This window comes from Cervus canadensis, chromosome 9, assembly GCF_019320065.1.
Source record: "Cervus canadensis isolate Bull #8, Minnesota chromosome 9, ASM1932006v1, whole genome shotgun sequence".
NCBI classification, from domain to species: Eukaryota; Metazoa; Chordata; class Mammalia; order Artiodactyla; family Cervidae; genus Cervus; species Cervus canadensis.
The window spans coordinates 64747217-64819305 of NC_057394.1; the positions used below are offsets into that span (position 1 = coordinate 64747217).

The following is a 72089-nucleotide window of genomic DNA, read 5'->3' on the forward strand; positions in this document are numbered from 1 at the left end:
ATGCAAAACAGAAAAAGAGACACAGAAATACAGAACAGACTTTTGAACTTTGTGGGAGAATGTGAGGGTGGGATATTTCAAAAGAACAGCATGTATACTATCTATGGTGAAACAGATCACCAGCCCAGGTGGGATGCATGAGACAAGTGCTCCGGCCTGGTGCACTGGGAAGACCCAGAGGAATCGGGTGGAGAGGGAGGTGGGAGGGGGGATCGGGATTGGGAATACATGTAAATCCATGGCTGATTCATATCAATGTATGACAAAACCCACTGGGAAAAAAAAAAAAAATTAACACGAGCTAGCCAGTAACAGAATAAAAGTTCAACCTCTAATAAACGGATATTAATAGTCAAAAAAAAAAAAAAACACAACGCAATTTCATTACCGTACAGTTCAGAAGGGTTTATGTCTGAAACGGGTCTTACTGGGTTTAGGGATAACGTCATGGTGTCAGCAAGGCTGTGTTTCTTCTGAAGGCTCTAGAGAGACTGTTTTCTTGCCTTTTCCAGCTTCTAGAGGCTGCCTTCATCCCTTGGCTCAGTGCCGCCTTCTGTCTTCAAAGCCAGCAATGATTCTTTCTCTTACCGTCATCTCTAAGTTTTCCCCTTCTGCCTGTGCTTTATGAGGATAGTTGTCTTCATCACAGGGCTTCCCAGGTGGTGCTAGGGGTAAAGGACTTGCTTGCCAATGCAGGAGACATAAGAGACTCAGGTTTGCTCCCTGGGTTTGGGAATATCACCGGGAGGAGAGCATGGCCACACACTCCAGGATTCTTGCCTGGAGAATCCTATGGACAGAGGAGCCTGGCAGGCTACAGTCCATGGGGTCGCAAAGAATCGGACAGGACTAAAACGACTTGGCACGCATGTCCTGATGACAATGACCCCACCTGAATAATCTAGGATAATCTCCCCATCTCAAGATCAGCTGATTAGCAACCTTAACTCCACCTGCCCACCTTAATTTTTCCATTGCCATGAGATGTAACAGTAGTCACGGGTTCCAAGGGCTAGGACCAAGACGTCTTTGGGGGACCTTTACTCTGCCTACCACAAGAGGGAACCTTAGTTTTGTATCTTTAATCCACACAGCAAATGCCCACTTGGGACACTTACAACATAAGAGACTAATGCTTTGAGAATTTAAGTAGTTTCCCCCAAGACATTCTTCTAATAAGAGATGGAGCTGGACCATGACCCCGCCTGTCTGTCTGAAAGCCCGTTCTTATCCTCCACATCACGGCCCCACCCAGCAGGCAACTTCGGCCCTTCAGCATATGTGCTCAGTCACACCCCTCTCTTTTCCACCCTTCAGATTGCAGCCTGCCAGGCTCCTCTGTCCATGGGATTTTTTCAGGCAAGAATACTACAATCTCTGGGGTCGCAAAGAGTCAGACAAGACTGAGCATGCATGTACTTACATGCATGCTTGGGCATTCAAAATGCATCTTCAGATTTAGGCTGCATACTGCTCCTTTCTAGAAATGTCTGAGCCATTGCTCTTCATTGGTCCCTCTCCCCTTCCCTCTATGCCCTCCTTCTCAATGCAATTTTTAAAAATCTCTTATTTAGTTCTCTGTGTCTTTAAACTTTTATTCATGTGCACTTCCATCTCTTTATTTTGGTATACTGCATTCAAGGTAATTTCTTCAACTTTATTTTCCAGTATTGCAGCTGTTCCTAATATGGTGTTTAATTGAGTTTTTCTTTTCAATGCCTTACTTCTAGAAATTCTATTTGATTCTTTCTTAATGCTCTTTTTCACGGCATCTATGCTGTTATTTTGATTTCTAAGCTTATTAAAAATTTTTAAAATTTCTACACTTATAAAATATCATCATATTTATAATGATAAATATGTTTATTTTATGGTTTCTTTCAGATTATTCTGTTATTTAACATTCTCAGCGTGTTAATCTCTTGTTTATTATGTTTGCTAATTCTCCTTCATAATGGCTGATTTCCTCTTTTTTAAAATAACTATTTATTTATTTGGCTGCACCAGGTCTTAGCCATGGTACACGGGATATTTTTCTTTAGTTGCGTCATGAGAACTCTCAGTTGTGGCATGTGGGGTCTAGTTCCCTGTCCAGCAATCAGACCTGGGTCCTCTGCTTTGAGAGTGTGGAGTCTTAGCCGCTGGACCACCAGGAAAGTCCCTGATTTCCTCTTTTGAGTAGACTATTTTTTAATTGTATTCATCTTTACTAAGGGTTGCTTTTTCAGTGGGAGTCCCAGTGAGCCCTGGGTTAAGAAAATCTTGCATATGTTTTGGCCACAGCTCTATCACTTTCCCTGGAGAAGGAAATGGCAACCCACTCCAGTGTTCTTGCCTGGAGAATCCCAGGGACGGAGGAGCCTGGTGGGCTGCCGTCTATGGGGTCTCACAGAGTTGGACACGACTGAAGCGACTTAGCAGCAGCAGCAGCAGCAGCAGCCAGGATTCTTGCCTGGAGAATTCCATAGACAGAGGAACCTGGCTGGCTACAGTTCATGGGGTCGCAAAGAGTCAGACACAACTAAGGACGCACAGATGCATGCATGCTAGAGCTTTCAATGGCTCTCGACCGCTTTGCAGGTTCCCTTCTTGACTCCAGTTTCACAATCCATGCAATCAGGATACATTGAGACACGATGCCTGTTTGTGGTGCATGTCCACCACAAACGGAGTTTTTATCCTTCATGGTGACTTTTCCCCCATGTGCCCACAGTCTCACAACTTCTTCAAGCAAGTGGCCCACATTTTCCTAATATTGTATTTATTGCCGGAGCCAGCTGCTCCAGGGCTTTCCTCTCAGCCTTCCAACCTCCATTTTTAGCAGGAGTGTCCTTGCGCAAAACCTGCCAACTCTTTGACTCAGTTAGGCAACACTGGATCCCTTCCATCTCCCCCACTGCCCTGTGTAACCTTATATAAAATCCCTTTACTCGAGTTAACGAGCAGAAGGTAAGAGTGATGGGGTGTCTCAAAGTGGTGCGGTGCGGTGTGGTGCTCAGTCGCTTCTGTCATGCCCTTTGCATGTCCAGGGACTCTTTGCAACTCGGAGCCCACCAGGCTCCTCTGTCCATGGGATTCTCTGGACAAGAATATTGGAATGGGTTGCCTTGCCCTCCTCCAGGGGATCTTCCCAACCCAGGGATCATCCCGAGTCTCTTACACGCCTGTCTCCTGCACTGGCGCGCGGACTCCTTACCACTAGCACCACCTGGGAAGCCACAGAGTGGTGATGTTTGAGCTCAAATTTTAATGACAAAAGGGAGTCAGCCCTGAAGCTATCAGGGCAGGTGGTCAGCAGAAAGCAACTTCGGTAATTCGGAAACTGTTTCCAAATATGAGAGATTTTTAAAATTAAGGTATTAGAGCCAAGGAGGAGAAGGAGAAGTAGGGAGCAGAAAGAGAAAGTAAAGGAGAAAGAGGAAGAGAAAGAGGAAGAGACTGAGGAGCAGCAGGAAGGGGTGGGGGAGGGGAGGGAGGGGAGGAGGGGGAGGGGAGGGAGGGGAGGAGGGGGAGGGGAGGGAGACTGTGCCCGCTGAGCCCGCGCACACACACCCACAGGCTCTCCTGCAATATGATTTCACTTTATAAACACACCGTCAGTGTTGCTTTTGTTGTAAGATTTCCAATCTGACGGTGCCGTCAAAACTTTAGTTTCACTAAGTAATTTAGTTGTAGGAAGCTAGTTCGTGTGTGCTCAGTCCCTCAGTCGTGTCTGACCCTTTGCGACCCCATGGACTGTAGCCTACGAGGCTCATCTGTCCATGGGATTCTCCAGGCAAGAATCCTGGAGTGGGTTGCCACTTCCTCCTCCAGGGGATCTTCCCGGCCCAGGGATCGAACCCCTGTCTCCTGTGTCTCCTGCATTGCAGGCGGATTCTTTACCACTAAACCATCAGGGCAGCCTAAAGACCCAAAGAATTTGCTTTGAAAAAACACAGGGGACCGGATGGTGCGGTAACCCTCCATCTCCGTTAGCCCTCCCCCGGTGCGTGGTTTCACCCCCTCTCATAGCACTCAGGCCACCCTTGCCCCTTTCGGCCTTGTGACTTGTCACCTGGAACTCCCACCGCTCATCACCTCTATCTTTTGATAACTTACATCTCAGAGAACAAGGGACCCAGCTCAACCACCCCACTGGGCAATGAGCCACAGGTCCCAGCCAGTTGAAGGGCTGGACACCTGGGGTCAGGTGTGGCTGGAGAGGAGAGAGAAGGACAAAATATGGGTGTCTGAGCCCTGGGGGGAGTGGGTGGAACAATGTCCCTTAAAGGGGCTGTGGGTGTGAAAGATACTCTCGGCTCAGTCTGTCAAATGTAATCTTGAATACCTCGTCCTCCAAAAGGCTCAGTGGTAAAGAATCTGCCTGCAATACAGGAGACCAGGTTTGATCCCTGGGTTGGGAAGATCGCCTGGAGAAGGAAATAACAACCCACTCCAGTATTCCTGCCCGGAGAATCCCATGGACAGAGGAGCCTGGTGGGCTACAATCCATGAGGTCGCAAAAGTCAAACATGACTGAGTGACTAAACCACCACCAAGCTGGTCCAGAGGAAAGGAACAGTACAGATTCTGGTGTTTTCTTTCCTCTCTCTCTCTTTTTTTCCGATGTCTGTCTCTCACACACGCACACACAGAGTCACACACCAGCAGCATCCTTTCATTTCAGCTTCACACTGCTGTTGACCCACTTGATGCATTCTTTTTTCCTTCCAGAAACACTGTTTCTGCCCTGCCATCCAACTCCACAGAGAATGTTCCTGGAGTCCGTTTCTTGCCACTCTGTTGGTTTTGCAAGTCACTCTCACCAGCTTCACAGTTAGCCTTCCGCGGCTGTTAACTGCAAAATCTGATGGTCAAATCCCATCCTTTGCAGGGTCTCTTCCGGCTCAGACAGTAAAGAATCTGCCTGCCATGCAGGAGATTGATCCCTGGGTTGGGAAGATCCCCTGGAAAAGGAAATGGCTACCCACTTCAGTATCCTCGCCTGGAGAATCCCATGGACAGAGGAACCTGGAGAGTCCATGGGGTCGCTAAGAGACGAACAGTGAGTGAGTGCCTGACACACACTTCAGGCTCCGAAGTCCGTGGTTCAGTCGTTCAGGAGAAATCTGACCGAGGAGGCGCATTCTGGCAAAACTGCCTGCAGGGCCTTCCAAATGGATTTGAAAACGCTTTGAGGCAAAACCGTGTGCCTCGCGCCCTCTTGTGGGCAGATTTGACATCTCACACAGCCTCAGCGCCTTGAGGAAATCAAAATTTAAAGATAATGGTAACGCTGACCTGGGAGCTCACTGAGCCAGGGCACTGATCTACGTCAACGCCTGTCACCTGCGGTGACCGCATGCCCCCTGCCCGGTGGCGATGATGTTGTTTCCTCTTAGAGCAGAGAAGGAACCCAAGGCTGAAGCCAGCAGTCCAAAGTCACGCAGCACACAGGTCACAGAGGGACCCAACTCACGGAGAGGGATTCCAAGAGCTGTCCTCACGAGTCAGCGTGAGGCCTCAGAGGCCTCATCAGAGGAAAATTCCTTCACATGTTTTTGAAAATGGAAAACCACGTTGGAGATCGTCTTGTCAGCATTTCCCCCAGTGGCCCATTATCTGGAGGGCATTCTGCATGAGGATAATAAGGTTGTGGGTATGTGATGGTGGGGGGCGGGGGCGCAGACTATTCCATGATCAAATGAAACACTGGGGTGAAAAAAAATTTATGGTGACACTTGGGTCTTCAGGGCTTCCCTGGTGGCTCAGATGGTAAAGAATCCGCTTGCCAATGCAGGAGACTTGGGTGTGATCCCTGCGTCGGGAAGATCCCCTGGAGAAAGAAATGGTCGCCCACTCCCCAATATTCTTGCCTGGAGAATTCAAAGGACGGAGGAGCCTGGCGGGCTATAGTCCATGGGGTCGCAAAAGGGTCGTACATGACTGAACGACTAACACTAACACTTTCTGTCTTCATGGTGCTAATGTGTGTGGATAAAGAAAGTGGTGGAATGTGCTCCATAAATCTCAAACTCATCAGATCGGGGCTTCTCATTATATCTTTGGAGGAGGAAATGGCAGCCCACTCTGTGGGGTCGCCACTGGGCGAGGGAGCATGCTCATTATATCTTGGTTCCTCAACCTTATAACACTCTGGGCCAGATAATTCTTTGCTGTGGGGACTGTTCTATGCACTGAGGGATAGTCAGCAGCATTCCTGGCTTCATCCCTGGCTTCCATGCCAGGACAGCTCCCATTCCCAAGTCCTGATAACCAAAATTATCTCCAGGGACTTTCCAAGCAGTCCAGTGGATAGGAAAACATGCTTCCACTGCAAGGGGGTCTGGGTTCGATTCCTGTTTGAGAAACAAAGATTTCATATGCCGTGTGGTGTGGCCAAAAAATAAAATAAATTAAAAATTTTTTTTAATTAAAAAAAAAAAAAATCTCCAGACATGGCCAGCTGTTTCCAGAGGGACAAGACTGAAACTACTGCTTTAGACCATAGAACTCTTTTCTTCGTGGGGCCACTCAAAGGACTAATGTTCCAGGGAATTCACTTCTGGAAACACTGACTCAGTTCATTTGTGCTCAGTTTATGGGAGAGGAAATGAAGGCCTGGGGAAATAAGGTGACTTGCTCGTGTCCGTCATGTAACTTGAGTGATGTGTGTGAAAACTAAGTCTCCTAATAAACCCTGGTTCTTTGGGCTTCAAGACTAGCCTAGCTTCTTCCCTTAGGTGATGCTGGCAGTACGGGCAGGGGATGGGATCGGGAACAGCCCTAACTCAGCTCTGTGAAGCGCTATCTTTTCACTGGTGCTGCTTCACAGCTACTCAAATACTGGACACGTTTTCTCCTCTCTTATTGAGGCAGCTTGTGAACCCAGGCAGCTTATGGACACTCACAGCTCATGGACAGACCATCTCATGGCTGACCCTATGGTCAAAGTCCTACTGTAATGAATTTCTGTTTTTCAAACAAAAGAAAAAGGCTAAGTTCAGAAAGAGTCCCTTGTCCTTACTGAATTCTCCAATAGTCCCCCTTCCTCATGGATTTCATGACAGTGCTAGTGTTGGGGCAAAGTCTGCATATCACGCTTTCCCTGCAGAACCTTTGGAATGGGGGCAGATTTCCATTTATTGAGGCTGATTTGAATGTGCAGTTAGGATTGGAGTACAGATGGCAGGGGAGTCAGGGGACGTTGGCAGAGGGGGCACCACTGTGCTTTCTGAGACCAGGACTTCACAGGAGCGGGAGGTTGGACCAGGTACAAATTTAGGTTTTACTCTGCCTCTCCACAGGTGGCGCTAGTGGTAAAGTATCCACCTGCTAATGCAGGAGATGGTTTGATCCCTGGGTCGGGAAGATTCTCTGGAGTAGAAGTAGCAACCCACTCCAGAATTCTTGCCTGAATTCCATGGACAAAGCTCCATGGACAAAATTCCATGGACAGAGGAGAGAGGAGCCAGGTGGACTACCGTCCATGGGGCCGCAAAGAGTTCAGACACAACCGAGCAACTGAGGACTGCCTCGCCACGAGTTTAGTGTGTAAGTCCATTCTAAAAGCCCCTCCGTCCACTCCAACTTGAGGTTTCTACCACCTAGATCCCACCCTTGGGGGAGAGGAGGTGTTCTGTGGCCAGCCGTCCCTGGCTTGGGCTGATGAGCGTTTGGTGCGCTGCAAAGCTGCTCCCACCCCTGAAATGCATACACGCGGTGTCGACAACATTCACCGTCACTTGCATCATGCTGTCACCTCCATGCGGCCAGCACTGTTCTACAAGCTTTACACTTGCTGTTGTTCAGCTGCTGAGCTGTGTCTGACTCCTTTGTGACCCCATAGACTGTAGCCTGCTAGGCTCCTCTGTCCATGGGATCCTCCAGGCAAGAATACTGGAGTGGGTTGCCATTTCCTTCTCCAGGGGATCTTCCTGGAGCAGGGATTGAACACTGAACCCCACATTTCCTGCATTGGGAGGCAGATTCTTTACCACCAGGGAAGCCCATATTTCACACTTACTACTCATTTAATCTTTACAACAACCCCACATGGCAGATGCTGCTATTATGTTCATTTTACAGATGAGGACACTGAGACACAAGCCTTCCATAACTTGCACAAGGTCGTAGACTAGTATGAGCCAGCTTTGAAACCCAAGAGGTCTGAGGCTCTGAACCTCTGTGCTGTCTGGCACCCACACCCCCCACCCCAGGTCTAAAAACAGCCCTGGGAGCCCCACCTCTAAAGAGATAAAGACAGTGAAGATTTACCAGCAAACACTCCTGGTACAGTGTGTTGCTTTGTAATGACTGGAAAGGCAAGAAAAACCAACTCTTCTTTATAAAAAGGTGACAGGTTATCCTTAGTGAAAATGACATGTTTATACTCTGATCGACCACCTTCCTAAAGGGTGATTTTCTAGATAATGATAATTATTGATTAGCTGCTTCTCTTCCCATGGAGACACCAAATCGGGTTTGACGTACTGTGGATTTTGGTACCTTTGATACATACATGCGTCATTGTTTGAGGCTCAAACTCAAAGCAAGACTGCCACCTGCTGTAGAGATGGGCTGATACTTCTTTCTCTTTCTTAAAACCCTGTTAACTGTCATAAAAACAAAGAAGGGAGAGAGGAGACGATCAGTTTCAATTACTCTCCTTAAGTGTTGAGTCGATGCTTAGCTGTGGTCACGGCCAAAGACACAATTGTGTTACTGCATTTCTTCTCACAGTTGAGCACAGGTCTTCATTGAGCACAGGTCTGAAGTCTTAATCACAACACTGATGCCTGGACAACAGACCATCAGCTTCTTTCAACCCCACTGCTTCCACTGCAGGTTCAGCCCTTGCCTGAACCTGGATGGTCTTCAACTGATCACCCAGCCACTGTGTCCTCCCCTGAACACACCCTTCTCCAAGGTGATCACTTTTAAATGTAGACCAGAGCATGCTGAACCTGAAGTTCCAATATTCTAGCCACCTGATGTGAAGAATCGGCTCAGTGGAAAAGACTCTGATGCTGGGAAAGACTGAAGGCAGGAAGAGAAGGGGATGACAGAGGATGAGATGGTTGGAGGGCATCACCGACTCAATGGGTATGAACTTGGGCAAACTCTGAGAGTTGGTGAGGGACAGAGAGGCCTGGTGTGCTGCAGTCCATGGGGTCGCAGAGAATTGGACATGATTTAGCGACTGAACAACGACAACAAAGAGCATGCTACTCCCCTTCATGTATCCTCCAGTGGGCTCCAGGTTCATACAGATTTAAACCTGGACTCGTTCCCATGGCCTCTGCGGCCTTAGGAGATCTAGCTCCTGACCGCTCTCGAATCACTGCCAGGCTGCCCCAGGCATGATCTGGTATGGGGACAGAGCAGGCATCTTTGGACCTTGGGCCTTTTGCATTTGCCATTTTTCCTGACAAGGAAAGCTCAGGCCACAGACATTTGCATGCCTGTCTACTCTTTGTTATCTATGGCCCAGAATCAAAGTCATTCCGCCAGAGAGAATTTCTGGCCATTCATTTTAAAATAGAAAATCTCAGTCTCTACTACAATGTGTGCTCAGTTGCTCAGCATGTCTGTCTCTTTGCAACCCCATGGACTGTAGCTCACCAGGCTCCTTCATCCACGGGATTCTCCATGCACGAATACTGGAGTGGGTTGCCATTTCCTACCAGGATCTTCCAACCAGGAATCGAACCCATGTCTCCTGTGTCTCCTGCGTTGGCAGGTGGATTCTTTACCGCTGAGCCACCTGGGAAGCCTCTACTTCCACTACATAAAGATGCACAATAAGTATTCCTCTTCGTCCTTTCTCCAGACATCCAAGGCTCTAGTGCTGTTAACACAAAGCCATGGGTAGAAAGAAATATCATTTGAAGTCCTCACCTGCCCCCAGTTCTGAAGTTGGTACAGAACTGGGAGAACACATTCGCCTGTTAGCGTAAGTTAGTAAAGTTGGGAAGACCAAGGGGATAGTCATAAGTAGGTGAGTTCAGCTTGTGTCCAGTGAGGCTGAGATCCTCAGGACAGGGGAGTCTAGTTGGAATACCGAGAACCTTGTTAAAGGAACTGGACTAAACTCAGGGAAGGCTGGGGGCCACAGCTACCCTTCCCCTACAGTCCCACCTGTTCATCCTTACATCCTTACCCAGCTGCCAACGCCCGGGGTCCCTCACTGCTATCACCAATCCACATGTATAAAAACAAACACTCCAGATCCAGACTAGCTCTTTCCTCTCAGGCTAAAAGTCAGAGAGGGGTCTCAGGGCACAGAGTAGTAGAAGGAAAGGCAGGATGTTTCAAGGCCAGACCGGAAGTAGTGGGCATTGCCTCCCCTTGAATTTCACTGGTCCCTCTTTGGCTACATTGGCTCAACCAGATGCAGGAGGCTAAGACGGTGTATCCAGGAGAAGAGCAGATATTGGCGGACATACTGCAAGCTGTAAGCACATCTTTCCTTTTGTGTTTTATAGGCCCATGGTTAATGGGAGCCATTGTCCATTCCCTTGATATAATGAAGATTGTCCACCAGCTACTAATAAGCCATCTTCTATTGACTTTTGATTGAGAAACTATCCCCAGGGCCTCCCCCTTTTAGTGGGAAGACAAGGTACTCTTGTTTGATCCTCATGGGGCCCATAGTGAACAGAGTTCAGGGGAAGGAGTTCAGATCCGGGTAACTGGAGTCTGGAGTCCAGCCCTTTCCCCAAGTCACCTTTATCTGCCTGGCAACAGTACCCACTCAACAAGTGGCCAATGGAATGGCTGCTTCTTTTTTTTTTTAATTGGGGCATAGTTACTTTACAATGTGGTGTTAGTTTCTGCTGTATAATGAAGTGAACCAGCTGGATGTATACACATATCCCCTCCCTCTGAGAACCCCCTCCCTCCCACGTGCCCCGATTCCTCTAGGTCACCACAGACCACCGAACTGAGCTCCTGGTGCTATTCGGCGGTTCCCTTTAATGTTGAAACTTGTTTAAAGTGAATTGGACCGAAGGCGAGAACAATAGAGTGGGGGAATGGAAGTGGCTCAGCGGGTGAAGAATTCTCCTGCAAGGCAGGAGACCCCAGTTCAATTCCTGGGTCGGGAAGATCCCCTGGGGAAGGGCACCACTCCAGTACTCTTGGGCTTCCCTGGTGGCTCAGCTGATAAAGAATCTGCCTGCAATGCAGGAGACCTGGGTTCAATCCCTGGGTTGGGAAGATCCACTACAGGAGGGAATGGTTACCCACTCCAGTATTCTTGCTGGAGAATCCCATGGACAGAGGAGCCTGGTGGGCTACAGTCCACAGGGTCACAAAGAGTCGGCCCTTTCACTTCACTGCAGGCAGGTAGAGAAGGGGACGCTTCCCAGTGAGCAGTTAGGAGCTTTTCTGTCCCTGCCTGGGTGTGGCAGGAAGCCTTTACAGGCCCAGGGCTCCAGACTGCGGGCTGGGGGCTTCATGCGTCCCACAGACTCCATGCAGCCAGCTTCCTCTTCTCACCGAGAGGGATGTTGTGAGCCTGTCAGGGGGGAGTTGGGAACTTCAGTCCCAGTCACCATGGCGCAGTGGGTTTCAGGTCAGCCAGATGCCACATACAGGAAGCCTCCATCACGTGACTTCTCAAGGTCTTCTCCAAAGGGGGATGTGGGGGAGAATTGCAATGCCTCATTGTCAACATCCTTGTGAGATGTTTCCTCAAAACAAATGTTTAAGGGCCTCTCTCTTGAAATAATTCCCCAGCTGGTTTGGGAAGAAGAAGCAGAGTTCTCTTTTTCACTTCACCAGGAACTCAAACAGTGTGTTCATGAGCGATGCCATGGGAGGCAGACTGCAAACACAGCTGGAAAACCTCAGCCTAAAACTGAGAAACACACTTCCCCACTTCCTCACCCATGAAGGGGCAGCTCTCCGGTCCAGAGGGATCCCAGAGATTAACCACAGAGCTGAAGCCAGTCCTGAGCTCTTCTCTGCATCGTGTCAGGCCTCTGCCGGGCCCTCCAGGGGCCTCGCACCCCAGGTCCACTGCGACCCTCATCCAGCTGGGCTCCTGCCTCCATGCTCCCACCTGGGGTCAGCCAGCCCTCTGCTGGGTGATTTGTTTTCATGTCAGATCCTCATATCAACCACACACTGTTATCATCCCCTTATTTCCAAACAGCTCAGATGATGGATGTAGTGTGGTCAGAGTCACTTGGGTAGGAAGCGTAGATGTGGGATTTGGTCCATAGTTTCAGCCAATGATTCTCACCCAAGTCAACACAGCAGAACATTCTTGGGATGGCTCACCTTCCTCACCCCATGTGCCCTGGTATAACTCCCTAACTGCAGGGCATTGGCCTGTAAAGCACACGTTACTGCGATTGTCCAAGTGAAGAATACAAAGGCAGAAAGTTAATCACTGGGACCCGGGTTCTGCATCTTGGTGCCCTACAGTGGACCATCGTCTGATGAGAAACACCAGGTCTTCATCTTCCTTCCGGAAATCGAGGAAGAATCACATGGGAAAACCAGGCAGGGAGTAAATCCTATTAGAGGGCAATCTATGTCACAACAAGGGCCTCTCAGGTGGCTCAGTGGTAAAGAATCCGCCTGCCAACCTCACAAGACCCAAGAGACTCAGGTTCAATTCCTGGGTTGGAAAGATCCCCTGGAGGAGAAAATGGCAAATGGCTCCAGTATTCTTCCTGGAAAACCCTGTGGACAGAGGAGCCTGGTGGGCTACAGTCCATGGGGTTGCAAAAGACAGACACGACTTAGAAACCAAACAACAACAAAAGTCACGAGAAATTACTTCCCTCCAAGATGCTGCACGTGAGCTCAGGCCACTTCTCTGTTCCAACAGGTACCTTACTGAGATGAAGCCTCTATGACCACAGCTGGGAGGAACCACAGTCCAGTCAGATCTGTAGACTGGCTATTCCAATGGCTACATTCTCCCTCAAAACAAAAATTCACAAGTATCACTTCCTGGGTAGCTCCGGTACACTCTTCCTCAACACTGAAGATGTGTCACACACCCGTGCGCAGGCACAAATACACACTCACACAGACCCACACACTCACCAGTGCCTTACAGACATGGCAGCCTGAATGCAGAGCCCTTCAAGCAACATCACCTCCCGCAAATAAACACACACAAGGGAAGGATGGGAGAACGCATTCGGCACAATGCCACCAACTTGGGTGTGACCAGCTCTTACAAGTTAAAGCTGTTTTTGTTGTTATCATCTCCAAACGAGACCACGGAAGAAGTGGAGGCTGTGACACAGTCTTTGGAAGCAGGCAGAATTACACTACCTGTGGGAACCTAGGGAAGTTATTTCTAAGTCTTAGGGTGCTCACCTGCAAAGAGGAGATAATGACATGAACCTCGTGGAGCTGTTCTCAGGAATATCAACATGTCCCTCGGCCTCTGAGTTCCTAAGAGGGAATGTAAGTTATGGGCAAGACTAAAACATGATCAGAACTTCCCTGGTGGTCCAGCGGCTAAGACCCCTCGCTCCCAATGCAGGTTGCCTGGGTTCCATCCCTGGTCAGGGAATCAGATCCCACATGACACAGTTAAGACCCAGCACAGCCAAATAATAAATAAATAAAATATTTTAAAATAATAAAACATTGTCTTAAATTTCATCTCACTTATCTTATCCTCAGTTCAGTTGCTCAGTCGTGTCCGACTCTTTGCAACCCCATGGACTGCAGCACACCAGGCTTCCCTGTCTATCTATGTGCCTAAATTTCTATTTAAAAGAGACCCAGCTTAAATAATGAAAAGGGACCCTGCTTTGGCAGAGGTACCTGGGACAAGAAGACATGGATAGAATGAGAGAATACCAGTTTTACAGGAGACACTCATTTCTTGCAAGGACTCAATTTCACCCCAGGGCTACCCCGGTGGCTCAGCAGTAAGGAATCCACCTGCCAATGCAGGAGATGTGGGTTCCACCCCTGGGTCTAGAAGATCTCCTAGAGGAGGAAATGGCAACCCACTCCTGTATTCTTGCCTGGAGAATCCCATGGACAGTGGAGCCTGGCGGGCTACAGTCCATGGGGTCACAAAGAGTCAGACACGACTTGGTGACTAAACAACAATATTAACCCACTGAATGAAACACACACATACACAGGGCTGGATGGGGCGAGGGAACCACCTGTCCCACTTTACTGCCAGCCAGTGATGTTTGACAAGTTCATCCTGAGCAGGTTTACTTAGGGCATGGGAATCCTGGGGATATGACACCACATTCCAGACTAAAGATGTGCGGAGAAGGGACCCAGCCCCAGGGCTCTTTCCCAAGCAGGAGAAAGTATATAGGAGATGGAAGAAAAAATAAGCTCACATGTTTCAAGAAAGCATGCAAATATAAGAAATGATAGGAAAAAGGGGTTCATAAAGGTTTAGTGATTCACCTAAGCTTGTTAATGGAACATCTGTGATTGTAGTTATTACTAGCATCACATTGTTCATTAACAGCATTTCTCCTATATTTGAAGACGTAAATAGCTTATTTATGTTTTCAACTACTTTATGTTCAATTTTATATCTACAAGACAAAGTTCTGAAAGGCAGGGATAAAGTTCTAGTCACCCACACATCCCCTGAATCTGTGGAATAGAGTTGACAAGAGGTTTGATTTGTGCCCTTTGAAGGGCGCCACCTAGAGGCAAGTACTTCAAATAGCACCTCCATGCACGGCTAAGCAACTCAAAATTCATCCATCCATACACACAAGTAACTGCAAAAGTAAGGCATACCCCGACACAAATCCTGGAAGAAGTAAAGTCTCTATGATACAGTTACAAAATTGAATTTAGATCAGAAACAAAGCCTGAGAAGACAGATTTTTGCTTACAGTTTTTGTTCATTGAAAGTACCATTTCTTTCACAAAACAAGCTTTATAGGAATAGGAACTGAGTAATCATCTTGTCAGTTACAATTCATAAAAAATAGGCTCCACCATTAGCTAAATACAACCATCCAAATACAATTTAAGAAGTATCAAAAACCGTAAAAAAAAAAAAAAAAAAAAAAACCAGTAGCAGCAAAAACATTGAACATTTGTAAACAAAATCACCAGTAACAGTTCAGTTCAGTTCAGTTGCTCAGTCCTGACTCTGCCACCCCATGGATTGCAGCATGCCAGGCCTCCCTGTCCATCACCAACTCCCAGAGTCCACCCAAACCCATGTCCATTGAGTTGGTGATGCCATCCAACCATTTCATCTTCTGTCGTCCCCTTCTCCTCCTGCCCTCAATCTTTCCCAGCATCAGGGTCTTTTCAAATGAGTTAGCTCTTTGCATCATGTGGCCAAAATACTGGAGTTTCAGCTTCAGCATCAGTCCTTCCAATGAATATTCAGGACTGATTTCCTTTAGGATGGACTGGTTGGATCTCCTTGCAGTCCAAGGGACTCTTAAGAGTCTTCTCCAACACCACAGTTCAAAAGCATCAATTCTTCGGCACTCAGCTTTCTTTATAGTCCAACTCTCACATCCATATATGACCACTGGAAAAACCATAGCCTTGACTAGATGGACCTTTGTTGGCAAAGTAATGTCTCTGCTTTTCAATATGCTGTCTAGGTTGATCATTAACTTTCCTTCCAAGGAGCAAGTGTCTTTTAATTTCATGGCTGCAGTCACCATCTGCAGTGATTTTGGAGCCCAGAAAAATAAAGTCAGCCGCTGTTTCCACTGTTTCCCCATCTATTTGCCATGAAGTGATGGGACCGGATGCCATGATCTTAGTTTTCTGAATGCTGAGCTTTAAGCCAACTTTTTCACTCTCCTCTTTCACTTTCATCAAGAGGCTCTTTAGATCTTCTTCACTTTCTGCCATAAGGGTGGTGTCATCTGCATATCTGAGGTTATTGATATTTCTCCCGGCAATCCTGATTCCAGCTTGCACTTCATCCAGTCCAGCGTTTCTCATGATGTACTCTGCATGCAAGTTAAATAAGCAGGGTGACAATATATAGCCTTGATGTACTCCTTTTCCTATTTGGAACCAGTCTGTTGTTCCATGTCCAGTTCTAACTGTTGCTTCCTGACCTGCAATCAGGTCTCTCAAGAGGCAAGTCAGGTGGTCAGGATTCCCAGCTCTTTCAGAATTTTCCACAGTTTATTGTGATTCACATAGTCAAAGGCTTTGGCATAGTCAATAAAGCAGAAACAGATGTTTTTCTGGAACTTTCTTGCTTTTTCAATGATCCAGCGTATATTGGCAATTTGATCTCTGGTTCCTCTGCCTTTTCTAAAACCAGCTTGAACATCTGGAAGTTCATGATTCATGTATTGCTGAAGACTGGCTTGGAGAATTTTGAGCATTACTTTACTAGTGTGTGAGATGAGTGCAATTGTGCGGTAGTTTGAGCATTCTTTGGCACCAGTAACAACTTTACTCTTAATAACAAAGAATCCACAGTCTCCAAAAATATTAAATATATATAATAAAGAGAATATTGGTCATCTTTTTTCTTAATAGACAATAGTCAAAACAATGTTATCAACAGGAGACACAAGCGATATGATCGTAAGGCATGTTGCATGGTCTTTCTCGCTATAGTCAAGTACATCATGTCGCTGCAGAGGGCAGACTTTCCAGAAGTCTTCTCCTCGCTGTGATCCTCGCACACCGGGGGCACTTGGAGGACTGGAAGCACTGCTTGTGAAAGCAAGCTCTGCATGCTGCAAGCAAGGAGGAGAGCCGTCAGCAAATGGGTAACTGGTTTCTCCAATATGTAATAGACGCTCATCCCCAGCCTGGGGAGAGAGGACCTGAAGACAGGAGGACTTGTCCCCAGCAGGTCATGAGGATGGGCCTCCCTGGTGGGTCAGTGGTAAAGAATCCACTTGCCAATGCAAGAGACACGGGTTCCATCCCTGCATTGGGAAGATACCCTGGAGAAGGAAATGGCAACCTGCTCCATATTCTTGCCTGAGGAATCCCATAGACAGAGGAGCCTGGTAGGCTACAGTTCATGACATCACAAAGACCCAGACACGACTTAGCAACTAAACAAAAACAACAACAAGGCCATGAGGACCAGTGAAACAGGCCAAGAGAGCTTGGGCAGCAGACTGCAGTGCCTCCCAGATCCACTCAAACACCATCCATTGCAGGTGCGGGAGAGCTGGTGGCTGATGGCTCAGGAGGCGACATCCCTTCTCTGGAAATGGCCCCAACCAGACAGAGCTGCCTCGATCAAGGTTACGCCCCCTTGCTGATCCCAGGCCACATCCAGTGACTGGTCAATATGAGGTCTAAAGGCCTGGCTGGCTCTCTGTCCCTAATTTGGGAAAATGCTGAAAATCCACCCCAGCTCTAGAGTCCCCTGAGAGATGCACTGAGACTTCATGGTAACCATACCATCTTCAACTTCTTCCTTGGCCCAGGCTGCTGCCTTCATACCCTCATGGGTGTGGAGCCTGAGAACAAACCCTAGGGCAGCGGTTCGAAAACTTTTGGCACCAGGGACCAGTTTCGTAGAAGATAATTTTTCCTTGGGTCAGGGTCGGGGATGGTTTGGGGATGATTCAACTGCATTACATTTATTGTGCATTTTATTTCTATTATTATTACATCAGCTCCACCTCAGATCATCAGGCATTAGATGCCAGAGGTTGGGGACCCCTGCAGTGAACCTGGGGTTGACTGTGATTCAATTACAAAACAGGTGCAGCTGTAACCTGCCCTGATGCAGAAGAACTGGGGGATAGGTCAAACAGGGCCACCTCCTATCTCTGAACCCTGTTCCCTGAGACATCATCCTTTATCCCCGCCCCACTCACACCTCCTCCCCGTGCACCCAAAACTTTACCAGCTCCAATTCAACAGAGAAGCACACACTAGCATCATTATACCTTAAGGAAATAACACTATGCTTTAGTTATTAAGCTTAAGTTGATAGCTCAGTTGGTAAAGACTCTGCCTGCAATGCAGGAGACCTGGGTTTGATCCCTGGGTTGGGAAGATCCCATGGAGAAGGGAAAGGCTACCCACTCCAGTATTCAGGCCTAGAGGATTCCATGGGTCCATGGGGTCACAAAGAGTTGGACACGACTGAGCGACTTTCACTTTCAAGCTTAAGTTAATTTTGTGCTTAAGTTAACAAACTTTGTGCTTATGTTATTATACTGCTATTAAGCTTACGGTATTATGGTATTAAGATACCTGAACATCTTCTACACGTTGCAGTCTGAAATGGGAAAATGACAGCTGCACTCCGGCAAAATTCACAGATGAAGCCTTTTCCTTGACACAGCTGTAAGAATAGGAGCCAGAAGTGAGGGTCTTCACGGGTAATGTTTCTCCCAATGGAGAAACGGAGTTCCACTTTCACAGAACTCTAGAAACACCAGATTTTCACACTCCCCCACCCCAGGTACTGAAATTTGTTATTCTAAAATCCCCTAAATTGGCTGTGGAAGCAACAAGTTTCTGCATTTAAAAGGTTTATATAAATCTGTGAATTGCAATTTTCATAGAAGTCAAAATGAAACGTTCTTCACAGGACAAAAGATAGGCCTAGGCAACATATCATATTTGCAGAAGGCCACTGAATGTCATGGATACAAGTAACAATTAAAAGGCCTGTCTATGTCAGATGAAAGAAAAATTTCAGTTCGGTATTCTATAAGCCAAGATGGTAAAGTCCTCTCACTATACAAGAGTTCTAATGATATACAGTTTCAAAAACATTATTTTTTAAGTGTCTGTGATTCCAGCCTCTAGAAGGAATAGAATACTATCTCCTGCCACAATGGATGGATCAGAGCATATGTGCGTCCATTTTGTGTGGACAACTGCATCAGGGTAGTTTGAGGCACCAGAGAAAGATCATGATTTTCAACATGTGTTCTTAAATGATCTCATTTTATTTCTGGGAGCTCCCCTGTAATTCATCAGCCCGTGAAGACACAGAGCTCCTGTCCCACTGGATCCTGAGTCTATGCGGCTGCACTTGGCACATCAGAGCAGACGAGAATGGAAGGAGTCCACACGCCGGGCTGGGTGCTCAGACCACCAGTCACTTGGCCCAGGCTTGCATTCCAGCAGGACACTCTTGGTCTGGTACTGAACAGCTCTGCACCTCATTTCACTCATCTGTAAATAGTGCAGGGGCTTCCCTGGGGGCTTAGTGGTAAAGAACCAGCCTGCTAATGCAGGAGACGTGGGTTCAATCCATGGACTGGGAAGATCCCCTGGAGAAGGAAATGGCAACCCATTCTAGTACTCTTGCCTGGAAAATCTTATGGACAGAGGAGCCTGGTGGGCCACAGTCCATGAGGTCGCAAAGAGTCGGACACGACTTAGTGACTAAACTACGGCGATGGACAGTGTTTCTGGCACTTTCCTCAATTTGTGAGGGTAAAGGAGGCAAGTGCAGAACAGCCCACCCAGGATCGGCCGCAGAAAGGACAGCTCAGGGACACACCCACCGGGGCAAGTAGATCTCACCTCACAGCTGGCCACGTGCTCGAGGGAAACTTTCAGAATGTCCTTGAGCAAGGGCGCCAGCAGCCCTTTCTTGACCTTGACCATGTCCTCCAGGGAGAACAAGTGGAGTGCCTCCGTCAAGTGTCCTGGCAGCTGCTCAAACTCCTTCAATGTGCTTACGGAGAGAAAACCAAGAGGAAATCAGAAACTCACCCACACAGGTCGGGGCAGGAACCCGGGACTGGGGAGAAGGGTTTGTTTTTTCCTGGCTCTCAAAACTGAAATTTTTCAACTTAAAAAAAAAAAGCCCCAGGAACAAGTTAATCTTACTCCCTACTTTACATTTTGCAAGTTTTGCTTGGAAGCCGGGAAGTTAAAATTTCGTAAATAATGATTTCAAAAAGCTGAATGAGAAAAGTGTCTCTGACAGCTGCCCATGTACACTTTGAGTGAAAGAAAACTTAAAATTTGGTTCTTGAGTCCTGACAACACGTACTGAGATAATAATGACCACTTTATTCAACTCCAGCTCAATTTCAAGTCCATCAGTGTGACTGATGGATATCTCAGGAGAGTTATTGATGCTATGACTCCTAAATCTCAGGCCCAGCACTGATATTAAGACACAAGCATCCAACTGAGTCAGCAAGATCCCCTGGAGAAGGAAATGGCAACCCACTCCAGTATTCCTGCCTGGGAAATCTTAGGGACAGAGGAACCTGGCGGGCTCCAGTCCCACAAGGAATCGGACACGACTAAGCAACAACCACAATCCAAGTGCCTCTAGTTAAAGGTACTTGGATGTCCCAAGGGCATTCAGAACAGTATGTAATCTTCTCCCAGCCCCCCGATCTCTTTCTGAAACCCCTATGTCAGTCAGCAGCATCACCATGCACTGCATTCCCAAGCCTACACTGCACCTGATGCTCTGGGGATGCTAAACCCAGTTTAATTCTCTGCCCAGCTATGGGTGGTCCTCGCTCACACTATTTCCTCGGCCGAAGGGTCCCTGAACCCTCGCTTTTGCTCTGACTTGCTCTTCAAGCTCTGGCTTTGTCCTTAGGAAGCCTTGTCTGCCGGCCTCCCCACCTTGTCCCTTAAAAACTACGTGCTGCCCTCCCCCATGCCCTCAGGAGCACGTGCACAGGCACACGCTTTGGCAATGATCTCTCTGTGCTGACTTCCTCCCCAGACTCTCCCGGAACACGTGTCCTGTTGCTTTTTCATCTGAGGCACAGAGTGGATGTTCAAGACATATTTGCAGATGGTAAGAACTGTGGATATTGTTCATGTTACAGAGAAAACTGAGGCCCTGAGGAGAAACTATCTTTTCACCCCAAAGCCAGGAGGTATAGCTCAAGGCCAAATGATTATAAAGGACAAGCTCCTCCCCCAAAAATGTAATTCAGAAGTAGTGCATCATTAAATAAAGATCAGAACTAGAAAGCAGCTTTAAAAGAGAACAAACTTTTTTAAAAACCCATAATCCCAACTGGTAGCTCAGATGCTAAAGAATCTACCTGCAATGCAGGAGACCCTGATTCAATCCCAGAGTTGGAAAGATCCCCTGGAGAAGGGAATGGCAACCATTCCAGTATTCTTGCCTGGAGATTCCCATGGACACACCATGGGGACACAAAGAGTTGGACACAACTGAGAGACTAACATTATGATCTCAGCTATTATAACAAATAATCCTAACTCCTTGAGTAACCTACTTTTCCTCCTCTTAAAAATATCTCTGCTAAATGAATTCATGCCTGGGCCTTTATGGCCATGGCCTCTAAAAGATCATCCTCAGGACATACCTAGGGATGTGGTCAGAGATTCAGCTGAAGCTTAGTGTTTAGGTGTTTTTTTTTTTTTTTTGATAACAAAAGATATTTAAAATGTATTAGGTGTTCAGTAATAGGACAATACTTAAATGAATACCACATCATAGTACAGAATACTATAGACCCTGTAAAAGTCGGCATGCCTCTTTATCAGAGTGTTTTAAAAGGCACTGGTACACCCATGAACACTGCAGCACTAGTCACAATAACCAAAAGAAAGCAACCCAAGGTGGATGGATCGGTCAACAAAAGATGGAATATAGAGACAATGTATGTATATTCAACATCATTCTGCCTTTCAAAGGAAGTACTGACACAGGCCACAGTGTGAGTGAAGCTTGAAGACATGATGCTACATGAACTGCCAGGCACAAAACAATAAACACCGTATGATTCCACTCATATGAGGTACTTAGACTAGTCAAAATCATAGAGACAGAAAAGAGAATGGTGGTTCCCACAGGCTGGAACAGAGGATGGAGAACTACTGTGGGTAAACAGTTTCAGTTCTACAAAGTGAAAAGAGCTCTGTGGATGGATGGTGATGATGGTAGCAACATGAATGTACCTAACCGCTTAACTGTGCACCTAAAAAGGGTTAGGATGGTAACTTTATGTTATGTGTATTTTATCACAACTTAAATACCCTGGAGAAGGGAAAGGCTACCCATTCCAGTATGCTGGCCTGGAGAATTCCATGGACAAAGGAGCCTAGTGGGCTACAGTCCATGGGGTCACAAAAGTTGGACACAACTGAACGACTTTCACTTTCATTTTTTTTTCCAAAACAATAATAAAATTCCACTGCCTAGGGTTGTTTTATACTTATACTGGTCCATTCTTCTTAACATGTTAAATTCCCTGGTAGTGAGTAAGAACATTTAGCAACATTCAAGAGAGTGTCTATATCCCCAAGGAGAGGCATGAGATGATCGCTGTGCACTGGTGGAGATGGACCACAAAGCACAGAGGACCAGCAAGAGTGTGGAGGTTATCAGACCTCCCATTCATAGCCCAGCCCATCCCAGCCAGCAGTGGTACCTTTCAGCAAACCTGCAGGTCTTCAACAGCTTCTTGATATGAAATAGCTGCTCCTGGATTTCCTAATGTGAGAAACCAAACAGGGGGAGGGGGAAAGTGTAATGTGATAAGTAACACTGGAAATGTATAAGTCAAAATTAAATGTTATTTCTAACCTTGAAATGCTACAACTCTAGAAAATAAGCCTTTGAAATGCACAGTCTATAAAGCATATAGACTGTGCATATATATAAAGCATATAATGAACAGTCTATAAAGTGGCCCATGACTGAGTCCAGAGATCTACAGAGGGCCCAGGAAGGACCCAGGTCTTGGGGAGTCTAAAGCTTACATGATGTCTGGGGCCTTCTTTTTTAAAAAACACCAAACTATGTACAAAAGAAGGAGATTCTGTGATTGGAGACACCATGGATGTACCTGGAGGACATTATGCCAAGTGAGTGAAGTCAGACACAGAAAGACAAAAACTGCCTGATCTCATTTATACAGGGAATCTAAAAAAGTCAAGTACATAAAAGCACAGACTATAAGGGTGGATCCTGGAGTGAGGAGGTGGGGAAATGGGGAGATAACTGGTCCAGGACACAGAGTTACAGTTACCTAAGACAAGACCACGGCGTTGGGAAGGAGTTGGACACGAGTTAGCAACTAAACAACAAGGATAAGTCTGGAGATCTCATGTACAGCATGATGAGTATCATTCACGAGACTGTATTAAAAACTGGAAATTTGTTACGAGAGTAAGTTTCAGGTGTTCTCATCACATACACAGACAGGTAACCCTGTGAGGGCATGGATATGTTAATTAGCTTGACTATCAATCATTTCACTGTGTATATGTACAACAAGTCATCATGTAGTACCCCTTAAACACACACAATTTTTCTTTAAAAGATGGTGGTGGTTGAGTCGCTGAGTTGTGTCCGACTCTTGCATCCCCATGGACTGTAGCCCACTAGGCTCCTCTGTCCCTGGGATTTTCCAGGCAAGAATACTGGAGCGGGGTTGCCATTTCCTTCTCCAGGGGATCTTCTCGACCCGGGGATCTAACCTGGTCTCCAGCACTGCAGGCAGATTCATTACTGACTGAGTTAGCAGGGAAGCCCCATTTAAAAGATAATAAAATTCAGAAGCTAGGTATAAACAAAACTAGGCATAAAGCTAAGATCTGGGTATGGGGCTTTGAAAAGAGCCTAAGCAGGAGGTCTCTGAAGCATAAGCTCCAGCTGCTGGATAGTAAGTCCACCCCTGAAAGGGTCTCTGGATCCCCGGAGCCGGGGGGAGGCGTCCACTTAGTGCCGCAGGGCCCTTTCGGCCGCTGGACTCCCTCCCCCAGGAAAGGTGGCTGCTCACCCTCACTCTGTCCAGTTCCTTGGCCTTCGAGTACAGGCCGTGGCTGACGTGCAGCAGGTTGAAGATGGGCTCATGCCATATGTGGTCCAGCAGGCGTTTGGAGAAGTTGCTGACATAGTACTTCCGGAAGTCCCACATCCTGAGGATCCGGGCGGGAATGTAGGACTCCGAGTACGAGTGGCAGCAGTCGCAGAAGTACTTCCCCAGGTATTCGCAGTACCGGAGCCGCTTCACGAACTCTGCAGGGGTGCACGGAACGATGAGCACCGGCTCACCTGAGGCCGGAAACCCACCCTCGCCCCGCCCTCGCCTCCAATGCCGCCCAAGGTCGAGACTCAAGATGGCCGTTCTCATGCTGCTGAACCCATGCCGGGGAGAGCAGCAGACACTGGAGGCCCTGAGTCATGGAGGGTCATGAGCTTCACTTTTGTGGAACGGGTGCTGGAAAACAGAACCCTCCCCCAAACACTCCTGGATTTGGAAGATGGGCCTTTAAGCTGACACGTGGCCAACAGAACATGAGATTCAAGGTCTGGGGATTTGGTGGGAGTTCAGACCTAACCTCCTTCTTGGCAGGAAGACTCTGACAAGCCCTAATCTCTCCAGGCTAATTGTCCTGAAGCCACAAAAACAGCCCAGAATTGTATTTTGTGATACCACAGGTATGAAAAATGCTTTATAAATGATAACGCACACTATGTATGCTATCGGAAAGTAGTATCCTAAAAGAGTTCCTGGATAAATCCATGAGGAAAAAATAAAACAGAAATTGCACAAAGGATGGGAATACATGGGAAGAGAAAACATAACCAGTAAAGATCTGAAAAACATATATGGTGACCACCATCCCCTACACACACACACACACACACACTCTCTCTCTCCTTTGGGGACAATCACTTCCTTAGGCAACCTTTCACTCCCAGGCCAATAAGCCTGGATTAAGTTCCCTGGCTATAAAACCCATAGCATTCTTGACTTTCTCTTTCATTGAAAGTATCACCCAGTTATTTACTTGGCTGATGACATCCTGTCAGCAAGCTCCATGAGGGAAGGAGCACATTCCTATCAACGAATCATCTTCACATCTGAACAAACTCTGGGAGGTACTGTAAAAGTTGGTGGAATCATAGTCACTCATCTTCACAGTTTCTGACTCATACTTTCAATATTTACTGAGGTACCAGGATACAGTGGTTAACCAGAGAGATATGGTTCCCACTAGACTTTAGCTGGGAAGATGAGTCATTGAAAGAAAATCATTTCCAACTGTGATGCATGGCAGGCACTATCATTTTACCATGGCAGGCATGGTAGGAAGTTCAGATGGATTTATGCATTTTGTTTTTATTTCTTGAGGTGGAGATGCTCAAAGTCTTACTCCATCCCAGAACACCTATCAAAGGCCAAGGGAACCCTTTCCAGCAAATCTCTTCCTAGGCTTCCACAGGTCAGACCTATGGATGCTCTCACAGCAAAATAAGTGATTCCCAGTCTCAACTGGGCAACTCGCCTTTCTGATTGGGTGAAACCTGATTTTCTAGGCCCTGAGGCCACTCCCTCAAACTTTCTCAGAGGAGTCCGGTTAGGTCCTAGGAGAGCCATCCAATCATTTAACAAATATCTTTCAAGTCCCAACTGTGTGTGAGGCATACTTGTAGGAGCAAGAGATAAAGCAATAGGTAACACAGACCACATATTGATAATATGTATATAATAGGTAACTAATGAGAATCTGCTGTATAGCCCAGAGAACTCTATTCAGTGGTCTGTGGTGACCTAAATGGAAAGGAAATTCGAAAAAGAGGGGATATATGTAAACATATAATGGATTCACTGTGCTGTACAGCAGAAAGTAACGCAAGATTGTAAAGCAAGTATACTTGAATAACAGTCAATTAAAAATAAAACAAACCACGTATCTGTCCTCATGGAACTTAGAATCTAGTGAGAGACAGATAATAATAAGGAAGATCAATAAGATAGAGTATTTTAGGGAGATAAGGACTTGAATAAAAACAAAAAGGAAGGGGAATATCAAGTGTATGTGTGTGTTTGTGGCCAAGAGGGTGATGAGGTAGAGTTTCTTCCTTGGCCAGCCAAGGAAGACGTGAGAGTGCAGATAGGAAGGAAGGAAAGGAACTGGCCCCGGTTGGGGAGGGCGTGTGGCGTGTCCAGGGGAGGGCATTCCAGGGAGAGAAAAGCACAGATGCAGATCCCTGAGTCAGGAGTGAGCCTGTCACCCTCAAGGACCAGCAGGGAGGCCACGTGGCTTGAGCTCAACACCCGATGGGGCAAGAGCTGGGAGATGAGAGTCGGAGAGTAATGGGCAGTCACAGTGCAGATCACAGTGGCCTCTTCACCAAAGAGAGGGCAGTGTTATGAAGTGACTGTAACAAGTTCTCATCGTAGGCACAGAAACAATGCACGTCCCCCATTTCTGTGCTATATGCTAGGTTCTCACTAGTCATGTGCTTCGTTCATAGTTGTATACGTACGTCATCCCGATCTCCAACCCCCCACAAAAGAAGGTACAGTCTATTTGTAGGACATACATTAAGTTAACCTTAAATATGTATTCCAATATACATTCAGTTCAGTTCAGTCGCTCAGTCATGTCCAACTCTTTGTGACCCCATGGACTGCAGCACGCCAGGTTTCCCTGCTTTACCAACTCCCAACTCCTAGAGCTTGCTCAAACTCATGTCCGTTGAGTTGGTAATGCCATCCAACCATCTCATCCTCTGTCATCCCCTTCTCCTCCTGCCTTCAATCTTTCCCAGCATCGGGGTCTTTTCCAGTGAGTCAGTTCTTTGCCTCAGGTGGCCACAGTATTGGAGTTTCAGCTTCAGCTTACAATATACATCAGTTCAGTCGCTCAGTCATGTCCAACTCTTTGTGATCCCATGAACCACAGCACACCAGGCCTCCCTGTCCATCACCAGCTCCCAGGGTCCACCCAAACCCATGTGCATCGAGTCAGTGATGCCATCCAGCCATCTCATCCTCTGTCGTCCTCTTCTCCTCCTGCCCTCAATCTTTCCCAGCATCAGGATTAGGTGCAGACAAATACTATTTGCTTGCACTTATGTGAGGTACCAAGAAGAGTCAAATTCATAAGAGTCAGAAAGTACATTGGTAGATGCCAGGGGCTGGGGGGTAGGAGGTGGGAAGGGGGGATGGGGACAGTGTGTTTCAGTTTAGGAAGATGAAAAGTTTGGGAGATGAATGATGGTGAGAGTTGCACAACAATGTGAGTATGCTTAGTGCCACTGAACTGTACAGTTAACTATGGTTCAAAGGGCATGCTTTATCCATACATGACTAGTGTGGATGGACTAGTGATGTGTGGATGTGAGAGCTGGACCATAAAGAAGGCTGAGAGTCGAAGAATTGATGCCTTCAAACTGTGGTGTTGGAGAAGACTCTTGAGAGTCCCTTGGACTGCAAGGTGATCCAACCAGTCCATCCTAAAGGAGATCAGTCCTGGGTGTTCATTGGAAGGACTGATGCTAAAGCTCCAATACTTTGGCCACCTGATGTGAAGAGCCGACTCGTTGGAAAAGACTCTGATGCTTGGAAAGATTGAAGGTAAAAGGAGAAGAGGGTGGCAGAGGGTGAGATGGTTGGATGGCATCACCGACTCAATGGACGTGAATCTGAGCAAACTCAGGGAGATAGTGAAGGACAGGGGAGATTGGCATAATGCAGTCCACAGAATCGCTAAGAGCTGGACAGGACTTAGTGACTCAACAACAACAAGAGTATGGTTTATATTATGTGACTTTCATGACAGTTAAAAAACATTAAAAAAATAATGATGCAAACTGCCCAACTTTCTTTGGATGTATAGAGAGATAAATAGGAAACCTAAAATTGGTTATCTGGGGGGGCTTTTTTACTTATGATATTTAAAAATGTAAGAGTATGGGTATGAAATTATGTAAATTTCATTCATATGCTTATTAATCAAATCACCATTGAATAAAAGATTTGTTGCTGTGTATATTGTCTTGCATGCACTTGAGAGAAATGAACATACCGATATTTATGCTTTAAGGTAAAAATGTCATTGCCTAATAAGTAAGCAACCCAATATCCATACTTACTAGGTTCTATTGGAGTTCCACAGCCAGCACAGAAAAAATTTTGGGCTATTACCACGAGATCCCTCCTGAGGACAGAAAATGATAAGAGTTATATTTCAGAAAAGGCCAACAGAGCATTTTTCACTGATTGGCAGAGAAATTGACATTGGGATGTTTTTCTTAGTTTGAGGGCTTAATTTTATCATTTTTTCATTTGGGAAAGAAATAGAATTTTTCTTTCCCAAGAACAGAGCTTTCTAGTTGAAATCTCTGGGTCTTTTAAAAGGTTTTGCTACCACCAAAGCAGAAGTCAGTATCACAAATAACCGTTCCACCAAAGAGTCTTTAGAGACTTCTCATGGGGCATCACAGAGTTCTCTCTCCTGAGAGAACTAGAAGCATATAATACAGGGGAGGAGGTTCAGGGGGACAAGACACCATCCCCAAACTTGCTTGGGAAGTTTACAAATGGATCCAGGGACATTTAGATAAATATGAGGTATTGTAAGACAATGCTGTCAAAGATTTTTGGTGAAAGGTAGAATATTGAAGTGTTTGCTGTTCAACTGTTAGTGTTGCAATTCCAAAGGGGATTTGGCAATATGGAGGAAGTTGTAACACTTTAATACAGTTTAAGGTCAGCAAAAATGGCCAAGGTAAAAATGCATGGTAAAAATATGTGTGCTTTAGAGAGAACCCAGGGAAATCCCAGAGGAAAGACAATCCAGGTCAAGAGAAGTGACTCCGCCCAAGGCTTGGAGAGGGAACTGTTCTCGCTAAGCAGCCCCAGAGAACTTCCTCATATTCTCCCAAGAGGAAAAAAAAAATAGTCTATAAGGCACCTCTGTGGGGCACAGGCAATAACCATCGCCAGACCCTTCATAACTCTGCAGTTTGCACACTGTATTAAATACCAACCAAGAGGAATGAAAAAAAAAATGCATTTGGTTAAAATATACTTTTGTCTATAATGTCATATACTCTCAGAATAAATAAATTAAACTACTACTTTAAATTATGGGATTCCAAGGTGACTCAGTGGTAAAGAACCCACCTGCCAACGCAGGAAATGCGGGTTCCATCCCTGGGTCAGGAAGATCTCCTGGAGAAGGAAATGGCAACCCACTCCAGTATTCTTGCCTGGAAAATTCCATGGACAGAGGAGCCTGGCAGGCTACAGTCCATGGGGTCACAAAGAGTCAGACATGACCGAGCAACTCAGCACAGCACTACTTTAAATTATTATATATATTTATATATATATATGTATATCCTTTTTGCACCATCTTATTTCTTTGTCTTTTAGAATTTTGTTACTTCTTAGAGAACAGAGGTGTTTTCATTTGCATTCTGTCATGTTTTTTGACTATAAGTTAGTTCAGTTTATAAGAGCTCTCCTCAAGATGAAGTGTTCCTTTAAAAAAATGAATTCACTGACTTTTTATTCCACATTGCCCTAGAAAATAGAGTGGTCTAGTCTTAAAATTACTGTATGATATTTTTAAGGTTCACCATTAGCCACTTAATATGAGCCTGTTTACTTCTCAATTGTTATATAATGTTCATAGTTAAGGAAACATAGTTAAATTCTCAAAGTGTCAAAACTTACAGAGACCAAAAGCCCATGGTAAATGGGGTGCCAAGAAAGCTAACTCAGAAAAATGTGCCCAAATTTCTTTTTCCTAAAACAAATTTTCCTTTGTCCCTTGTTGTTTTATTTCTTGCCTTCACCCGTCTCCATGAAGAGACAGAAGGAACCCATCACAGCTTGTGTTCTAACTGGATGGGTGGTCCAAGCAGCAACCTAGACTTACTTGAGTGGTGGGTGAACATTAAATATGATTTGAAACCTAGGGGGCGCCCAGTCTCCAGTCCCTCTGATCCTCGACTTCAGTTTAATTTCCTGGACGACATCTGTGCTGGATTCAAAGTCTTTCTGGACCCGTTCTTCATTTACAACCTGCATAAATAACCCAGAAGAGGATTCAGTTGAGCAACTTAAATAAGCACATTTCAAAAACTGAAATGAAAAGAACGTTCAGATGTGTTCCCAGCATTAACCTTTACCTTGAAAAATAAAAACAGCTTTTAAGTGAGTAAAAGAAGCTGGCCAGAGCCGTCTCTGTGTCTAAAACCCTCTGCAGGAGAACTGCTTCAGACGCCACCCAGCTGAGATCACTCTGCTTGGAATTTTTAGTTAGTTCTTTTGTTTCCAGACTGCGAATTACTGTAAGTAGGTCAGTGTGAACTGGAATGCCTTCCTGCCTAGCAGAAGCCCAAGCCTCACCCTGCCTCGTCAATGGCTGACAGACGCTGTGGATCTGAATCCCCTTCTCCAGGAATTGTTCTCTGCAGACACTGCCCAGCTTGTACAGGTGCAGACCCCACCCCCACCCCGACCATGAAACTTTCCTCTTGGCATCTAAACTCCAGACTTCTCCGATTACCATCCACATCCTCCACAGTTTGGCCGCTGTTGAGCCTTATTTCCCAGGAAGATTAAGATGAACCCTCCCCCAAACATACCCCACTACCCACAAATATGTTCTCCAACTACATCAAATGACTCTGCTCAACAGACACACCACGGGGACTTCCCCGGTGGTCCAGTGGTGAAGTTTCTGTGCTTTTACTGCAGGGGGCACGGTTCGATCCCTGGTCAGGGAACTAAGATGATGCAGCCAAAAGAACCAAAACCCAGAAGCATCATGCACCTCCCAGTCACTTTTACCCCAGCTGCTCCTTCACCAAGAGTGCTCTTCATACACCCCTGCCTGACCTGCTGCCGCTCTGCCTGGCCTGACACTTGGCTCAAGTCCTGAGATCTCCATTCAGCCTTTGCAAGTTCCCCTGATGACATGGAACACCGCCTTCCCTGCTCTTCCGGTGTGCTTTCTCTCCTGCCCCGATTACAGCCTCTGCCACCCCATCCTCTGCCCGCAGTGAGCTGCCTGCTTGGAGGGCAGTGCGCTCCACAAGGGGACCAGCCTGGACTTTCAAATGAGGCAGCCTGGGGGCTCGACTCCCGCTCTACCACTGACCAACCCCACTGAGGGTCTGCAGCTAACACCTTAAACTTAAAATAATGGGCTTCCATGGTGGTCTAGTGGTTAAGAATCCACCTGCCAATGTATGGCACGTGGGTTTGATCCCTGGTCCAGGAAGATTCCACACGCCGCAGGGCAACTAAGCCTGTGAGCTGTAACTAGTGAGCCCATGTGCTGCAACAAGAGAAACCACTGCACTAGCCCTGGCCCACCACAACTAGAGAAAAACCTGTGCCTAGCAATGAAGACCCAGCACAGCCACAAATAAATGAGTAAATAAATAAAATTTTTAAAAAATAAAATTAAATTAACAATAGCATCTACCCATAGGAGATATGTGAGGATTAAGACATGAATTGCTGAGCACAGGCCCTGGTACATTACAAACACCCAATAAACATCAGATTCATCCTTGCTTTCGAGTCTCCCCTAACGCCCAGCAGTCATACAAGGAAACACAGAAACCTCTGATGTGGAGATCAGGCAAAATGAGAATTTAAGAACTGAAAATCAAATTCTGTTGAGACGTACTATGGAGCCAGCTTCATCGAGGGAGCCTGCCAGCTGATAATGAACTTCTGCCAGCATCCAGCATTTCTTGAATACGCGGTATAACTCTTTGGCTATCAGCTCAGCAGAATTGAAGTTTGGCTCATGAATGACACTGCAGTGTAAGAGATGCAAACATGGAAAATTATTTTCATAAGAAGTGTGTTAAGGGTCTTTTGCTTCGGGTTTTTAACTATTTCCCCTCTACACTCAAAAAAGCAGAGGTGGTGACACAGCAGACCATATGTGCATCAACCACGCACCAACGGTTATCTTACTTAACTCAATCCCTCCACGTTCCACAGAGCAGCTTGTGTTTATTGAGGGTACCAAGGTGGGGAGGGGTGGTGAGAAGAGGACCGGGTTTAAAGTCAGAAGACTTGGGTTCAAGCCCTCTCTTTTGTGACCCCATGGACTGCAGCCCAGCAGGCTCCTCAGTCCATGGGATTTCCCAGGCAAGAATACTGGAGTTGGTTGCCATTTCCTTCTCCAGGGGATCTTCCCCACCCAGGGATCGAACCCAAGTCTCCTGCATTGGCAGGTGGATTCTTCTCCCCTGAGCCAACTGGGAAGCGGGTCCGCGTTCTCCCGCTGCTATTTAACAGCATGGTGTCCTGATGCACATCTCATCTGAACCTCAGTTTCTACACCCATAAAACTGGGTTTAAAAACCCCTGCCCATCCCACCCATGAGGATTAAATGAGAATGTGTACAAAAGTCTTTCAAACACTCTAAAAACACTGGAGGAACTTTCGTGATGATTGTTTCATTTCTAAACAGTGATCCCTGTTATTAGAACTGGCTGAGTTTGGCCCAAGATGTCAGAGGCCTGATGTCCACAGTGCCTCAGAGGTGATGGCCCAGGGGTCTGTGTGCTGATGAAAGTAGGAGGGAGATACCTCTTAGAGGTGTCGAAGGAACATCCACAGGGCTCTGTGGTATTGGTGAAATCTCCAAGTTCTGTGGGAAAATCAAAGAGAAGGTAATGGAGGGCTTTTAGTCTGTTTCTGTTAATCACAGTCAATTTGATACGAACACAAAACTAGCTGCCTACATCTCAGGACCAATTATTCAAGATCTCCATTCTTCAGGTCCTTTTGCATTTCTGTTATGAGATAACAGCTATTATGAGGCCACAGATGGGATTTTAAAATATGCCCATCTGAAATTTCACCAAAATATAATGGAGGGGGCCAAACAGATATCAGACCCTAATGGTATCTGCTTCTGCATTCAAATCTACATGAGATGAGAGATTAATATCAAGACATCATATTTTTTTTTAACATCATGGACACAATCTGATTTGGGGAGGGGTTTCCCTGAATGACAGTGTCTTATATTGTGTGTGATAAGTGTCATCAGGTGTGTGGGGGAGGGTGCCTCCATCACAGCCCATGAGTTTCCAAATCTCACCTACGATAACAAAGTCATCAAAGTCACATTTGCAGTCCTCTTCCGTCACCTCAGAGAAAGTAGGTGTTTCAACCACTGGGCTCACCTGTAACACAGCGCAACCTAGAGGAAGAAAGGAAGAAGAAAAAAAGACTGTCTAACCTGCAACACCCGGCTACATTGAAATGGAGGAATGAAAGGGCTGAGTTGACCTGAAAAGAATTTTAAAATTCAGCTGCAATAATTAGAAAGGTCAGGGGGTAAGGAGGGAGGTGGGAGGGGAGTTCAGGACGGTGGGGACACATGTATACCTAGGGCTGATTCATGTTGATGCATGGCAAAAGCCATCACAATATTGTAAAGTACTTATCCTCCAGTTAAAACAAAAAGGGCAGGGAGCTATTTTTGTGTTGTTCTTATGTTCACAAGATTAAGTGAAACATACCGATGAGTCTATTGGGGTCCATAGGAGTATTCTACCTACTTCCATGGAAGTTTGATAATTTCCATAATACAAAGTTTAACAAGTGGAAGAGATGGGAGAAACAATCTTGTTGTTTTTGTTCACAATAAGGAAAAGAGTCTAGGTGACATGAACATTGTACTGGGTTGAGTGTGTGTGCTCACTCAGTCGTGTCCAGCTCTTTTGACCCCATGGACTGTAGCCCACCGTGGGACTTCCCAGGCAAGAATAACTGGCGTAGGTATCAAACCCATGTCTCCTGTGTCTCCTGCATTGGCAGGCAGATGCTTTACCACTGAGCTACCTGGGGAATCCACTAGGTTGAATATGTTCCCCTAAATGTCCTCTACCCAGCACCTATGAACGTGACTTCATATGGAAACAGGGTCCTTGTAATCAGGGTAAGCTGCAGTCACACTGGATCAGGGTGAGTCCTACAGCCAATGTGAGTGTAAAAAGAGGGAAGTTTGCACACACACACGGATACTCAGAGACCAAACATCCCGTGAACATGGAGGATTGGAGGGATGCGCTACAAGCCAGGAGCAGCAGCAACTGCCGAGTCTGGAGACAGGGAGGGACCAAATTCTCCCTCAAAGCCTCTAGAAGGAACCAACCTTCCAGACAATTCCATGGCCGACCTGTGACCTCCATGACTGTGAAAGGATCCATTTCTGTTGTCTTATACCACCCAATTTGTAGTATTTTGCTACAGGAGCTCCAAGACACTAATACAAATATGTTCATGCTTTTCTATCCCTAATACCAGCTTGGAGAATTAGCCTAAGAATGTCTTCACACAGAGAGAAAAAAAAGGGAAAAAGGAAGGTTGTGATCACAAAGGAGTTTTTAAATCCATTTAAAGTGCTAAGATATTGAAAGCCGCCTAAATGCCAAATGACTGGGAAAAGACTTTGCAAATCATGCTCTTCAAGAAACACCCTCACTGAAAATGTGATCACTGGAAAAACATTCTAGCCGGGGGATATCAATTTCTCAGCTTTGGTTTCCTCCTGGGTTAAATGGGGGCAGTTTCACCCACTTCTGTGTTTCTTACACTCTTTTGATTATGATCAGCAGTAACATACAATTTACGTTGCAACCTGCTACAGGCACAAAAATATATATCACTGATAAAGTTCCAGGAAGCATCACTCACCCCATGTGAGGTGCGTGCTGATACTGTCCAATTGTTTGTTTGCTTTTTTAATACTTTTTTAATGTCTGGATCCATCTGCAATTTGTTGAACTCTGCTCTACCTCATGAAGTAACCTCTATGACCATAAATGTGATACTTGATAAATGATCAATTTTTTATCTGGGTGGTAGAAATATTTTAAATTTTATTTAATATATTAATATTTTAAAAAATTCAGCTAAACATGAGCTTCCAGTCAACCAACTCAACACATACTTATAAAATATTTCGGGCAAAGACCCACCTGTGGATTCCCAACATCTGTGGACACCCAGTGCATCACGGACTCCTTGTTACCAGGATGAATGAAAGAGGACAATTTGGGGAAGGCAGCCAGTGTAAGAAGAGGAATGCTGGGTGACAAGACAGAGAAAGGGGGAATGCAGGATGGAGCCTAAGGAAAAGCACGTGGATTTCACAACTGAGTGGCACATTCCAATTCCTTTTCCATTCTAATTCCAAGTCAAGTGGCAGAAATGGTGGGGGTCATCAGGTTACTCCAGAAGGACAGAGTTTGACAGCTGTGTGCAGAGAATATAGCAGAAAGCTTCCTCATATTTGTCCCCACTCACCTTCATAGCCACTGTCAGACGAAGTGGAAGACCCAGATTCCTGCTTTACGTGGGTATAAAAGGTCCCTTCCAAGTCTGCCTGATCACTCCCAAGTGGCCTGCTGGCCTCTTCGGTACTCCAGGTTTCTGAGTGCTGCTGACTTAGAATATTACACTTCATTTTTTCCATGATGGATATAATCATATCTGCAACGTAAAAGTGGGCATTTTCCTGCAGAGGCAAAGATGATCAGTTAAAATTCTCACAAGCATAATCAACTTGGTTTCCCCCCCTCCCCCCACTGAGGGTGTATTAGATTGAAAAATCAAGAAGTTATATTTAAGTGGAGTTAATGCATAGACATATATTTATTTCACTGTGTTATCATAGGTCATTACATCAAGAATAGCCCATATCTTCCAGAGGTGGAAGATTTAGCCCACTGCAACCAAAAGATGATGCAAGTTGAATTTCCTGTGATATTAAACCCTAGATTGGTGGTGCTGCAATGGGAGACATTACTCATCAATCATGGAAAATTTCCCAGCTGAGGTCAGACCCTACCAGTCAAATGTTGAAACGAAACTTATTTGTCATGCCTCCTCCAGTGAAGTTTACAGACTGAAATCAGAACAGGCATACTTCAAAGTGTTAACCCTCTTGGTGGTTTTAAAAAGAAGAAGGAAGCCATGTTCACCTTTTCTACATCAACAGGGAGAACGAATGCCTCTGGTGAGAAGGAATTTGAGGAAATAGTTCTTCCGCCAACTTGAACAGCATCTGCCAAGACAGCAAGTCATCAACAATGGAGAAAAAGAAATTCACAGTTTATCTAAGGAAACAATTTTAGGGAGTGACTTTCATGTTGTTTAAAATATTAGCACAATTCTAAAATAAAATATGATGACACAAGAAGAAAGACTCCTCTGATGGTAGGCCTTGTAGATGGCAGAGGGTCATCATTTCTGCAAGAAGCTACTGGAATAACTTGAGAGGAATCCTTAGAGGAGGCAAGGGAGAACCATGGGAATGGAGGCAAGCAATGAGGAAAGTGGGGAAAGAGGAGGATCACGGAAACTTCCTACAGGAGATGAGAAGGAATAGTCTGGAAGCAGGACCATAAGAATTATGGGATCATTCCTCCAACTCACTGCAAATGACCTAAAACTTCCTGTTTACAGTAATAAAATCTATCTGAAAAAGGTCAGCACCACTTCTCTAAAATGATCTTCCTCTAGTCAGAAACAAGAAGAAACTGCAGAGGTTATATTCGGCTGACTCATCTATTCTGCATCCTTATTAAGCCACTCTATTACTGGCAATGAACGCCACCAAGACAAAAATGAGGTCTGTCATGTGATATCTGATTGCAGCACATACGGCAAAACATTTCTGTGACATCCATAAGCGCTGCTGTCCCGACCTGATGAATCAGAACCAAGTGCTACAGATGTCTTGATGGTTTTAAAGCTCTTGGGGTGGCAAACAGAGAGGCAAGCAGGATTCCTCCAACTACTGCAGGGAAGAACTGACTCCACGATGGATCTGTTTCTTTTACTTTAACCTGTGCTTCCCGTCGCTTTGGTTCACTAAAAGGATACTGTCCACACATAATGGCCTGTCTCAGGGAACCCTGCCCCTCTGCCTGAATGTTAAACCAAAATGCCTTTTCTTCAGGACCCTGTCCACCAGTAGATGGCTATAGGAAGGAAAAAATTAACACATTCCTTCCTGGAGGCTGGCCATTCCAGGAGATAGTTGTAAGATTAACAGTCTTTTTTACTTTACATCCTCACTTCCCCCATCTCTGTTCTATAAAAGAACCTGGCATCCAGACCGTGATAAGATGGTTATTTTGAGACATTAGTCTACCATCTTCTGGGTCAGCCGGCTTTCTGAATAAAGTCATATTCCTTGCCTCAACACCTCATCTCTCAGTTAATTGACCTGTCGTGTGATGAGCAGAGTGGGTTTGGACTCAGTAACATAACCCCTTCCTTGCCTTGTGTTCAAGAACTCCACTGTTCCATGGAAAACTTTGGACCTCTTAGCTTCAGAAGCCATCTGGGGTGGGCAAACTTTTTCTGAAAAGGACTATATAGTAAATGTAGGACCTGAGGGCCACACAGCCTGCTGCAATTATTACTCAGTTCTGCCATTGCCCTGAGAAAGCAGCTATAAGCAAAACAAACACAACTTTATCTGTAAAATCAGAAGTCTGGTGGCATTGGGTTACAGGTCCTGGTTTGGGGACTCTGAGGATAGAGGGGAAAATGCAGAGAAAAGTCAGGTAGTGGCTTCCAGTTCCAGCTCTCCACACACCAGCTGTGCCTCTGCAGTAAAATTTCCTCATCCTAGGAATTAGGATAATCATTTTATTAGGAAACTAAAGGAGCTGAGGAATGTAGGAGCACTGTAAACGTGGAGATCCTTAGCCAACAAAAGGAACTGTTTCTTACAGCCTCAGGAAATGCAGACAGATTCAGCTGCGTTTCCCTCCCATATAATCAAAGAAAGGAAATCCCTGCTACTGCCATTTGAGATGCAGCAGATCCAGGAAAATGCCTCATGGCAAATGCCTGTTCTGCCTATTACTGCCTCCTACACCAAAGAAAGAACCAGATCACTCGGGGCTTCTTTTCCTTAAACCGGGGGAATGAATCCCCTTGCCAGGTTTAAGACGGATGGTCAAAAAATGGAGTGGTTTTCACTGTTTTTGAACAGAAGGGGCTGGTGTGTTTGTTTTCTTTCTGGGACAAAGGATAATTTTATTTTCTTTAAAGATATCCTTTGATGTGGACCATTTTTTTTTAAAGTCTTTATTGAATTTGTTACAATACTGTTTCTGTTTTATGTTTTGGGTTTTTTGTTTTTTGTTTTAGCTGAGAGGCATGTGGGATCTTAGCTTCCTGAGCAGAGATTTAACCTGCTCCCTCTGTACTGGAAAGCAAAGTTGTAACCACTGAACCACCAGGGAAGTCCCAGAAAGGATAATTTTACATTGCAGAACAACTTCTTGCACAGGAACACAAAAAGTTATTTGGGGCAGGGGTACATTAGGCCCTAAAGATCATCTTCTGTTTATAATTTGTCATGGTGGTGTTCTGTGGGAAAGACTTTCAATTTTCTCTCTTTTCTCCTCACCCTCCCATGAGACAATCAAGTAGGAGACTAATTTCTCAGTTTTCAACCACTAAATTTGAAAGTCACTTTTTTCCTGAGAACTATCCAGGCAGATGAGCAAAAAGGAAAAAAAAAGGCCTGCAATCAGACTGAGCTACTGAGCATGCATGCCATCAAACTGTGCCATATTGCTCAAACTTGGTTCTTATCTCAAAGTTAACTCATTGAAAAGATTGTCCAGAATCTGCTTACTCTTAAATTGTATGTTAAAGATTGTCACTATCTCTGAGTTTTCAAAAGTTTCAGTAGAACAAATAAACCTCATATCTTAGGAAAGGGAGAGGACTGGTTTCTGCTAATAAGAAATAAATACACATGCGTGTACACACACACAAACACACACACATACACACACAATTTAAAAGGCAGCTTTTAAATTGCTTTGAAATAAAAAACTTCCTTGACTATTTGAACTAGGATTCCAACAAAAATACAAATTAATGCAAAGTGTGAATATAGTATAATTAATATTTAAAATTAACTAAGCATGCCACAAATCATAACAATAAAACTTAATTTATTGACTCAAGTGGCATCGGGCATGGATTACTTGGGTTTCAGAATTTGGGCATTTTAGGAATATGTGCCTGACCTTAGAGCAACGGGAGACCTGGTTTTAATTGGAAAAAAGTTTTGTCCAGTTCGGAGGAATTGTGGTTCCTATTTTTAAACCTTACTATTTTTCTAGTCGCACCCTGTCCAGGTAAATCTAACAGGTGAGGCGTGTTCCTCTCCCACATGAGCACTGGTATGAACCAGGGCTCACTCTGTGGGGACCACTTTCCACCATCACGCTGAATGCAGAGCACTTCCGGTGCTCTCCCACAGGGCCCACACCCATGCTCTAACATGACAGCTGACACTGATAATTGACTAAGTTCTCTTGCAGTCTCAGGAGAAAGGGAATTCTTGACTCCATCAGTTGTGACCCTCCCAGTGGCTGGGCTAAAGATGATATGAACTGAGCTGGCGCCCTGGCTGGTGGGCATCTTGGAAAACTGGGAGCGTTTTCCTCACGAGGAATACTCAGCCTCAGCCCTGAGCAAGAGCAGGTGTGAGATCAGACAGGAAGGGTGGAAGTCTAAACTAGAGTTACCTGCATCAGCAGAAGCTGTCAGCTGGGAAGGCTTGAAAAAAGCCCTGCCATCCTCAGGACGTGGGGGACCAGACACAGTCTTGGAGCTCGTGATCAGAGACATGTGAGGACAGCGTCTTGGGAGCACTGCCCGCTCTTCCTTCGAGGTAAGAGAGGAGTCACTGCCGTTGCCAGCAGAGCCCCGGGCAGAGGAGCTGCCCATGGAGTCCATGGTGCCCTTCGACAGTGATGTCTCCGCCACGGAGTCCCCAAGAGACAAGGGTGAAGCGCCCAAGGGAGATCTGGTGTCGGACACAGTGTGGCTCTCTCTGTTCCCCACTGCAAGCCCCTGGGGGAACGAGTCCTGCAGCTCTTGCTGCATACATGGGGGGTTAATCCAGGCAGCTTTGTGCCTTGTGAACCTGATATCTGATGGGCAGGAGGGGTGCTCAGTGTCCAGGAGGCTGGGCAAGCCATCGGTGTCGCCTGGGTCATCGCTGACCCCTTCCCAGGGGTCCACAGGTGAGTCCTGCCGGCTCGAAGACTGTGACACCATCTTCAGGGCTCAGGGCTAGTGTGAATGCCCTTGTGCTGCTGGATTGGACCTTGAACTCACCACATGGCCAGCTGGAGGGCTGGAGAGCTTATCTGCAATGAGTGAGAACCATTTACCATAAACAAGGGCTCAATCATATTTTTTAACTCCTCAATCTTATGAGGAAGCAAAGAAACTTAATGTTTCAACAGTCTGGACTTTTCCCTATACAACACAGTAAACTCCACTTAGATTTAAAAGTAAATATTAAGTAGGCCATAAAACTAGCAGTAAATGTAAGGGATATGACACTGAGATAGGAAAGGGGTTTCAAAGGATAAAAATAATTCTTTTTTATGCAAGGATAAAGTCGTATAAGGATACCGCTGATAAAAAACTAAAACAACAGCAAAATGTAAAACATTCCATGCATTATTTCAAAATTAAATGTCAAACCCAAAATGGGAATGCTGCCTAGGAGGAAAGACATGTTTTCATAGTTTTCTAAATTATTATTATTGGGGTATAATTGCTTTACAATGTTGTGTTGGTATCTGCTGTACAAAAGAAGTGAATCAGCTATAACTATACATATATCCCGTCCCTCTTGTCTTCCTCCCAACCCACATCCCACCCTTCTAGGTCATCACAGAGCATTGAGTTGAGCTGCCTGCACTAGCTATCCCACTAACTATCTATTTTACATATGGTAGTATATGTATGTTTCTTCTTTTTATTTACTTTGTGGTCGTATTTCAACAAAGTGGACCCAGGGCATGTGAAACAGAGCAACCAACAGCACTAAAAACTTGGTTTTGTGTAACTGTACATGAGCTTATGAAACTTAGATTATAAAAGCAATAAAAAGTTATGATTTGCTTATAATATCTAAAGAACACACTGTGATCTAGATGCTGTCTTTAAAACGGTCCACTCGCTTTTTAGCTCCATTTTTAGCATTAGTAAATCAGGCAATGATTACAATGTTGACAGTGACACAGATGAGAAGCATTCTTGTCACTAATTACAGCCCAGCACGTGTGTCTTCCTGACACTCTCATGCTGTCCCTCACATTGTAAAGCTCAGCCTTCAACAGTCACTGCGAGACTGGCAAGGGGAAGGTCTAGCAATGAAGGTGTCTGCTTGGACACTGAGCCTAAACAAAGGGTGAAGTCCATGGGTACACTTCAATAAGCCGAGGTTCTGGTCCTCATGAAGTTCCAGGACTTTAAACATCATCTTTATGTATACAGGTGACTCCCACATGGATCTCTATTCCTGACCTCCCCTGAACGCCAGACTAGTGTATCCTACTGCTTATTTGACATTTGTCTAGGGGCATCACACCTGATATATCCAAAGAAACACTGATTTCCAGCCCCTCCTCCCACCCCCTGGCAAAATCTGCTCCTTCCTGGTTTTCCCCATCTCAGGAAACATACCCCCCAGTTGCTGAAGTCCCAAATCTAGGAGTCATCATGACCCTATCTTCCAGAGCTCTCCATCTTTAACCCACCAGCAAGCTTATTCCTGAACTTCCCCGGTAGCTCAGAGGTAAAGGATCTGCCCGCTGATGCAGGAGACACAGGAGACTCAGGTTCGATCTCTGGGTGGGGAAGATCCCTGGAGGAGGAATTGGCAACCCACTCCAGTATTCTTGTCTGGAAATCCCACGGACAGAGGATCCTGGCAGGTTACAGTCCATGGGGTCACAAAGAGTCAGACATGACTGAGGACAACAACAAGCAGCTTACATCTATAGCTACCACCTAGTCTAAGTCACCATTTTTTCCAATGGTCTCCCTGATTCTTCTCACCTGTTTATAATCAAGTTATTCAGAGATATCTTTTATAAATCTAAATCAATCCCCTATCTGACACTGTCAACTACAAATTGGCACTTGCCATCTACCTCTGCAAAGATTAAACATGTGCCGCTGAAGCTACTGATTTTCAACACCCCCTGAAGGAGTTCAGGGTGGAGAGCAGAAATGAGGCACCCCATGCTCCGGGGATGAGGCAGGATAGGTCTTCAGATAGTTAAGATATTTTCAGGAGCTGATTTTATGAGCCAATTTGTATATCTCCTCACATCTAGAAAAGCCCTAAAATCCTTCATGGTGACGACTATTCCTTGTGACTAGCAGAAAGCGTCACAAGACTAGCAGAAAACTTTTGGAAAAATAAGTGCTTGATTGTATATACTCTCCCATCACTAAAATCACACATATACTGACCTTCCCCACTGCCTCTTTGGAGCAGTTTCTCAGAGCTATCTGAGGTGCTGTCTCCCGGGCGAGACCCCTCATTTAAAACTTAACTCAGTAGTAAAGAACCCGCCTGTCAATGCAGGAGACACAAGTTCGATCCCTGGTCTGGGAAGATCCCACCTGCTGTGGAGCAACTAAGCCTGTGCACCATAACCCGTGAGCCGGTGCTCTCCAGCCCAGGGACTCAGCTACTGCGCCCATGAGCCGCAACTAGAGAAAAGCCTGTGCAGCAGCAAAGACCCACAGCTTAAAATAAACACATAAATAGAATTATATAATTATAAATTATAGTAATAGTTATATAATTAACAATATTATATAATGATAAATTGTGTTAATAACTATATAATTAATATTATATAATTATAAATTATATTAATATAAATAAAAGTAAAATTATATAAAATAAAACTTAACTCGTAACTCTCACGTTGTGCATTTTTTTTTAAGTTGACAACTCTCACCCCCATCATGGCTTCCCATTAAATCCCGACTAAAATCCAAAATCCTTACCTTGTCCCCCACGCACGACATGACCCTGTCCTGCAGACTTCTCTGGCCTGTCCACCCTCTGTCAGTCCCAGCTACGAAGCAAGCTCTTGACTCCCACAAGCTCTTGTTCACCTTCTGCTCTAGTCCCTCTGTTTGGACTGCTCTCCCCTCAAATGACCACACATCCGACACCTTCCTGTCTTATGCACTCCTGGGTTTATGAATGACTTCCTCAAAGAAGTCTTTCCTAACCACCTCTCCTAACACAGTTCCCTGGTTACACCTCATCACACCACTTTGCTTAGTCGTCAGCAGAGTAGCTCTCACTTCCTGCCGCCTACCGTCATCCTGTCCACCTCTCCTCCCCCGACTAGAAGCTCCAGGAGAGCAGGGGCCTTGTCTCAGACTGGCCGATGCGGGCTCAATAAGAGCTACAGACTGAATGAACAAATCCAGCAAAATGAAAATGGAGTTACAGGCTAGAGAAAAGACTTCTGTGATTGATACAACTGCACTACTATCACGGCAGACCTTCTCATCACAGATGGAAGTGAGTCCCTGTTTCCTAAAGATACGAAATTTTTCTCACCCAATGCTTACAAATAGACCCAAAAAGGCAATGTGAAAATCGTTCTAAAAACCTTTGGGTTTTCTTGATTTAGGGGCCTTCCATTCTAGCTCACAGCTTTTGCAGTGATGCAGGAGACATGTCGTTCAGTCACTCAGTTGTGTCCGACTCTTTGTGACCCCGTGGACTGCAGTCCACCAGGCTCCTCTATCCATAGGATTTCCCAGGCAAGAATCCCGGAGTGGCTCGCCATTTCCTTCTCCAGGAGGTCTTTCCAGACCAGGAATCAAACCCACGTCTCCTGCGTTGGCAGACAGATTCTTTACCACTGAGCTACCAAGGAAGACTGACGCAGGAGACAGACAGACAGACATATATACATATATATGTGTGTGTGTGTGTGTGTGTGTGTGTGTGTACACCAACTCAATGGACATGAGTTTGGGTAAGCTCTGGGAGTTGGTGATGGACAGGGAGGCCTGGCGTGCTGCAGTGCATGGAGTCGCAGAGAGTTGGACACAACTGAGTGACTGAACTGAACTGAATGTGTATATATATGCCATCCTGAGAACACAGCACAAGCTCCACATCACCAGTCACAGAATATCACAGGATTTGGTGATAAACTGCCAGCTCTCCCTATCTGAAGTGTTTCATCTTCCTTCTCCCGAGCTCAAACCCCACCTGTGCCCCAATTTCTCTGTCACACATCTTTTCCTCTCCAGTAGTTTCAAGTGTTATAATTTAAAAAAAAAAGCCCACCCATGACTATGGTTTTATAAAATGCCCCAAACATAGAAGTCTAGAGTAAAAAGTGAGGCCTTCTCATCACACCAAGCCCCACCAACCCCAATTTTTTCCCGGAAATAACACTGTCAACCATTTTATTCCTTCCAGATCTTCTATGAATTAACATACGTATGTCAGATCAGAAGATATGTCATTTTTTTTTATACACACATGCCATCACACCGGACATATGCTAAATATACTTTGTTTTTCTCTCAATATGTCTTGAGGGTACATACTCTTTTTTTTAATTATCTTACCACTTTTAGGGTATAAATGTATCATAATTTCTTAGTCATATTCCTATTAATGAAAATTTATTTTCAGTTTTTTACTATTATAAAATATATAGCAATGAACATCTTTATTCATATTGCTTTTTGTTGATTTTATTATACCTTTTCTTTTACTAGTTCTAATTTTAGTTCTGAGCCCCTGGCCTATGATAATCTTACTATTTCCAAAAGAATGAAGCTATGTAAGTCATGTTTTATTCTCATATTTCTACATATCATATTTAGTTTTCTGTGTGAGAGATGATTACAACTGAGAAATCATATGGTAAGTAATAGTGTGATCTCTGTGTTTTTATAAACAGATTAAAGTTAATAATTCAAAGAGAATGTTATTTATGAGCCTCTCAGATGTGGAAACAACTGCACTGAGCAAAAACAAGACTTTCTTATAAAAAGTAATTTTCAGAAGCAGGTGCTTGTTCTACTTCCTTCTAGAAAGATGTTCTTGTTTCACACAAAGAGCCCGCAGATCTTGGCTTTGCCAGGTTATAAAATAAGAGCTTTTTAGAGCGGGAACAGAACCACAGGAATTCAAGCTGTATCTAAGGTCACAGCTGGGTAGTGGCAGAGAAAGGCTGGCAAGCCAGGCTGGACACTCATTAAGCAGCAGGAGTCTCCCTGAGAGGTACACGGACACGGAGGGCAGAGCAGTGACTGGGAACAAAGCCCAGTTCCTGGTGATAAGATGCCATCTCCATCTCTTGGTCTTTGGGGCAACAGGTAATTCACGAGATATCAAGAAATGGTTGCTGGTTATGTTGTTTATTGCCACACTGCTCACAAACTGTAATTCAACTAAACAGATATTCATTGAGCATATACTACATGACTGGCATTGCTTTTGTTTTGGTAGCACGGGGGTTACAGTGGTGACTAAGATAAGCTTCCTGACTTCCAGTAGCCTACATTCTGGCAGAGGGGAGACGGGGACTAAACACATACACTGATACCTCTCAGGTACTGACTGGCAGTAGATAATATGAACCTAAGGAATGACTGGCATCTTCTCCAAGTCCTCCCCACTGTCATAAATGAGCTCCTTTGGATCAGAGATGCTTATGTGCAAAGATAAAAATCCATCTCCAACCACATATTAAAGGAAGAGAAATTTAGTTGCAAAGCTTACTGTCATTTCTACTGGGATTTTCCTTTTGAGAGTAAACACAGGCCAGATTACTAGTTAACACACGAGCAGCAGCAAAGGCCCTAGACAAAGAAGAGACTCCAGGACTTCCCCCACCCACCCTAAATCATTCTGGAAGGTCCCTGTGCATTGGACTCATGGTCCCACTGAGAATGACTGCATCACTAGGGCCACTGCTGGGGTACAACATCCACTCCAAAGATGCAACCTTTGCAAGAGGGGAAGATGACTCATTGTGAGTCACCATGACCTCTAGAGTGACCTCACAAAAGCCCAGCAGACTACAATATTAGTCACTCAGTTGTGTCCAACTCTCTGCGACCCTATGGACTGTAGCCCACCAGGTTCCTCTGTTCATGGGATTCTCCAGGCAAGGATGTGGAGTGGGTTGCCATTCCCTTCACCAGGGGATCTTCCCAACCCAGGAATCAAACCCAGGTCTGAATTACAAGCAGATTCTTTACCATCTGAGCCACAAGGGAGGCCCAAGCAGCCAGCATTTTGATGGTAGATAAACTACTTTGGCAGCTAATAAAAACCCTTAACAATCTTAAAGATACTCCATGAATAGGCAAAGTATGTCGGGTTTAGGATTTGGGGTTTTCTCTGCCTCAGCACTAGCTACTACCTGAATACACAGCTGGGAGCATCCGAGTAAAGGCTCATCTTAAATGTGATCTTCTCAGAGAGGCCTCCCTGGTTACCCTATAAACAATGGCAACTGCCCTCCCTAATAGCTCCTCTCCCCCTTGGCAACTCTAGTTTTTTTTCCTTACTCCTCACCACTAATCATCATTTTGTTTAACCTCAATGACTAACACCCACTAGAATGTAAAATCTTTGAGGGCAGTTTTTTTTTAATATTTATTTGGCTGCGCCTGGTTTTCGTTGTGGCACACAGGATCTTTGACCTTTGCTGGGGCGTGTACAACCTAGTTCCCTGACCAGGAATTGAACCCGGGGCCCTTGCATTGGGAATGCAGTCTTAGCCACTAGGGAAGTTCCCAGGTTGTTGGGTTTTGTTTTTTTTTTAATTGGAGAATAATTGCTTTACAATGCTGTGTTAGTTTCTGCTGTACAATGAAGTGAATCAGCTATGTAACTTTTATTTGGATCACTGCTCTGCCCCTGGTATCTAGAACAGGGGCACATAATAGGTGCCCAACAAATACATTGAGTGTATGAATAAGAATGAACAAACTCACCAACAGTACTTAAGCATGGTTATATTGGCTATTTCTATTGCCTAAGAAAGGAATCCAAGAACAGGCATCACTCTGTAGAAGAAACTGGAGATTACAACCTAAAAGAGCTGCCAACAATTTCCTTAGAACAGAGGATGTTAGAGAAGAGAAATCGCAAACAGGAGTTGAATGTGAAAGGTCGCATTCATTCCTTACAACTTTATGGTGTCTTAGTGAGCATGCCCAGTAAGAGACAAAAGCAAGCAGAGAGTGAAATGATCTTGAACCACAGCACATGAGCACTTCGGTTAAGACAGTTCCCCAGAACCTCTTCCCATCTTTCTGTATCTACTTCCCTTCGTGTTTTGACTTTAAACAAAGGCTCATATCCCCCCAGGACATCTGCAGACTCAAGTGATCCCAGATCACCCAGAAATCATCAAGATGCCCAATAATGAGACTTCATGGCTCTGTGTCAGGGGCCGGGAATCAGAGTCAACTGCAGTTTTCAGCCAGCTGCACCTCCACTGTGTTCTCACGAGAACAGCACAAGGAAGAACAGTTTACTGCAGTGGGGGCGGGTGGCGTCACCTGACTCCTCTCTGGGCAACTTAACCTTGGCCGTGACCCTTACTTGTGAAGGTCTGTTGTCAGAAGAACACAGAAGAAGGAGAGAAAGCAGGGTGGGGCGGGAAGGGGAAGACCCAGCCAGGGCAGAGGTCAAGGAACCCCACATATTTGCTTAAGAAGACTTCAGGGTTGCCCAAGATGCACAAATGACTGACTTCCCCTGTGGTCACTGCATATGTCACACGTAACACTCTCATTCTGCACAATGAAAATTTATGATATTTCAGGTGTTCTCAGACCAGTCTGGGAACTGAAATGCAGCCCATCAAGGGACTCGCCCAAAATCTATTAGCAATCAGCAGAAGTAGAACAAAAATAAAGGTCCAACACCTGATGCAAAGCTCCTTCCCCTGGTATTTATGTGTTCCATGTGGGCTGAAATTAGCAGGATATTTTCAGTTTCCTTAGCAAAGTAATTTTAAGGATTTCCCCATCAGGTGCGTCACAAAGCATGGGATTAAGAACCACACAGCTACATATATTTGATCCCATGCCTTTAGAACAGTTGTCCCCAGAATTTTATGATATGACTTCCTATTTGAAAAAAATCTTTATATTTACATCTCCAATATAAGACTATTTACTTATAAATCTCACATATGCACAGATATTCTAATACACTGTATAACTATAAAGCATTATTGAAACAGATACAAGAGCAGAGCATTTTGTTCTTGCTTTCCAATGAATCATCTTGTACCCTGCTGCTGCTGCTAAGTCGCTTCAGTCGTGTCCGACTCTGTGCGACCCCATAAACGGCAGCCCACCAGGCTCCTCCATCCCTGGGATTCTCCAGGCAAGAACACTGGAGTGGGTTGCCATTTCCTTCTCCAATGCATGAAAGTGAAAAGTGAAAGTGAAGTCGCTCAGTCGTGTCCAACTCTTCAAGACCCCATGGACTGCAGCCTACCAGGCTCCTCCATCCATGGGATTTTCCAGGCAAGAGTACTAAGGTATATAACTTCCACTTTGGGGACCACTGCTCAAGTAATGCTTTACTCAAAATCTTATATACAAAAATCAATAACAAAAAAGACTTATACATGAATATAATTAGATAACTAAATAAGACTTAAAGATGGCTAGATTCCCATGTTTAGGGAAAATATTGGGAAAAATCCAGACGAACTTTTGGCCAATTCAATAAAGTGGGGAGCCATATTAGAAAACAGTTTGACAGTTCTTCAAAAGGTTCAACACACAGTTACCATTTGAGCAAGCAATCCCACTCCTGGCTACATATCCAAGAGAAGCAAAAGTATGTGTTAACATAAAAAACTTACATGTAAATATTTTAAAATTGAGATATATTTGAGTTTAACGGGTACAGCATAATGATTTGAGTTACATACATCATGAAGCCATTATCACAGTAAGTTTAGTGAACATCCATCCTCTCATAAAGTCACAAAATTAAAGAGAAAGAAAGATTTTTCCTTGTGATGAGAACTCTCAGGATTTACTCTCTTGACAACATTCACACATAACACACAGCAGTCAGTGTTAGTTATATTCATCCTGTTGTACATTACAACTCTAGTACTTATTTATCTTAGGGCTGGACGTCAGTACCTTCGACAGCTTTTATCCAGTTGTCCCTCCCCTCCCCCTCCACTTTCATCACTGGCAACCAAATGTCTGACCTCCTCTTTTAAAATCTGCTTTAGGAGTATAGTTGACCTACAGCACTGTGCTAGCTCCTGTTACACAACACAGTGACTTGTTATTTCTGTACACACATGAGTGTTAGTGGCAGCATGGTTCAGAACAGTTAAAAAGTAGAAATAGCCCAAATGTCCATCAATCAATAAACAAAGGATGCTACTTTGGTCACCGGATGTGAAGAGCCAATTCATTGGAAAAGACCCCGATGCTGGGAAAGATTGAGGGCAGAAGGAGAAGAGGACAACAGAGGATGAGATGGTTGGATGGCATCACCGACTCAATGGACATCAGTTTGACCAAACTTAGGGAGATGGTGAAGGACAAGGACGCCTGGCATGCTGTAGTCCATGGGGTTGCAAAGAGTTGAACACAGCTGAGCAACTGGACAGACAGACAGCCATACAGTGTAACATCATTCAGCCACAGTAAGAAGGGAAGTACCAATACATGCTACAATATGACTGAGCCCTGAAAACCCTACTAAGTGAAAGAAGTCATTGACAAAAAATATTTCTTATTTCTTTATGAATGAACAAAATTGTTCAGAATAGGCAAACCCATAGAGACAGAAAGTACATTAGCAATTCCTTTGGGGGATGGGAAGATAGGGGCGACAGGTAAAAATGTCTTTCTGAGGTTCTAAATGTTTTCAAATCAACTGTGGTGATGCTGGCACATTATCTGTGAAGATATGAAAACCACTGGATTGTATACTTACAATGGGTGAATTCATGTTATGTCAATTCTATCTGCATCTTAATAATGCTGTTGAAAAAATGAAATGGGCCAAGGCCATCTCCCTTCCAAAAGGTCTAGAAAGACTAGAGATGCTGTATTTCTGTGGACCACGGGCATCAAAGGAGCATGAGCTGTGAGTCAGGCTGAGAACAATGGAACTGAAAGTTAAAATGGGAAATAGAGACTAGACAAGGGAGCAGGAATAAATGTGCCTAATATAAGTATGGAGCAGGGAGAGAGCAAGAAGTGAGAATGCCACAACTGACCTATGCCGAAAAAACCCCCAAGGGCCGGTAACAGCAACACCATCGTCGTGATGGCTGGTTACCCGGGCATTGCTTGTCTGCACTGAGGGTTCCAGGCGTCCACCCTTCTCTTTACACCAGCACTGCGGGGGAGGTTCTACTGGTCCCAATTTATAGATGGGACGACAAAGTCAGAGAGGTTAAGTATCATGGTCATGTTCGGTTAAGTGCCTATCTTTCAGAAACATATACAGAAGGATTTAGAACTGATGGAATTTCTGGAATGTGCTTTAAAATAATACAGTGGGAAGGTCCAGGGAGGGATATGGATGAAACACAACGGGCCACGTTGATCACTGTTGAGGATGGGAGGAGGGCACGTGGACTGTTCTCTCTACTTAATGTTTGAAATCTTCCGTAAGACAATTCCCAAGTTAAAAAAAAAAAAAAACAACCTTCATATGCGCCATGTCTTTCTGTGTCCCTAAGTTATCCCTCTGTCCTCCTTACCTATCACCTCTAAAACCCTATGCCTCTATACCCCTCTGCACCCTACACCCCCCTCCTCCACCCACCCCATCCCAATCTTATTCTAATTTACCCTTGGATTGAGACATTCCCCACCACCCTTTTAAAAGCTGCATCCCCACAAGTGTACACTCTCCCCATTTACTGACCTACTGTGTTACACAGCACTTAGCCTCTGATTGCTTACCCATCAGCAGTCATTCATTTCTAACTCTTGGATGGCGTTTACTACAGGCCTGACACGGTTCTAAGCTTTCTAAACACATACACCCGATCCTCCCAACAACCTATGAGGTAGATATGACCACACCATCTTTACTTTACAGAAGAGAAACTGAGGCACAGTTAGTCAATGGAGCCAGTTTCCCACCCAGGCTAGTCTTGCTCCAAGTCCACATTCTTACCCACAACTGCACAGGGGTGAAGGGAAGACCGTTAAATCTCATGGACCTAACCCTCTCTCCAGAAGATCAGCAGTCACCAAGCATGGAGTAGCTGCTGTGAGCCCGGTAGCATCAGGAACACTGACACGGTGACTCCCCCAGCCCAAATCTCCATAGAGACCAGAGTCTAAATGAAGAGTGAGAACCCCAGCCCCAGAAAAGATTTTATATAGGTCATAGACAGTTCAAATGATTTGACAATGGAACCATATTGTTTAAAGTACCCTTGGGATGTCCCTGGCTGCCCAGTGGTTAAGACTTCACCTTCCAATGCAGGAGATGTGGGTTCATCCCTGGTTGGGGAGCTAAAATCCCACATGTCTCCAAGCCAAAAAAACAAAACATGAAACAGAAACAATATTGTAACAAATTCAATAAAGACCTTAAAAATGGTCCACATAAAAAAAAAAAAAAGCAAACAAAAAAATTGCCCTTAAAAGTAAGTATCTTCAGAAGTTCAAGTTTCCTCACCTACCAGATTTAAAGTGGCCGTCCTCAATTTCCAAACAAAGAGAGAACACAGGAATAACTTACATATATTTTCAGGACTTAGTTGTTCTCTGACCCACTATAGCTTGTTGGAATAGAAGAATGTAGAATCTAAGGATTAAAAAAAATAAAATCCTCCACCCTCCAATTTTCATCACCTGAAATCAACCACAGAAAAGCATGTATTGGCCCTGGGTGCCATTCAATGTTACCTGCCAGAAAACATTTGAAGTCTAATTTGCGTTTATCTCTTAATGACGGTAATGCTAAGGATCTAAGAAAAGAAACTGAAGACTTTTTTAAAAACAATTTTCAAACATAATTGCTGGGCAAACCACATCATGTGTAGTTTCCTCCAGGTTTTACTTATTTGCCATCTGCCCGTCATTTGTCACAGCTGACAGAAACAGGACTCTGAAACTTCCCTTTACACTATGAGAAGTCTTTCTTTCCAGCTCACACTCCATGTTCCAGTGAGAAATAAAGCATTCACTCAAAAGAGGATTATTAGCACTGTTTTGTGCATGAGAAAAGTGAGGGTCAGAAAAAGGAAGTAAAGACCACACAGCAGGCGTTCCCTGGTGGCTCAGAGGTGTAGAATCTGCCTGCCAATGTTGCAGACACAGGTTCGACCCTGATCTGGGAAGATGCCACAAGCCCCGAAGCAGCCAGGTAGGCCCATGCGCCACAACTACTGAAGTCCGTGAGCCCCAGAGCCCAGGCAACAAAAGAAGCCACCGAAATGAGAACCTGCGCACCGCATCGAAGAGTAGTCCCTGCTCGTCTCAGCTAGAGAAAGCCGGGGAGCAGCAATGAAGACCCAGCACAGCCAAAAAAAATAAAATAAAAAAATAAAGACCACACAGCAATTTGGCGACTAGTCCAGAATCCTGGATCCCTGCTCTAAAGCCTTCAGTCTCTCTCACCCTGGCTGGGAGAAAACCCAGTGCAGATGCTACGGAAAAAAAAAAAGAGTACCAATCAAACATAATTGTTATGCCGACAGAAGAGAAATTCCTCACTGCTCACTGTGTGACCTTGGGCAAGGCACTCAACCTATCTGTGCTTCAGTTTCTTTACAGACTGTTGTGAGAACTAAGTGGGTTGTAATATGTATATCTGAGTCTGGCACACAACAGTCTAAAAGTTGGCTTTATCATCACCATCAGGGTTATTTTACAAGAATTTACAGTTCTGTGTAAGACAGTCTCAATTGTATTTCCCAAACTCTTAAATGAGTCATCTTTCAACTCCTTTTAATTAAAATGGAAAAGCCAATCAGAGGTCCTATTTGATCCATAAAAAGATAAAATATGACAGAAGGGCTCTAGTATTGCTCACGTTTATAATCTCTGGAAGGCTGGACATGCTTATCTAACAAGGACTGCTTAAATTTTAACAGTAAGGCAACCAACCATGCAAACCTCTCCTTTCAGTATTAGAAATATGAACCTAAAATTAGTACTAAGAGAAACTATTCAGATTCCTCCCTGCGGTTATCCTGTGCTGTGCGTGACTGGTGTAGGAAACATTTCCAGAGCTCCTATCTTCCTCTGAAGATGTTCAAATTAAAATGCTTATTCCTGGATGCCTACCCTTGGCTCTGACAGAATTTTCCCCTGTCAGAAAACAAGAACTCCAACTTCAGAAAATGTTTTTGGAGCTAACTGATCTCCCAGAGAACATGCCCAATCAAATCTAACCCCCCAGGGGCTTCTCGGGTGGCTCAGTGGTAAAGAATCTCTCTGCCAATGAGGGAGGCCCGGTTGGATCCCTGATGGGGAAAGATCCCACATGCCACGTGGCAACTAAGTCCAGCGGGCCACAGCTACTGAGTCTGTGCTAGAGCCCCGTGCTCTGCAACAAGACAAGTCACTGCAATGAGAAGCCCCCGAACGCAGCTAAAATAGCAAAGAGTAGCCCCTACTGGCTGCTACTAAAGAAAGCTTGCACACAGGAAAACCCCTGCAAAGCTATAAATAAATTTAAAAAATTAAAAAAAAATTCTAAGCCCCCCACCCCCAGCCGCCACAACGACTTTCAACTTTCCTCAAGTCTCCGAGCACCGCCCCCACTTTCTACACGTCCTAAAGGAGTTGATGAACCAAGCAAAGTTCCCGTGCCCTGATGTCACACTCTGTTGGGGAGAGAAACTGGCGCCTGTGCCGTGAAGAGGCATTGCAACAAGAGATTGAGAAATAGACCCATCTCACCGCCGCAGGCAACCAGGAAAACTCCAGCGCCGCGGAGAAGGTCCTGCCGTATCTCCGCTACAAGCAAGGTTCGGTTAGGGGCCAGGAAGGAGGTGTGGTCTGCAATGCTAAATTTGTAGAAACCACCGAAGATGCTTTTCAAAACACCTCCCTCCGTTATCTTCCAAACCACCCAGGGAGGTGGAGCACCTCCGATCCTCCCACGTCTCACGCGAGCAAACTGAAGTTCAACGAGGTTTCCTGATTTGCCGAGACCTCCCTGCTATTCGACTTCAGGACAGGGTCCAAGACACCCAAGTCGGCCGACCCCCAGTCCTTTGCACTTTTGCCTGCAAGCCTATTTAAAGATCCTTTCAAACTGCACTGCAGTAACACAGGTCAGCGCTTGATCATCCCCTTTCCTTTGGGTCTTCATTCCCATTGAGGCTAAATGACCCCTCTTCGGGAGGTTCTCTACATTCTCCAAGCTGACAGCATCAATTCCTCAGGAGATCGGTAGCAAACCTCCCGCTTGGTCACCGGGCAGGCGGGGTGAGGGTGAAACGCAGCCGGCGCGTCCCCGCCGCAATCTCAGCAGGTGGATGGATCCCACACCTAAGCGCTCGGCCGAAGCCCCGTGCGCCGCTTTCCGGCTCTCGCCTACTTCGGTTAAGCCGCAGAAAGTGGCTGTGCCACTACTTTGTTGGGGCGTCTTGGGGAGGTGGTCCTCTGGGGTGCCCTCGCCATCTGGGTACGCGCTTCTGTGGAACCGAGAAAAGTCACCCGGCGTCCGGGACCGCTTCAGGCTCTGCGCTCACAGAAGAGTCTCTCTGCGCCCTCCGTGCCTGGTGGTCCGGCTCCTCCGCCCCTCCGGACCCAAGCCGAGCACAGGGTCACCCACCACCCCGCACCCCATCCCTTTGCAAGTCAACTCCGCAAAGATCTCCGGGGCTGGGGGGACTCAGCACTGCCCTGACCTACCTTGGGGTTCCCCCCGCACTCCCCGCTCTGCGCACGCCTCTCTGGCATCCCTCCCCCGCCTCCCGCGGTCCTCGCATCCCCGGCCGGGTTCCGCTCACCCCAGCGGCTGAAAAGCCAGCTGGGCGCCGCGCGTCGGCTCCTCTGCGGCCCGGCTCCGAGCGGCGTCGCGAGGTCACTGCGCCCCCCAGCGACCGAGAGAGGGGGCGACGAAGGGGAAGCGGCGCCCTGACGCCGCCCCCCGCCCCCATCTACCCGCGCCAGCCAAAAATATCCCGGGCTCCGGCAGCAAATCCGAGAAACGCCCCCAGCGGAGCGAAGCGCCACTTCCCCGCCTGCTGCTCGCTGGAAGGAACGCGGCCCCCTGCCCTCCTCCCGGCCCCGGACCCTGGGTGGCGCAGGCTGGGGTCCGCCGGAGCAGCTGTGCACCGCCCCCCCGCTCCCCCCGGTTGCCTCCGGAAACCCCTCCCTACCCCTCGCTGGGGACTCGGGTGGAACAGCGCTTTCCGGGGTCGAAACGAGATCATCACAGACCTGGCGGAGGTCCACGCCCAACCCCAGAGTCCCAAACGGGTGGTCTCTAGCACCAGTGCAATTGCCTGAAATGATGATCTTAGCAATTTGGATTCAAGTCTGCGCTGCAAGCTGTGGGCCTGGCGGGGACCTACAACTTACCCGGAGAGCGAGCCACGTCTCTCTGACCTCAGCGGGCTGCACCCCGCGGAACCCCACCCGGAGGACGCCACGGTCAGCATCCGTCCAACCTAATCGTCCTTGTCCGCTGGCAGCCAGGGTTTAGAAATCCCATCACAGCTGTGCCGCGGGGAGCACGCGCATCGCGGGGGAGGCTGGGGAGAAGCAACCAACCAATACAGAAAGTTTTCACAAATAGAAACCCAAGCCCTGACTGTTCCTACGACCGAATGCATCACGTCCCACGCCACCCCCAGGGAGCTTCTGCGCCCTCTAGCAGCGCCTCCAGCGTCTCTTGGGGATAGAATCTCCCAGTTACCTGCCCGGGTAACAACACACAGGTGAGCCAGTCCTGGCTTGCTTAGAAGAGGCCCTTCAGCTCCGTAAAACCAAACCCGCATCGCACTCCTTTTAGGTTCCTTGGCTTTGCCCTTTGTCAGTTCCAGGTTGTGAAACCACGTCGCAGGTGTTTGGGGCTTTATTTGCCGGTGTCTCTTCGGAACACGCCCCTTCCTAGGTGCAGCCTGGCATGGAGTAGTTAAGGGGCAGCGCCGCTTAGACGTGACTTCTTGGATGAAGCCCTAAGTGAGAGTCAGGATCACGAGCCAAATGAGTGCGTGCTATCAATTACCCGCTTTCTTTGAGGAGGTGGCCTGAATGGTAGAGAAACCGCCTGCCATTGTAGGAGACATAAGAGACCCGGTTGGATCCCTGGGTTGGGAAGATCCCCTGGAGGAGGCGATGCCAACCCACTCCAGTATTCCTGCCTGGCAAATCCCATGGACAGAGGAGGCAGGCGGGCTACAGTTCATAGGGTTAGGAAGACTCCTACAGGACTGAAGCGTCTTAGCACGCACTGCACTCTTGCCGAGCCTAGATTGGCCTGACCTGAAAAAACTTGGGACACTTGGCGTTCTGTCCCAGGAACTCAAGTCCACTGAAGGCCGGCTGGGAACAGTTTGCATTAAATTAAATCAAGAAGGAAAAGGGTATGGGGTGCGTACTGACATCTGAGTCTCTGCTATGTGGCAGGCACTTTTCCTAATTATTTTCAGCAATCCTAGCAACATCCCTGAGAATAACAAATCATTTGTTCCCTTTTCACAGAGGAGGGATCTGTGGCTAAGCTAGGTTAAGTTACTTGCCCAAGGTCACACAGCTAGGAAGTAGCAGAGTCAGGCTTTGAAGGCAGGTATCTAACTTGAAACTGTGTATCCAGTTGTGCCAGTCACTAGCAAGACACAGAAGAAGAATGAAATGAAGGGGGCCAGTGACATGCAAAGTAAATCAGAGAGTCTACTAGTCAAAAAAACAAAGCAAAAAACAAACAAACTGAGTCAGTGGTAGACTGCACAGAGTCTTAGACAAAAACAGCCTTCTTGTAGGGAGACTAGGAGGTTTTAGACCAGGATGGAATGGTTTGGTCAGTTCCCTCTGAAGCTACTTTGAAATCATCTTTACTAATAGGTGGAGAGGTATATGGCAACCCACTCCAGTACTCTTGCCAGGAAAACCCCATGGATGGAGGAGCCTGGTAGGCTGCAATCCATGGGGTTTTGAAGAGTCGGACACGACTGAGCGACTTCATTTTCACTTTTCACTTCCATGCATTGGAGAAAGAAATGGCAACCCACTCCAGTGTTCTTGCCTGGAGAATCCCAGGGACGGCGGAGCCTGGTGGGCTGCCGTCTATGGGGTCGCACAGTCGGACACGACTGAAGCGACTTAGCAGCAGCAGAGAGGTATATGGGCCTCCCTGGCGACTCAGATGGTAAAGAATCTGACTGCAATGAAGGAGACCTAGGTTCAGTCCCTGGGTTGGGAAGATCCCCTGGAAAAGGGAATGGCAACCCACTCCAGGATTCTTGCCTGGAGAATTCCATGGACAGAGGAGCCTGGTGGGCTACTACGGTTGGGGTTGAAAAGAGTCGGACACAACTGAGCAACTAACACTTTCACAGAGAGGTAAATAGACTGGCCTATGCTGTGAGGTGCATCCTATAAATTTGAATATCCACATTCCATGTCTAGTCACTGACAGAGGAGGCCCACATTCTAGAAGAATAGCTCTAGAACTAAGAAAGTTAGAGGACAGATTTTCTTTTTCTTTCTTTTTTTTTTTTTTTTTTTGGCTGTGCTGGGTCTTTGTTGTAGCATGCTTTGGGCTTAGTTGCCTGGCACAGAACATGGGATCTTAGATCCCGGACCAGGGATCGAACCTGAATCCCCTGCACTGGAAGGCAGATTCTTAACCACTGGACCTCCAGGGAGGTTTCCAGATTTTCCAAATTAGGAATACTCATGGAAATCTGCTCTATTCACCCTTCCCCTCGCCCCACCACCCCCCAGCCCCCAGGAATTTGGAAGTAGAATTTCCCAGGCACTAAATGCTGAGGAATAGCCTTTCCAAGACTGCCTCATCGACAGGTCAGTCCTATGAAAGTCACAGGTAATTACAAACCAAGAGCCACGCAGGAGAAGCAGAGGCAGATTTTATTTTTCCTGGAGAAGGTCATCTTCCGGGTCGCAGTGCCCCCCAGGCCCCAGGTCTCAAGGGCAGTGAGAGCAAGTACCAGGAACGACTCACCACTTCAGCCAGCCGGGCTCCAGCCAGCGCCCGCTGGTCACACACACAAAGTTCCTTTGTGGCCAGGGCGCCCTCGGAGGAGACTAGAAGCCTGGCAGCCGCCCGCCCCAGCCCAGCCAGGCTGCACAAGAAGGGCTTTGAGCCAGCAGGAGAGAGGCTACCCTGCTTTTGAGCTCAGCTGACAGAGCCGGCCAAGGGGAAATCAGCCTCTTGCAGAACAGGAAGGAAGCGAAAGGAGCTGAGATGAACAGCAGAAGGGGCTGCAAGGAGGAGCCTCATGGGCATTGTGCCCCGAGGACGGGACGTGCGGGGAAGGAGGGACGCGCGCCAGGGAGTGAAAGAGCCAAGGAAAGCGGCATTTGGCTGGTCTCCCTTTCTTTTCCTCCCGTCTGTCTGCCTGAAAGATACCCACTTTTTTTTTTAAATCCACAAAACCCCAAATTTGTATGATTTCATTTACATGCGGAAGCTAGAAGAGGCAAATTCATGGAGACAGAAAGTAGAAGAGAGGGAACCAGGTCCTGGGGGAGGGGGAGGGGGGAGTTGTTTCCTGTGTACAAAGCATCCATTTAGGATGCTGAGAAAGTTCTGGAAATGGGTGGTGCTGATAAGCGGTTGCACGTTATTACAAGTGTACTAAATGCCACTGAATTATGGTCTTAAAAAATGGTTAACAAAGATTGTCCAACTTGCCATCTTCTTTGATCTATACTTCATGCCAAGTGACTCAGTGAGACTGGACTCCAAGATTTTTGAATATTCAGTCAGAATGGACTGAAAAGGGGAAAATTGTTTCAATAGTAAAGGTTATTTTAGCTTCCTAGGTGGCGCAGTGGTAAAGAATTCACCTGCCAGTGCAGGAGACATGGGTTTGATCCCTGGGTCAGGAAGATCCCCTGGAGAAGGGAATGGCCACCCACTCCAGTCTTCTTGCCTGGAGAATTCCATGGACAGAGGAGCCTGGCGGGCTACAGTCCATGTGGTCACAAAGAGTCGGACATGACTGAGCACTCACACACATTCATATCTTACCATAATAAAATATTTTAATATTTTATTGCATTTTATAATTATCTTATTGTATTTTATAATAAATACATACATGTGTATTGAAAATCTACTATTACAAGGCTTTCCTGATTAAGGAAAATGGTTAAGTCCATGGTTAAGACTCTGCGTTTCCAATGCAGGGGATATGAGTTCAATCCCTGGTTGTGGAACTAAGATCCCACATGCCTAGTGGCTCAGCCAAAAAATAAACACAGTATTTTAAAAAGAAAAAAGAAAATCTACTATCATAATGTGATGCTTCTCTGGAGTCAAAGACCAGGTAAGAGCAATACACTAAGAGAGGGGCTCTGACCCCTGGGTATTAGTTTCTTAAATTTTAATAAATCTTGCTCTCTTTTGCTTTCATTGAGAGCTGCCACTGCCCAGCTTTCAGGCTGTTTGTGGCACGTCCCCCATTCAGAAGGAAGAGGCCTTCCATGTTCAAATCAGAGCTTTGTGAGGCTCACAGAGATGCCACACCCCGAAAGAGCCTCTTTACCTTTAAGGGACTGAAGCAGTTAAGACAAAAGATAGAGACTCTGCAGTCCCACAGCTTCAGGCAAACCCCGATCCACAGGGTCAGCGTGTTCTACTGAGATGTTAGGATGAGGGACCGTGCCCTTGTCTGACAGATAATGAGAAATTCTTGTCCCCGAGTCCTCCTCCTCCTCTGTCTTCATTACAAAGTTCCTGCTTTTGCTCTTTGAAGATGCCCTTAGCTGGATGAGTAGAACCGGAAACTCCCCCTGTTCTGTGGTCTATTTTTATGACGAAAAATGTGGTATACATAAAAATCTGATGTCTCGCATGAGTGCAGTGGTGAACAGTTATTTGCATTAGGGCTAAAAATATTAAGTTGTTTATATTCTGTTTTGCCCACTAGATTGTGGCTCCAGGGGACCTCATACATTTCTGAATTCCTTCCCTCATGATGCTTCCTCCCCAGGACCTAGTCCTGTGCTTCATATGTTTTAGGTGCTTCATAAAAATTATAACTATTCACATGGCTTGTGGGGTGTGGCTTAAATGCCATCCTACAAAAGAGGAAGACATTCAGCTAAGATGAGTCCATGTTCGGGGACAGTTAGTGTATCCAAAGTTCAGTGTCTTAGTCAACATCGAAAGTGTTCACTGTGATCTCAACCCAATTTTCAGTCTCTTCTTCTACTCTTGCCTCAGGCCTTCCCTGGTGGCTCAGACAGTAAAGAATCTGCCTGCAATGCAGGACACCCTGGTTTGATCCCTGAATCGGGAAGATCCCCTGGAGAAGGGAATGCTAACCCACTTCAGTATTCTTGCCTGGGAAATCTATGGACAGAGGAGCCTGGTGGCTACAGCCCACAGGGTCACAAAGAGTCAAACAAGAATGAGCGATTAACACTTTCACTTCATTTTCACCCCTGCTTCAGTTATCCTAAGATCCACAAAGGCTCACCAATTGCTCTGGGAGAATTCTTCATATTTTCTTACCTTTGTATCTCAAGCCATTAGCCACATCTTATACTTTGCACACCTGCTTCCCAGAGCTGACCCTTCAGTGTTTCATGCCTGACACTGCATTAGTTTCTGCGGGACCCTCCTAGCCCAGGGTACACAATACGTCAAGTCATTTCCCCAAGGACTATTTGATTTAAAAAGAAAGGCTAAAACACCTAGAAAAAAAAATCCTGTATGACTTGTATTGAATTTTCTCCATAATTCTGTTACCATAACAAAGTTACCTTATTTTTCTAAATTTTTCTCTAAAGTACATTAAGTTGGATTTGGTATTCCCACTGGAATAAGTGGGAAGAAAAATCTGTCATGTGGTGGAGAGACTTGTTCCCTCCCTAGAGTTTCTCAAGAGCCCAGATGCTTATGTAACATCCGAGGGAAGATTTCTGGTCTTTGTTCCATCATGGTCATTGCATGTTTGTTTGTTTTTCCTTTAATTGTTGGTTGCACTGGGCCTTTGTTACTTTGCGAGGGCTTTCTCTAGTTGTAGAGAGCAGGGACTGCTCTCTAGTTGCAGTGCACGGGCTTCTCACTGCAGTGGCTTCTCTTGTTGAAGACCACGGACGCTAGGTGCAAGGCCTTCAGTATTTGCAGCACTTGGGCCCAGCAGGTGTGGTACAAGGGCTTAGTTGTTCCAAGGCATGTGGGATCTTCCCGGACCAGGGATTGCACTTGTGGCCCCTGCATTGGCAGGCAGATTCTTAACTGCTAGACCACCAGGGAAGTCCTCTCATTGCATGTTCTGAAATCTATAAGTTTGGAAATTTCCATCACTCTCTGCCAAACATGGACGCAAGGCTCCTTCACCAAACTCTTTGGGATGCATTTACTTAGCAACTAAATGCCCCTTCAGAGAATCTGCCTCTCTCTCACAGGCTCTCTATGTCTTTCCCATTCAAAAAAAAGAAAACAAACTAAAAACTCTCCTTAGCTCCTTCTTGAGGAAGCTCCTTCCCACTCAGGCGACTCCTGCCTTTCTGCTTATCATATGACAAAACCACAATTACACCAAATGCAAAAAACTCTTAATTCTGCCCTGGCGGACTCAAAGCCCTTCCCGTCCTTTTCAAGGAGGGAAGAAAAAAGTGATCTCATTCATTCAAGTTTTTATGCAAAGCAGTAAGAACACAACAACTGAATTTCTCAATATTTTGCCACATGAAATTTAAAAATTAAAACACATGCATTGTACCAGTACAATGAATACCAATGGATGAATGGAAGTTATATCTCTATAACATAGATGGATCCAACCATCTTCTCTCTCATCAATTCATTTCAATAGCCTTTAAAATCATTCAACTTGATTTGATGTTCTGATTTCATGTTCCTCAAGCTATCTTTATTTAAAAATTGGTTCTCTGTGTCAATTTGCCTACAGCAAAAGGACATGCTGATCAGCCAACATGGGCATTCCCACCTACTCCACTCCCCCAAAGTTATATGTGTCACAGTAAATAGTAATAAATTATCATTCTTGCTTATACATGAATCTCCAGGGAATTTCTTCAGATTAAATCAGATCCTCTGATAGGGAGAATGAAAAGTGAAAGTGAAAGTCACTCAGTTGTGTCCAACTCTTGGTCCATTGAATTCTCCAGGCCAGAATATCGGAGTGGGTAGCTTTTCCCTTCTCCAGGGGATCTTCCCAACCCAGGTGATCGAACCCAGGTCTCCTACATTGCAGGTGGATTCTTTACCAACTGGGCTGTCAGGGAAGCCCCAGAAGAATGATGGTCCCCCAAAGATGTCCACATCCTAGTCCCCAGGTTAGGGATTAGGACGTAGTTATGTTGCACAACAAGGGGGAGTTGAGGTTGCAGAAAGAGTGGGTTGGACTCATCCAATGAGAGGACTTCCCTAGTGGTCTAGTGGTTAAGAATCCACCTGCCAATATAGGCCGCACAGGTTCGATCCCTGGTCCGGGAAGATCCCTCATGCCTTGGAGCAGCTAAGCCCGAGCACCGCAGCTCCTGGGCCTGAGTGCTGCAGCGTGGCCCAGCTGTCGTCTTGGTTTTGGCTCCATGAGACTCATTTTAGACTTCTGACCTCCGGAACTGTGCAACAGCAAATTTGTATCATTTTAAATTCTTTTTTTCCCCCTAACGTTATTCATTTACTTGCTTATTTTGGCTGCATCAGGTCTTAGTGGTGGCATGTGGGGTCTTCAGTATTTGTTGCAGTGTGCAGTATCATATACCCAGCCAGGGATTGAACCTGGACCCCTGCATTGGGAGTGCTGAATCTTACCCAGTGGACCACCAGGGAAGTCCCTTAAGACACTAAATTCTTAATGGTGTGAATCAGCAATAGGAGACTGCTGCAGCTGTGTGATAGGGAACTATTACTATTACACTGAGCAGGCGAAAACTAGTACAGACTCCAAGGGACTGAGCGATTTTGCTCACACTGATGAATGCTATTCCTGGAGTTATAGTATGGTATCCTTGCCAAATTGGTTCCTGGACTCCCCTGAAGATAGCTCAATGTTTCTCCCCCTTCTCTGATCATCAGAGTCCTCTGAACGTAATACAGGCCCTTAAAAATATGTGGTGAATCAGTGAGTTTTTGGCAAAATATAGAGACTGTGAGCCATAACTGGTGTATTTTTGATAGTCTAAAAAATGTAAGGCTTAACCCTCTTTCTCTCCAGTTATGTATGAATGCCTCCTCTATCAAAAGATTTGTAGTTAAATTGTATGGAATTGAAGTAACAGAGAGTTTGTGATGAGAATGACTGGCTCTCTCTTCCAGTTACAGGGAAAATGTGGATTCAGTTTAAAAAAATCAATGCCTAGTCTTCGTCTCCAGTAGTAATTTCGCTTCTGCAAGAGGAAGCTTCATTTCTATTCCGAGGCGTGTGGAAGCTCTTCAGGCTGGCTGGTAGAAGAGCTTGTGACATTCTTGTCAACACAGCTGACACCCATATCATGTCCAACACTAAACACTAGGCCTTTTTTAAGGAGGAAAGGCAAGTAGAGCATATCAATGAAGCATGACAACATTGGTCAGCTAAGAAGGGCTCCCAAGAGTCCTGTAGTCATTCTCTAGAGCTGAAGCTGCTGTCAGAGAGTCAAACAAAGTGTAAATAAAAAAGTGAAAGTTGCTCAGTCGTGTCCGACTCTTTGTAACCCCAGGGAGTAGACAGTCCATGGAATTCTCCAGACCAGAATATTGGAGAGGGTAGCCTTTCCCTTTACCAGGGGATCTTCCGAACCCAGGGATCGAACCCAGGTCTTCTGCATTGCAGGCAGATTCTTTACATCCGAGTCACAAGGAAAGTCCATAAATAAAAAGGTTCCATGGAAAATGCCATCTGTTGCAAGTTGCTGACTCAAGAGCCCTCCTGAGAAGAGATGTGCTTCTCAAATCGAGCTGTGTGCAGAGCTAATGCCCTGAACCTGACCACATTCACACTTACCAGGCTCCTATGAGCTAGGAAACCTCTTTTGTATATTCATCATCCCTAACTGGTACTTTGCTGACAAAAGTCCATATAGTCAAAGCTATGGTTTTTCTAGTAGTCATGTAGAGATGTGAGAGTGGGACCATAAAGATGTCTGAGCGCTGAAGAATTGACACTTTCGAACTGCAATGTTGGAGAAGACTCTTGAGAATCTCTTGGGCAGCAAGGAGATCAACCAGTCAATCCTAAAGAAAACCAGACCTGAATATTCATTGGAAGGACTGATGCTGAAGCCGAAGCTCCCATTCTTTGGCCACCTGATGTGAAAAGCCGAGTCATTGGCAAAGACCCTGATGCTGGAAAAGATTGAGAGAAGGAGGAGAAGGGGGTGACAGAGGAAGAGACAGTTGGATGACATCATCGACTCAATGGACAAGTTTGAGCAAACTCTGGGAGTAGCGAAGGATAGGGAGATAGCGAAGGACAGGGAAGCCTGGAGTGCTGAAGTTCATGGGGTTGCAAAGAGTCGGACATGACTGAGCGACTGAACAAAAATTTTCACGTGTAGGAATTACCTACATAAAATGCAGATTCCAATCCAGTAGTTCTCAGGTGGGGCCCCAGAGGTGCAACAAGTTCCTGGGTGAAGCCAGGGCTGCTGAGCCGTGGACCATGCTTTCAGTAGCAAAGGCTGGAACAGAATTGCTTGTCTGCATGCATCATGGATTTTTTTCAGAGCCTACCAGAAGGCAAGGGAGCAGCTGGAGGGAACACACAAAGCTCCTTTCCATCCTCAAAAATAGCTGTGTGTTTTCCTGGGATGATCTAATAGCCTGAGCAGAGAACATTGTGGCAATGTCCTTAGTCATTCATTCTGAGCGCTTCATTTGTTCTGGACAATTACTTGGACTCTTTGCACTTTGAGCTCAGAACTCTCTGTCTCCTCTTGCTCTACGTGTATTTAGTAACCAAATAGGCACTGAAATTCTTTTTTCCTGCTGTCTTGAGCAGGATAGATTTCTCCAGAACTCTTGAGGATGACACCAAACCAACAACTTCACATTCTTCAAAAATGATCACCGTGTTGTGATTTGGTTAATTTAGGGATGTGAAGAAAGGCTGCAAATAAATAAACAGGTTCCTTTAAATTGATACTGCAGAGACAAACACAGGACTCTTCTAGTAGCCTTCGTTTTGTCAATATAGCACATATGTACACCGTTGTATAGTATAAATGAATTCATAAATGTAAAGCATTTAGCACCGTGTCTACCTAGCACACAGGAAGTATCTGATATACAGCAGCTATTATTATCAAAATATATACTTTTCAAGCTGTGAGAGTGAAGTAAGGTGTGAAAAGCACTTATAATAGCACATGGCAGATGCCAATCACACTACAGCAATCGTGAATACACAAGTTCGTGTGCCCCTGTGCACAGTGAGAGCAGACAAATGGAAACGTCAGAATCCGGAGCAGAGAAAGGTTTATTGTGAGGTCACACAAGGAGACGAGGTGGCTCGTGCCCTGAAAAGCCCCGAGCTCCCTGAAAGGTTTTGGCAGAGCACTTTTAAAGGGCAGGTGAGGAGGAGGTCGCAAGGTAGTCATCAGTTTGTGCACGGTTCCCTGATTGGCTGATGGTGAGACAGTCAGGTGGTATCACAGGGGTTAATGTTATCAGACATTGGGCTCCAGGAGGCCTGAGGCTGTGTGCTCATGGTCAGCAAGTACTTCCTCCATTTGAGGAGACAGGTGGTTCCCACCTGCAAAACAGCTCAGGAAACGTGCATCAGATACTATTATCTACGTACTCCAGAGAGGAGCTAAAGCAGAGGGTACTGTGGCGGGCGGCGGGTAGTGGGTGGTGGCAGGGTGGGGTCTGTCCTGGGAAGGCCCCATAGGGTCCTTCTTGTTGTTCAGTCGCTAAGCCCTGTCCAACTTTTTGCGACCCCATGAACTGCAGCAGGCCAGGCTTCCCTGTCCTTCACTACCTACCAGAGTTTTTATTCAGATTTACGTCCATTGAGTCGGTGATGCCATCCAACCATAGGGTCCTGCTTGGTTATAATCATGCGATGATGATAATGAGGAAGAGGGTATAACAATGATGAGCTTCCATTCCCTTTTCTCTCAAGAGAATCATCTTCCTATGATGAGACTTCAGGAGGATTAAGGAGCTAATCTGCCTGCAATGCAGGACACTTGGGTTCCATCTGTGGGTTGGGAAGATCCCCTGGAGAAGGGAATGGCCACCCACTCCAGTATTCTTGCCTGGAGAATTCCATGGACGGAGGAGCCTGGCCAGGCTACAGCCCATGGGTTCTCAAAGAGTCAGACACCACTGAGCAACTAATGCTTGCACTTAAGGAGGTAAGGTAACATGCTTAAGCTCATTTTGACAACCAACAGTTACAATGCAAGTCAAACCCTTTCTTGGCATTTCTTGAGTGTGGTCAAAGCTGATCCCTCTCATAACTCTCTACCCTACCCCCACTTCATTGAATTCCTTTCCCCCTCCCCTCCAGCTCATTTACACCCAGAATCTACATCTAAGCATTCCCCCTCCAAATACCACTTTTTACCACCACTTCAAGTCACTCAACTGACCGTGGCTTCCACAGTATTTGACAGAGAGCCTACCACACAGTGAGGGCTCAGCCAACACTTGTGGAACTGAATGTAGTTTTATCAGAATACAGCATTCGTACTCCAAGAGTCCTAGAGTTAATGGCTATATCATTAAAATAAAGTGAAGTGAGTGAAAGTCGCTCAGTCGTGTCTCACTCTTTGCGACCCCATGGACTATACGGTCCATGAAATTCTCCAGGCCAGAATACTGGAGTGGGTAGCCTTTCCCTTCTCCAGGGGATCTTCCCAACCCAGCGATTGAACCCAGGTCTCCTGCATTGCAGGCGGATTCTTTACCAGCTGAGTCACAAGTCTTTAAAATAAAAATTATTTATTTGGCTGTGCTGTGTCTTAGTTGAGGCATGTGGGATCTAGTTCTCTGACCAGGGATCAAGCCTGTTCCCCCTGCATTGGGAGCTCAGAGTCTTAGCCACTGGATCACCAGGCAAGTCTCTAAATGGCTAATTCTTATCAAAAAATAAAAATAAAACTTTCAACCTCAGTCACCTCTCAAGCACCCAAGACATAAATGAGCACTAGGAACAGGCTGTGGGCATCTCCTTGACATAATGACACATCAGTCCTTCCCCAGCCTACTAGGTAAATTCAATAGGATGGTGATCAGGGAGTGACCTAAGTTCAAAGTCAGGGTGCTGGGTGCTTCTCTCCAGCTCTAGAATGCTCTTAACTCCTTAGGATGTAAGGAGATGCTCTCCAAAAGTGCACAGCCTACTTTTTCAGGGGTATCCAGGTTACCACAATTATTCTTTTAACTCAGTAACAAGGGGAATTGAATCCCATTGTGCAAATTAACCTCTCCCCGTCACCTCTATCAACCCAGATACACATGTGAATCCACTCTCACTATCCTGATGAGTGAACGCTCCTGTCATGGATCCCTCGAATCACATCACAGCAGCAGAGCCCTCAGAGGCAGCTGGCCCTAATGCAATTATAATAGGCTATTAGATAACACTTCTGGGGAAAAAAGAAGGAAAAAAGCATAGTCTGGAGTTCAACAGAGGTTTGCAATCCCTTTAAATATGGTATTAAGAGACTGTCTGATAAATGACTTTTTCTGATTTGTAATCATAGAATTTATAAAGTTATAAAAATTATGCTAAACTTATTTAAACATTTACTAATTTGCTTTTGTTGGAAAGAGAACAATAGAAGTTAATCACACTTACCTGGAAAATCCATGAAAGAAGGCTACCTTGCCCATATGGGTTTGGTTCAAGTGCCAATGGCCTAATTCTAAAAGCAGTTCAAATTCTCCACATCAGCTTATATGCTTGGGATTCTGTTTTTTCTTTCTTCTCAAATTTAAATGACTACAGATTTACTTTAACACATGTTAAGCCTTCTTCTTTTTTCTATTTCCTATCTAAAGTAGTGATTGAAGGGCTCAAATACAATGCTGCAACAGCTCAATCCTATCTGCATGCCTATGTGCTTAGTCGCTCAGTCGTGTCCAACTCTTTTGACCCCACGGACTGTAGCCCACCAGTCTCCTCTGTCCACGGGATTATCCAGGCAAGAATACTGGAGTGGGTTGCCACTTCCTACTCCTTGGGATCTTCCCGACCCAGGCATCAAATCTGCCTCTCTGGTGTCTGCTGCATTGGTAGGCGGATTCTTTACCACTAAGCCACATGGGAAGCCCTCTCACATGGAAGAATAAATACCTTCGTGATTCGAAAGTGAACAAAGATGACCTAATCAGTACACAAGAAGCACTCATCATAAAAGATATGATGGTATTTGAAATAATATATTCAATAATACCTACAATTTAGCTGTCTTTTGTATCCGCTGTGGTTTTCATTTATTAGAGATTCACAAGGTATTGTGAAGGACTACTCAGATGGATTCAGACGCTTGCGCGCGTGCTCTCTCTCTCTCTCTCTCACACACACACACAGACACACACACACACACACACACACACAAAGCCTTACATTTCACGTTGACTTCATGGCTGCATGACAATTGCAAAATGCCAGACCTTTCCCAACTCATGATTTATGAGAGAGAGAACAAAAAAGAGGAATCAGTTGTTCTCTTAGAATCCCCCTAAAAAGACCATAGGATGGAAAAAAAAACCGCCTCTCAGTGCACAGAGCTCTTGATGGGGGTGCCAGCATGACCTGAGTCATGGTACCCTCCCAGCTGCTGGAGTGATGATCTTGTTTTGTTCAAACTTTTTTCAGCAGGTGATTCACCATCAGGCCTAAGGATGAACTTATTAATATTAAAAGGTGGGTAGTTCTGGGGAAGTCTTTAAATAAAATTCAAGACCATGATTTGTGCAATGGTACATTGGATTTCTCTATCAGAAAAATAGGACAATAAAGTAGATAATTTCTGGAAGCCCTGTAACTTAGATAAGCCCTGTAACAAGCCCTGTAAAGTAGATAATTTCTGGAAGATAATTTCAAGAAAACATCATGATTCTTTATTACTTCTTTTTTTTTTTGGCTGCACCATGTAACATGCAGAACTTCCCCCACCAGGGATTGAACCAATCCCCCTTGTAGTGGAAGCACAGAGTCTTAATTAGGAAAGTCTGATCTCTTATCACTTTAACTTCTTTTTTCCAAGCTAAAATTTACGTCACACATTTGATTCACTGACTTCATATACCACCTTATTCATTTTCATTTCTTGCATAAATCCTCGTCTTCCCCTTATGGTTTTTGGTTCCCTCCTTAAATTCTTTCAAAGTTAACAATAAGAACAAGCTGAAACAGGATCGGTATCTAAGCCCAGTCTCTCTTCCTCAGCCAGCAGTCTTCCCGTTTGTTTTGGGAAATGCTGAGCTGGGTATTTAGCGCTGGGGCTCAGAGACAAACATCTGTAGGTTCCCATCCACTTTGTCACTTATCAGCTATGTGCCTTGAGCAAAATACTTCTTTCTGAGCCTTACTTCCCTTATTTGCAAAATGGACCTAATACTAAAACCATTTAGCACATAGCATTAGACGTCTGGATCTTAGCACCAGGCCTGGAGTGGGGAAATTACCCACTCATGGGATGATCAGACCTCTTTGGTGCTCCAGAGTTACACTCTGTTTTCACCCTACACTCATACTCCGTAAGATTCAACCTCCAAAGGCTTCCTGTTCAGTCAGACTTTCCTTAACTCCTAGAATCTGAGCTTCTCAGTGTCCCAACCACTAGTGTACATCACATTATTGTGGAAACTACAGAAAAATGGACACCTTTAAGAGACTGAGATGCCAGTTTGAGGATATGGAATCCTCCTTATCCCAGCCATTCACTGATGATCATCAATGGAAAAGTAACTTACCTAAATTTGTCTATTGGTTTTGGAAAGTATTTCACAGAGATAGGCCAAGGACTAAAGGGGACTAATTTTTTTTTTTTTAATCAAGGACACAGAGCAATAAATAGTATATACTACACTATCAACTCAATGGACACAAAGTTGAGCAGACTCCGGGAGATGGTGAAGGACAGGGAAGCCTGGTGTGCTGAAGTTCATGGAGTCGCAGAGTCAGACACAACTGAGCAACTGAACAACACTAAATTATACTTGATTCAGCTGTGAAGTTGAATTCACAGCCTTCAGCTTTTGAATTTTTAATGAATTGCAGTCATGAACATAAAGTGCAAATAAGATGACAAAATCTTTATAAATGTGAGATATAATTATGAGATTTTATAAGATAAAAACCTTATAATTGTGCTTGGGAATAGTTCAGTTTGTGGGAAGAATCTTATAATAAAGTTCCTATTATTAATTGGATTAAAAAAATAGTATAAATGATGTATGTTTGACATTAGACCTGACATTTAAGGTCTCTAAGCGTCCATTTGCTTATTCATAAAGTGTGCTCAGTGAGAAGAGCATCTAATTCTAAACAGTGATTATGAAGATTAAAATACATATATGAATATTTAGTACAGTCTCTTATATAGAAACGGCAACCCACTCCAGTATTCTTGCCTGGAGAATCCCATGGACGGAGGATCCTGGTGGGCTATAGTCCATGGGGTCGCAAAGAGTCGGACACGACTGAGCGACTTCACTTCACACTCACTTTCACTTGTATAGTAAACACTCAAAACATTGTTGATTCTTAATGCTAATGATTTCATTATGACTTAATTTCTCCATCTGTAAAAGAGGATTAAATGCCTTTTGTATAGGTCTTTATGAATATTAGATGGGATAATGTTTTAAGATATGTGTGGTACTGTTTCTGATCACTGTAAGAAATTAATAAATGCTGGCTTTTTAAAACAAACTTTTGTTAGCTGTTTACTTCACTAGCCATGTAGACACACATACACACACACACACACACACCTGTATGCACATTTTCCCTGGTCACCATTGATACTGTTGAAAAAGGATAAAAATGAGTATCCATTTTAATGTATTCTTTTCCCTGAATAAAACTATACTTGGTGGTTTTATAAAAACCTAAAAGGTAAAATAACCTGAAAAAGAATAGATTATATTATATATAATTGAATCACTTTGCTGTGCACCTAAAACTAACACAACATTGTTAATCAACTATACTTAGTAAAAATAAATAAAATTCCTGGAAGCATCAAAAAGATTATACTTGGAGGGATAAAAGGGCCATTTCTATTTATCCTGTGTCCATTGATTTTTTTTCCCCCCTAATCCAAATGGAAATCATAAACCACATACTCTGTTTGAAACACAGATTTCCCTGTGGGCTTGTTCTCTCTCCCCAAGTCATTGTCATAAAAAGCCAGTCACTTCCCATCTAACAGCTCATAAAGCCCAACCGGCGTGGTCTTTGTCCGTCAGACCTCCGTTTGCTCTCAGTGAATCCACATCATCTTTTTTCACAGACTTTCATGTTGAGATTTATGAGTAACTTGGTAATGTGGTAATGGGTCCCAATAAATGTCTTTTTTTTTTTTTTTTAACAAAGGAGCATTTGTTTAAGCAGCTAAATATAGTAATTACTCACTACATTTTTTCCTCCTCCACATACTTTTAGGAAAGGAACTGTGTTCTGTTGTTCTGTGTCAGTGACACAAAGCAATTGAGTATAAACTTCTGTGAAAAGCAGAGACATTACTTTGCTGACAAAGGTCCGTCTAGTCAAAGCTACAGTTTTTCCAGTAGCCATGTATGGATGTGAGAGCTGGACCATAAAGAAAGCTGAGCACTGAAGAATTGATGTTTTTGAACTGTGGTGTTGGAGAAGACTCTTGAGAGTCCCTTGAGTTTCATAGAACTTCAATGGTTCTATGAAGACCTAGAAGACCTTCTAGAATTAACACCCAAAAAAGCTGTCCTTTTCATTATAGGGGACTGGAATGCAAAAGTAGGAAGTCAAGAATCACCTGGAGTAACAGGCAAATTTGGCCTTGGAGTACAAAATGAATCAGGGCAAAGGCTAATAGAGTTCTGCCAAGAGAATGCACTGGTCATAGCAAACACCCTCTTCCAACAACACAAGAGAAGACTCTACATGTGGACATCACCAGATGGTCAAAATCAGATTGATTTTACACTGAAATCAGATTGATTATATTCTTTGCAGCCAAAGATGGAGAAGCTCTATACAGTCAGCAAAAATAAGACCGGGAGCTGACTGTGGCTCAGATCATGAACTCCTTATTGCCAAATTCAGACTGAAATTGAAGAAAGTAGGGAAAACCACTAGACCGTTCAGGTATGACCTAAATCAAATCCCTAACAATTATATAGTGGAAGTGAGAAATAGATTTAAGGGACTAGATCTGATAGACAGAGTACCTGATGAACTATGGATGGAGGCTCATGACATTGTACAGGAGACAGGGAGCAAGACCATTCCCAAGAA

General features: G+C 45.3%; 1 protein-coding gene across 6 annotated transcripts; it reads right to left on the reverse strand.

The window, feature by feature from the left end:
• Positions 1-16242: 16242 nt before the first annotated feature.
• On the reverse strand, positions 16243-55197 carry RUBCNL (rubicon like autophagy enhancer). 6 transcript variants are annotated; one of them, XM_043477958.1, is made up of 14 exons: positions 55066-55197; positions 39225-39851; positions 35643-35725; positions 34966-35176; positions 32753-32854; positions 32236-32296; positions 31318-31450; positions 29554-29699; positions 27761-27825; positions 23652-23890; positions 22299-22360; positions 19444-19597; positions 18157-18247; positions 16243-16670 (listed from the first exon to the last, which is right to left on the reverse strand). In XM_043477958.1, exons 2-14 carry the CDS (start codon positions 39757-39759, stop codon positions 16558-16560), a joined length of 1995 nt encoding a protein of 664 aa, XP_043333893.1. In that variant the 5' UTR covers positions 39760-39851; positions 55066-55197; the 3' UTR covers positions 16243-16557. The 6 variants fall into 6 exon arrangements, with proteins under 6 accessions (XP_043333893.1, XP_043333899.1, XP_043333898.1 ...); XM_043477964.1 differs by lacking the exon at positions 55066-55197 and adding an exon at positions 54925-54945; XM_043477963.1 differs by lacking the exon at positions 55066-55197 and adding an exon at positions 54492-54621.
• Between the last annotated feature and the right edge of the window lie 16892 nt (positions 55198-72089).

Coding starts and splice junctions, on each gene's coding strand:
- RUBCNL (XM_043477958.1), bottom strand. CDS start 39,759: ATGGTGTCACAGTCTTCGAGCCGGCAGGACTCACCTGTGGACCCCTGG. Junction 35,177..35,642: donor TCCCTGTTGATGTAGAAAAG/GTGAACATGGCT, acceptor TTGCCTCTGCAG/GAAAATGCCCACTTTTACGT. Junction 27,826..29,553: donor AATGTTCACCCACCACTCAA/GTAAGTCTAGGT, acceptor TTCTGTCCTCAG/GAGGGATCTCGTGGTAATAG.